Source organism: Neltuma alba, unplaced genomic scaffold (genome assembly GCF_004799145.2).
Source record: "Neltuma alba isolate B1F8T4 unplaced genomic scaffold, ASM479914v2 tig00012135_pilon, whole genome shotgun sequence".
Classification (NCBI taxonomy): Eukaryota; Viridiplantae; Streptophyta; class Magnoliopsida; order Fabales; family Fabaceae; genus Neltuma; species Neltuma alba.
Window position 1 is genome coordinate 2,542 of NW_021636686.1, and position 60,031 is coordinate 62,572.

Sequence of the window (60,031 nt, forward strand, 5' to 3'; positions counted from 1 at the left end):
TATAAGAGTTAATTGATTAATTTGAATAGATTAAAAAATTTATTAAATTAATTATTTGTAATAAAATGTGTTATTTTTCTTAGAATATCCTTATTAGCCATGAAACTTTTAATATGTATAACTAGCTACCTATTACAAGGATTATTTTGAAAAAAATAAATATTAGAAACAAGTGGATTGAGCTCTTATATTTAAAACTAAATTAAATATTAAATTAACTTTTATATTAAGGATAAAAGTAGTATTATTTTTTCATCGAGTCAAAATTTTTTCCAAATACTCACAACTCATTTGCGAGAAATCAATTTTCCATGGAAAGAAAAAGACGCACAGTATATGGTAGAATTGTATGCGTGAAACAGAACCTTATCCAAGTGCATGCATTTATCTTATGCATTATGTATAATGGGAAAGATGAGAAAAGATGTATTTTACATCCCATCATAATTTTCGGTCTCTATAGTTTTTAGAAGCATTTGATGTGAATTTAACGCTGTTAAATATAAAAACTAAAACTTGTTAAAAATATAACTAAAACCAAAATCTTTAAAATTATTTGGATTAAAATCAAAATTCCTCAACTCTTTGTATTTCTAACGATTTTAGAACCAATTCACTATGAAATTACAAGATTCAAAAACTATCTTTTAAAATTATGCAAACCAAAATCAAAATTTTATTAAAATTATAAGGATGAACAACAATATTAACCATAGTGATATACTCTTACAGTCCTATTTATAAGTTTCAAATTAAAAAAAAGATATAATCCATTTTATAAGTTTTAATTTGAGTTTATCTTAATATATAATGTATTTTTTTTAGTTTTATCGTTAATTATTTATTTTTTCTTTTTTATCATAATCTCTCTTATCATATTTTTTATATATTCTGTTTTATTCTTTTTCTCATTTAGTAACATTGTATTTAAAAAAAAAAATATATTTCTTACTTATTTATTATTTTTAACTAATTATTCATTATTTTAATTAGTTATTTAGAATTTATAATTAAAAAAGGGAGTATTGAAAATAAAAATATTGATGCGTTTCCGATCGTTGCGTGTTCGAGCTTCGAACAGGTTAAAGTGGTGCGCACAGGCGCTGTGAATGCCAGACGACACTGAGCAAGTATCAAGGCGCAGGTCTCCACAAACCGACACGTGTACGACCCGCTCCCCCCTCCACGTCCCTTTCCTGACCCTATCCAGTACCCCCATTCCCGGTAACCGGTCACCTCTCTCTGATCAAACGAGCGGGCCCCACCCACTTCTTTCTCTCTCTGTTGCCATTTCTCTATATGACCAAATTACTAAAAACGACTGTGCGTAACACGCATTCATCCCCCTCCTCTCTCCCTCTCTTCACTTCTCTTTTTTCCTTTCTCGGTCCTTTTATTTTGTCTATATATTCAAGCAGCGACCTTTCAATATACTCCATTGCTCGCGTTTTTCTTCTTCGGTCCACGCGCTCAAGTCCTTCTCTTTCCTTTCTGTTTCTCTGTTCTTTGTTTGTTTTTGTGCTTCTGCGTCGCGACTCTTCTTTCTCTTTCTCGCGAAGGATTTTTCCATCTTTTTCAACATGACTGGTGTTCCCGAAGGAGGGTCTGAATCTGTAACCCTTGATCTGCTTAAGCATAAAATGGCGGAGTTTGCTAAGGAGAGAGACTGGGAACGGTTTTCACAGCCCCAGGAACCTCCTTCTTGCTCTGGTATGCTTCTTTCTCCAACCTTGCAAAGATTGAAACTTTCTCTCTGGTTTTACTTGCACGTTGATTTTATGCGCTTTATTTGTTTGTTTTACTTCTATTGAGAGTTCCCCATTTTAGTTTCTTGTGTTTCTGGCCGATTTCTGGTGAAACAAAGGGAGGAGACCTTCTTCTTGTTACTGATATATTGTTTTTTTTACCACTTTTTCCACCTGGTGGTGTTTTACCATTGACCTGACCTAACTGATTCTTATCTGATATGAGTGAGATGGTAAGTGATTTTGAAGTTTCTTGTGTATGGCTCATTGTAATATTTATTTTATTTAGGCCAGTGGACTTTTCCTCGCAAGTTGTTTCATTTTTAATATATATTTGAGAAACAGTGCTTAGTACTTTCTAATTCCCAAGGTTTTTCTTATTCCCCTTGTTCTGAAAATCGAAAGTTGCCAAACCCATAGTCAAAATCAACTTTGCGAACAGATTCCTTTTTGTTTGTTATCACTTATCACAAGTCACCCAGAACCTCTGTTCCCTAGCTTTTCCTATTTCACTTTTGCTCCTCCATCATTTATTATGTTCTTCTTGCCTTGTGCTTTCTTCTTTTCCTGGCCCCAGGAAAATTCTACAAGGTGGGTCTCTCTCTCTGTCTCTCGTTCTCTCTCTCCCTCAATGCATCAAAGATTTGGGTACTATGAAAAGATTCTGGATTTGATTGTGCAGGTGGGTGAAGTGGGCGAACTTTCTGAGATATTCCAGTGGAAAGGCGAGGTTCCAAAGGGTCTGCCAGACTGGAAAGAAGAAGAGAAAGTTCATCTTGGTGAAGAGCTCTCCGATGTGTTGCTTTATCTTGTGAGGCTCTCTGACATCTGTGGGGTTGATCTTGGCCAAGCTGCTCTGAGAAAAGTTGAACTTAATGCTGTCAAATACCCAGCCACAGGATGCAAAGAAACCTCAAGCAAGCAGAACCAGAAAACCAGCAATTTCACTGATGATACTGATACTAATAATAATAATAATAATACCGCCGATATATAATGATCTTCCATGTGTTCATCTCCAAAGTCTTTCAGTAAAAAGACTGACATGTGAAGATTTCTTTTTTCTTCTCTGTCATCTGATATTGGAGGGTTTTGGGGTGGTTGAGGATAATCCCAAGGTTAATGTTACTGTAGGGGCATAGATAATAGATTAGGGGGTTGTGTCGACAAGATGGTAGGGTTTTGTGACATTGCATGGAGACTTAGTTTGGTTTGGTTGGCTGGTGAAATGCTACTTTTTCCTGAGGTACAATTATTCTCACAAATTTTGATCTTGTCACTGTTTTAGCAGACTGAATAGAATCCTCTCTTTGACAGATATATATGTTGAAATCATTGCTTGTTTTTGGGTTTCTTAGCATGTGGCCTTTTGACATTTTACTTCGTCTAGTCAATATCCAAGGCATGGTTTTGGTTTTATCCATTTTAAAGGGTGTCTGGGAATTAAGAAAAGTAATTTTTAGAAATATTTTTTTATATATTAAGATAAATTTTTTTATATATTTATATATTGTAAAATTATCTTTAAAATCATAGTTTTGATTTTATTCTAACACTTTTTTAGGATATGTATGATTTTACGTTGGTGCTGGGAAGAAAAGAAAAATTTTTACATTGGAAAATACTTCCTCCGCTTCTTATCATTAGCAACCATTACGTAAATAAAAGGGTTAGTTAAAACAACAAGTAGATAAAAATTAAAAGTTTTCTAAAAATAGTCTTATTTATTTATGAGGGAGAGAGATTATAAAAAAGAATAAAAAAATTATTATAATAAAAAGGATCATGAAAGAGGGAGAATGTGTCATGATAAGAGAAGATGATTTGAAAAATGAGATATTAAAATATATTGAATATTAAAATAAGTAATTAATGGGGATAAAATAAAAAGTTTGTTATAAAAATTTAAGATATCTTATAAATATTGTTTATATTTAAGAATAAGAGTATATAATAGTTATTGTTTATAAAAATAGATAGAGGAAGTATTAAAATCATATCTTTTAATTATTTACTTTTGTCACCATCAAATGGGCCGGGCTTGGCCCCTATATCAGATCGGGGCTGTTAATTCCTTGTTTCGTCTAATGAGGAAATGCAAGCATGGGCTGAGAAGTTGAACTTCGAAAATGGAGGACTTACCTTTTTTTTTTTTTTATTGACCAGCAAAATAGGGGACTTAATTGTTTTATTACTTTTAGTCACTTGTAAATGTTAATTGCCATATCCATATTGTAATTATTTTTTAGATGCTTATATTAATTTAGGTAATAAATTCGCAGAAGTTTTTGATAAAAATGTGCCGAGGTCGAGGGAAAGCGATGTAAAATACTCTTCTAATCTTATTTATAAGGTACTTCAAACATATTTCACACAAACTAAAAAAAAAATTTAAAATGCATTAACTCTCTATTAAAATAAAATATTTTTTTAATTTTACCCATATTTAATATATACATCTTTCAAAAAGATAATTACCTATACTATAATAAATGAAGGATAAAATAGTATATTCACGCTGAAAATTTAATAAAATGACTTATAAATAGGACAAAAAACCTTATCTCTCTACCTTATAAATAGGATTAGAGAGTACTCCTCTGATCCTATTTATATGGTAGAGATAAAAGACATTTTTTGGTCTTATTTATAAGACATTGAGAAAATTTTTTTATATAGATGTACAATTTTACTTTTATTTATTATTATGTTGATTTTGTTTACATGATGTATAATGTATATTAAAAAGGATAAATTTGAAAAGTTATTAAATTTTAAATAAAAATACATAAAATTTAAAATTTTTCTTGACTAGTTTGAAATATATTAAAAGTGATTTATAAATAGTATGAGAAAAGTATATTGAAATGGAATTAAATTTCTTAATGTAATATTGGTGTCGGAGAAAATAGGAACGGAAGATTGGGGGGCCCACACCACACGTGCCTTGAATGAAGTGGGGGTGGGGGGGAGGGGGAAAATGGCGCGAGTGAAGAAAAGAATCATAATGATCCCAAGTTTCAGTAGCTTGTTACCCACGCCTGTATTTCTCCCCCCTCCGGTATATTCCTTCGCCACTTTCACAAGATTATACTCGCCTGATCTTATTTATAAGATAGAGTGAAAACTTTTTTTGCTTTTTTTTATTTATTATTTATAGGATACTGAGAAAATTTTTTATATAGATATACAATTTTATTTTTATTTATTATTATGTTGATTTTATTTATATGGGATATAAATATAATGCATATAAAATAAGGATAAAGTTGAAAAATTGTTAAATTTTAAATGAGAGTTAATGAAGTTTAAGGCTTTCTTTGGCATATGTAAAACATGTTGGAAATGACTTATAAATAGGATCAGAGGAATATTTAGGAGTGACTGAATATTAAATAAGAAAAGCTGGAGATAAATTCCTATTTGAAAAGTTAATTGAAGAATGGGACCTGACCTTAAATGACAATAGGCTTGAGGAGTAAAAAGACCAAATAGCCTGAGTTGCATATCCTTGATCTCGAGTTATATATACTTGATTCTAATTACATATGGAGGATGTCTAGTTACATATAGAACCTAATTACATATCCTTAATCCCAAATCCCATGTGCTTGATCCTAATTATATATTTAAGATGCTTAATTGTATATATGACCCAATGACATATCACTGATTCTAATTACATGCATTTGATTTCCAGTTATATATGTTTGATCCTAATTACATATTGCAAATGTTTAGTTGCATGTAGAACCTAATTGTATATTGGTAATCCTAATTACATACCTTTAATCTCTACTTGCATTTGCATATACCTTATTCAAATTACATTTTATTAAGGGTATTATAGTAATTTTCTTTACTTTTTAGTTCTTCAAAAGGACCTCAAAAATTCAGGTCTCATTTTACAATTAACTTTTTAAATGGGGATTTGTCCCCGGTTTTTCCTATTAAATATGTTTTAACTAAATTATATAGATAACAAAGTTGACTAAAATAAATTAAAACAATAAATGTGTGAAGAAGGCAATTTTTATTTTCTAAATGTATCCTTACTTGTGAAGATAGTTGTAGCATACTATTTTAAAAAAATCATAATTAAAAAAATAACTATATAATAATATTTTATTATTATTTTTACAAAAGAAAAAAAAAAGAGGCCATCTTTTCCACCGAATTCGGTGGAAATGATGGGGAGGGGGAAGTTGTATTGAATGAAAGAAGGGGAGACACAATAAATGAAGAATGAAGAAATTGGAAGGAGAGACAGTTGAAAGATGGAAGAATGAGTTTAAAAGAGACAACAAGAGGTGGAAGAAAACGAGAGTGAGAGAACAGGAAGAGATAGTGAGAGGCAGGAACCAAGAGAGAGTGAAAATATATACTGTCTAAAGGCTAAAATTTGAAATTCATTTAGGTACCCAAAAATACTTTTTTTAATCATATTTTTTTATAAATATTTTTTATATATTTAGAGTTTTATGTTATTAGTATCATTATAATGTTTAGAGAAAATTTTACCATTTGGGTATGGAGTAAATATAGAGTTTTGACAATATATGACAATCAAAATTTAAAGATATATTATTAAGGAATTTTAATTAGTTTATATTTTTTTAATGATCGTTTTGATAATTTTAAATTACTATTTTAGTTGAAAAATTTATCATTCAAAACATATAAAATGTTTTTACCAATTAAATTTAAATTAAATAATTTATTTGGGTTATTTAATATATTAATGAGATTTTAATCTGTTTGAATATTAAATAAGTTAAAGATATATTTTTAAAATAATTTCTGAAGGCTTGAAAAATTGTAAATTAAGAATTTTATGAAATTAGATAAAGTTATAGTTTATTTATAATCCAAAAGAGCTGTTTGATTTGAGAAAAATTTACAATGAGACTATAATAAATAATCAAGATTTTAATATGAAATATTTAGATTTTGGGTAATAAAAAATATTTACTTTAGTTATTAAATTTAAATAGTCTTATGTAAATTATATTTTCAAAATAATATTATATCCATTATCAGAGTTAATATATTTTTGTAATTTTAGTGTAGAGGGTAGTTTTAAAATTTTAGAGTAGTTTTAAAATAGTTTTGGGTTTTGTATTAATAAATATTTATGTGCAATTTTTGTAGACTTTTGAGAATTTTGAAGTAATCATTATGTGATTATTTGTAAGGTAAAGAGTAATAAGTAACTATGAAAATTCTTTTATGTAAATGTCAATTGTGTATGATTATATTATGGATTTATTAATTTTTGTATCATACTGAAATATAATATTATGATTTTTTAAATAAATGTTTTGATATGGTACTTGATTTTGTTAATATTTATTGCTATTAATTATGATCAATATTTAAATATATTGATAGCTATGGAATTATCATGGTTTGCTGTTAAATAGTACAGAAATTTTATTACTCGCTTATTTTTAATGATATATTTGAGGATGTATTTCTAATATAACATTATCTGTATATGACATATGCACTGTTAAGCTAAAGATAGAAGGATATTTGTATGGATATAAAATTACCACGTGGTACGTCATCACTTGGTACACAGTGGATGAAATTTGTCAAGGCCCCTTTTTTCATGTTTTCCTTTGGTCAGAAATTTATTGGAGTTATGAGACGTGTGACACTTCCTTATTTTATTTGCAAAGGAGGGGAGTTATAGTCCGAAATTGAGCTCTATATATTTGACCGGATATACTTCTAGTGTCGTTGAACTTGGAATACTTTAGTAAAATGGATTAGTTCCTATTAAACTATGTATTAGCCTATGGCTCTAATAAGAGGTATAAGGATGAACGGTGATACAAGGGAGGTTGCATATTATATTATTTTGGATATATTAGAAAGATGGTGTTGGTATATTGTTAAATTAAAAAAAAATTTGAGTTGAATGTATAGATCCGTGATTTTCATACATAAATATAAATATACACATATAAACGGATTTTTGTTTGTCATATATAGTTTGCTTGTGTAGGTTAGAATTTCTATAGTTACTGAAAAGTTAAGTCTCATCCCTTATATTAACATTTTCAAGCGAAGGATCTAGTAGAAATTAAAGGAAGGCACCAATAGAGTAAGTCATGAAGACTTCTGTGCTTCTCAAGCACATGTTATGTTATATTTTTGTCTGTCATAACTATAAGATTTTGATCATTTATCATGTTATGTTAGAAAAATACTTTGAAATTATGACCTATTTAAAGTATTAGAAATACATATGAACTTTTAAATAAAATATTTTGTCACATATGTGGACATCAAGGTGTTACAATAATAAGTAAGAAAAGGAGTAAGTGAGAATGGAGCCGAAATATATGAAAAAAGTAATTAATTATGATAAAAATAAAAAATGCATTAAATTGTTAGACAAATGCAAAATGTTACCATCCTATTTAAGAGAACGAACCTATATTTGTCATTACAATGTACAACTAATCAGGTCGTGTCTAGCGAAATGAGTTAATCTTTTATAATGTAACAAATTAAGATTTAAATTTTTATCAGGAGAGTTACTTATATTTAATATCCGATAATATTGTCTCTAATAGGAAAATAATTTATCCTCTCATGCCAACAAAGAAAGACAAGGTAAAAGTTGATTAGAGGCGTCAGACATTCACATCCTTCGCACTGAATCAAATTCTCTATTGCATAAACTGTTAGTACTGAATTACATTCAATCGTTCGTCATTATTATTAGTCTGTTACCGTTAACAAATTCACAAAAATAGAATTACATTAAATTCTCATGGAAGTAGTTTTAGAATAAAAATTCATTTCTTTTTTTAAAAGTAAAACCGCGTAACTTGAGGTTAGAAATTCTTCGAAGTTGCCGTGGGGTAATTTCAGTCGTTGAGCAATTTGGGCTATTAATGATTTTCAATTAAATATTTCAAAATATTATATTCATAATAAACTTGTAAGCATGCTTGATCGTGCCAAATTTTACTTCTTAAAAACTGTTAACTTGGATTTATTAATTTAAAGTTTTTTACTCATCTAGCTTTATTTATAAGTCTAACATATTTGAAAAATCTTAAATTTTATTAATTCTGTCTTAAAATTTGACAAATTTTCACTTTTACAGTCATTCCAATAGGTTTTACTTTTCAATTTGAAAATGTCATTTGTTAACATGTTTGAATGTGCAGATGTCGAACTTGTTATTATTAAACCATAAACTGGTCAATTTAATAATTTTTTTTCACTTAACATGTCAAGTTAGTTGTAAAATGAGAGGTTTAAAAATATGTGAAATCATTCGCAACGAGGTTAAGGTGTAAATTTGTCCAAAATTTTTTTGTTAGTGATTGGTACCCGAGTTTTTTTTGGGTACAAATTTATCTCAAAGTTTTAAAATTGCAAAGATTTTGTTCTATATTATTAAAAATATTAGCAGTCAGTGTCACTATTTTAATGGTTATCGTTAGTTTTTTAATGATAAGAGGCAAAATTATTGTAATTTTAAACTTTTGAGGAAAAATTTGCTCTCAAAATTTTTTTAGATATCTAATGCTTTTAAGTAAAAACTTTTAAAACAAATTTGTATTTTAAATTTTTTTTAGTAGAAAATGGGCTTTCACTGAAAGTTAATAATTCTCACAAAAAATGTTAAAAAATGTTTCATATGTAGGTCTTATATATAAAATAAGATTTGTTAAAATTTTTGTCTTCCCCTCTCCATTTGGACCCTCTTATATCTGGAGACCGGAGAGAATGCTTTCCGCAAGCTGCGTGAATAAGAGAAGAGCCGAATGGCTTGCCCCCCCCCCCCCACCCCCCACCCCCAACAGCCTTCTTTCCAATGAACTCAAAAGTGCTCTTGGACTTTTGGTTTGAGGCTTGTATCCGAATTAGGAGGTGTTTAGATATCCTAAAAAGTACTTTTTAAAAATATTTTTTCACAAATCAAAATAAAACTCTTCTAAATATTTACCTCGTAAACCGTAAAATCACTTTTGAAAACCATGATTTGGTTTCTATCCCAACACCCCTTTAGAGTGTCTTTGAGATATCGATTAAAGCAGAACAATTATGCTCTCTCTGATGTCTGTGTCTGTATCTTTGTCTATTGTCTGAACGAAGCAAATCCATTAGAAATTGCATAAATAAACCTCACCTTCACAGTCACACTTATTTTTATACTCCTCTAATTCTTAATATAAAATCTAATTATTACATTAATTTTAGTCCTAAATATAAGACCTATTTCTCATATTTATAAGTTTTTTTTCTCTCTAAATTACCCTTATTAAAACTCCCTCAAGTATAATCAAGTAAAAAAGGAAGAGATGAATGAAAATATTAAGGAAGATAATTATAGTATTTTAGGAAAAATATTTCATATTTTTTATAATTAACTAACTTTTCTAACTTCCTCAATCTAATTAAATTAGTTAAATAGGTCTTATATTAAGGATCGGAGGAGTATTATCTTCACTCCAACTAAGCTTCTATCAATTATTAGCCATTCAAGTGCTTCCCTAATTAGAGGGGTTTAATTTGGTATGGTTTTCTAGGAACCAGCATTCATTTCCTACTTCTGTTTGGATATTACAGAAGCAACAAGCTTTATGCTTGAAGCAGCTAAAGCAAAGTGGAACCTGCAATTTGGCACCATGATATGGCCTTGTCCTGGTTGAAACTGATAGTGGCAACACTGTTATAGTCAATATGTATATCATGAAGGCCCTCTCATGAGGTACTTATTCACTTATTATTCTATGAGGTACTTAATATACATACATATTTACACACAAACATACATGTACTGTAATTTGTAAGACAAACCACTTCATTGGGCGATTGAAAAAAGGACAAAGGACCTTTTTGCAGAGCTTGTTTTTTGGGCCACTGACTCACTAACTAATTCTGCCCATTGGCGTGAGAATCAGGCTGGCCCATCCTCGCTGCTCTGGACAGCCAGCTAACACGATCCCACAACGGTGACCGAGCCTTCACACTGCGACCCCGCGGGGCTGATATTAGATCATTATGGGCCATTTGGAATAGATTTTAAATAGTTTTTTTAATTATAATTTACAGAATAGAAGGTAAATATATATAAAAAAAAATTTATAATCGTGATAACAAACAGGATCTGTATATAGTGTATTTGTTTTCATAATACACATGCGGGATTCTTAGTTTGAGTCTCCACTTTTATTTTGTCCTCGTGTATATCTATATATCTCCACAGCCACCATTCAATGTATATTGCTCACTCTTTTCTTTCCTGGTCCCCATGTTCAAGTCCTTCTCTTTTCTTTACTCTTTTTTTTTTTTTGGTTCCCACGGGCATCTTTTTTCTCCTTTTTTTTAGAGACAATTTTATTTGAGATACTGTTCGTTATTAAATGTGATATCTCAAAACATAAGGCCTTCAGAGGAGAGGAGAAAAAAACAATGTTTAAACATGCCTGAAATCGGGCTCCACCTAAGTTGGGCTCCAGTTCACCCGAAATGGAACATCTCAAGATAGAAATCTGGCTCAGTTGTACCAAAAACAAACAAGATTGAAATATGGCCCAACCATGATAAACTTATATGTATACACCTTTTAATTGAATTAATTCCCTCAATGTACTCCTCGTCTGTTGGTTCAGCTAGTGAAAGGGTTAGACTCTCTTACCAAAAAGAAGGGGTTCGATTTTAAGGAGTGTCACTTTGTTATGACTCTAGTCGTGGCTTTGGGAAATGCATCACCACAGTATGGTGAAGTTGGGAAATTCCCACTCCTTGAACCAGAAAAAAAGGCTTGCTTGTCATGTTCTTGTACCTGTAAGGACAAATCTCAATGGATCAAGCGTTAGATGCCTTATCCTGCCCTATTCTTGAATCATGGATGAGCCCAACTCCTTTCCTAAAATTTATGTACAAAAAAAAAACTCTCAATATGTACCCAAAAAAAAAAATAACTTCTCTCAGTATAAGATTTTTAGACAACGAACCATTAAATACATATCATATCGTCTAGGCCAATCCATAATTATAGTCTATAAGTCATGTCATATGATTAGTATCTGTATTTTAATTATTATAACTCAAAAGCACTATCATATATCACATGAACTTACACCTATATATTTTTTAAACCGTCACTGGCATCATCACTTTTTAAAAGAAAGTAAAGATCCTCAAGGGGCTTCTTCTAGAATGAAAGCAACGTTAATTTATTTATTCATTGATTAAAAAATAATCTGCATTTAAAATTTAGAATGACAATTATTAGTTGTAGCTACCTAGGCTCAACCTACTTGGCTGAAGAATCTATACAAAAATTTTAGGGAAAATCACTAACAGGTCCCACAGAAGGCAATTTATTACTCTGAGGTCCCACGAAATGTCAAAATCACTGACAGGTCCCAAGGGACCTCAGAGTAATATTTTTGTTTTGTAAAATGACATTACTGCCCCTCATATTCCAGATTCACATTTGCTCTATCATTACGATTTACAACCTCAGCAGCGACTATTAACAACCTAATGAGAGGGCGTTAACAACCCTAGCAGTATCCGTTAACAACTGACTTTATAGAATTATATAACCTCTACATAAGAGTAAATTATAACCAAATAATATAATACAACAACTTTAACACTAAAATGGGAAGCTTTTTGATATCATTAAGAATTTTAACTAGATCCAATAGGATTATAGTAATATTTTAATGCGAATATCCATTTACAATTTCAACAGCGATTATTAACAACCGAATGAGAGGGCATTAACAACCTAAGCAGTAGCCGTTAACAACTTACTTTATATAATTATATAACCTCTGCATAAGAGTAAATTATAACCAAATAGTATAATACAACAACTTTAACACTAAAATGGGAAGCTTTTTGATATCATTAAGAATTTTAACTAAATCCAATAGGATTATAGTAATATTTTAATGCGAAGATTCATTTACAATCTCAATAGGGACTATTAACAACCGAATGAGAAGGCATTAATAACCTAAGCAGTATCCATTAACAACTTACTTTATAGAATTATATAACCTCCGCGTAAGAGTAAATTATAACCAAATAGTATAATACAACAACTTTAACACTAAAATGGGAAGCTTTTTGATATCATTAAGAATTTTAACCAAATCCAATAGGATTATAGCAACATTTTAATGTAAAAATCCATTTACAACCTCAACAGTAAGTATTAATGACCTAAGGAGAATTGTTAAACCTTAGCAGTGTCTGTTAACAACTAACTTTATCGGATTATATAACTTCTAACTACAACTAACTAAACTATAACTAAATAGTCTTAAAGTTAATCTTATATAGTTGTTAGAGGTTATATTATCCTATAAAGTCAATTGTTAATAGATACTGCCTAGATTGTCAACAGCTCTCTTTGGGTTATTAATACTCACCATTGAGGTTGTAAATGGATCTTCGCATTAAAATGTTGCTATAATCCTATTGGGTTTAGTTAAAATTCTTAATGATATCAAAAAACTTCCAATTTTAGTATTAAAGTTGTTATATTATACTATTTGGTTATAATTTACTCTTATGCGGAGGTTATATATTCTATAAAGTAAGTTGTTAACGGCTACTGCTTAGGTTGTTAATGCCCTCTCATTCGGTCGTTAATAATCGCTGTTGAGATTGTAAATGGATATTCGCATTAAAATATTACTATAATCCTATTGGATCTAGTTAAAATTCTTAATGATATCAAAAAGCTTCCCATTTTAGTGTTAAAGTTGTTGTATTATATTATTTGGTTATAATTTACTCTTATGTAGAGATTCTATAATTCTATAAAGTAAGTTGTTAACGGATACTGCTAGGGTTGTTAACGCCCTCTCATTAGGTTGTTAATAGTCGCTGCTGAGGTTATAATTCGTAATGACGGAGCAAATGTGAATCTGAAATATGAGGGGCAGTAATGTCATTTTACAAAACGAAAATATTACTCTGAGGTCCCTTGAGACCTGTTAGTGATTTTGACATTTCGTAGGACTTCAGAGTAATAAATTGCTTTCTGTGGGACCTGTTAGTGATTTTTCCAAATTTTAACAGCACCTAAGTCAACAAAATCTACAGTGATGTAATAGTTGTCAATGATGTTTTGCTTTAAGATACTGGCATATAGGAGTTGATTAAAAAATTAATTTTGATTCTTTATATAAAATTTTAATTTATTTTATTTTTTATATTTATTATTTTTTAAATTAATTTATTTACATTATAAATTAATATATAATTTAATGTTACATATGAGCATTTTATAAAGGTTATGTCATATTTAATAAAATTAAGTAATTTATTTACATTTCTTAATTTATCCAAATTATTTTTATAACTCTTATAAGGTTAACGTAAATCTCTTGTTTAAAAATTTATCAAAGATTTGGTCATTAACAGTATATAGTATTATTGTGCGATTCATGTAACCAGCTTGATTCAGGAGAATAAAGTTTGTTGCATGTATAAAGCTAACCAAAACCGATGTTCATAAAGAACCATCAACCAGCTTCTGAAATAAGACTAACATACTACTTCCGATACTAATTACTACCTCTGATCCTAATTATAAGAGCCATTTGACTAATTTAAGGAGATTAAAGAAATAAGTTGAGTTAGTTATTTGTCCTAAATAGGTATTGTTTTTCCTAAAATATCTTTACTAATCAAGTGTATTGACTAAAACTATAATTATTAGAAAGACTATTTTAGAAAAAAATTGAGTAAATATGAGATACAAAGTAGATTGGGGTCTTATATTTAAAACTAAAATAAAGATCAAATAAGGTTTTATATTAAGAACCAGAGGTAGTCTAAGATCTTATTTGTATATAAACGAGTTCTTATAATTATAACTGAAAGTAATATTATTGATACGATAACGATGATAATAATGCACAGTAAGTGTTAAAATAATAGAGAGTGAGGCATATACAATCTGCGATCGAACCTCTTTTTAGCTCGAAAACGATTTAAAAAGATCTTGAGCCTACTCTTCACAATGATGACTACCATAGCCCTATACCAGTAGAGAAGAATAAGAGAGTTTCTTTGAGGGCCTTACTTTAATATTTTGCACACCAGGATTATTCCTAAAGCATTACGATTGTTATAATTGCTTCCATTATGATCTTCATCATCATTATCAACAAAACTATCTTTTTCACGTTATATATACATTACTTACCCACGATTCTGCATCAGCTAAATCATATCAAATATGCTTAAGAGAGGTAGTAGAGCCATATCAATGATTTCAAGCTCTGCGTTGCTGGCTGGGTGGTGTCTTCCTCGGAGGCGGCTCCGGCGACGGCGAGGCTGCACTATACTGCTGGGGAATCGACGGCGGGGGTTCTGCCTTGGATCACGGCCGGTGGTTCAGTGGGGGGTCATGGGGCCTCTGAGGATGTTGAAGAAGATCATAATGGAGATTGCTCCAAAGGGACAGTTCATTGAGGTATATTGTAGGTATCTGCCATTACTGCGTCCCCAGCTCTTTCCGCTTTGTTGATCACAAGAAAGGGTTCATTAAGGAGCAAGAAAAAAAAAGAGGAGAAACCCAGGAATTTCATTTTAACTGCTGTCGCTCATGTAAAATGTTATAACATCTATATATTGATCTTCTTTTTCTTTTAATTTTTGCCCTCCGTGCGTTTTCCAGAGCCATTAAAACTTTTGGAGAAAAAAGATGGGTAAGGTACAAATTTGCCTCAAAAATTTTCATTTAAGAACACTAAACACCTAAAAATTTTTTACATGCAAATTTATTCCAAAAATTTAAAATTGTAGCAAGATTACCTTTGTCGTTAAAAATTTTAACGGTTAATATTACTATTTCAATAATCAATATTAGTTTTTTTTAACGATAAGGGGTAATATTATTATAATTTTAAATCTTTAAAACAAATTTGTATTTAAGAAAATTTCCAGGTGCCGATCATTCTCAAGTGAAAACAATTTACATTTTACCCCAAAAAAATGCATATAAATATAGTACACAAGTTGATTCGATTAGGTTGGACTTTCAAAAAGTGTTTTAAAGAACCTGAATATCAATTTACGCATGCAAATAATAATTTATATGTAAAATGCATTTAGAAGGTGGAAGCACCTAAAAGTGCTTCTCCACAAAACGAAATAAATTCCTCCACGTATTTATTTCGTATATCGTAAAAATATTTTTAAAATCATGATTTGATTTCTACTCAAACACTTCCTTGTTAGAAATGAATAAAGCACTTCAAATGAACTTCAAATTACATAAATTGTTGCGTTGTCATATAACTGCATTTGTGCTCTGGTATTCATGCCTTGGCACGCGCGCTAGCATCTTAACGAATCTTTACACACTTCCGGTTAATTTGTTAAAGAAGTTGACAGAAAGTTACTGGCAAGCAAGGGCAGTTTGCGACAGATAATAATCTACCTGTCGTTGGGAGTAATACTTTCAGGGATGCATCATTTACAGACTTCAAAATTATGAGAAAGAACCTGGAAAATTCATTGAACCCACGAAGGGGGGGGGTGTTCTGTCAGATCTCGAATGTTAACCACAGATTAGAGGCCCCACATTAAGATTAGAGGAATATTATAGTAAGAAGCGTTACTGAATGTGCCTACACCAACCAAAATAAAGCGACATTTCATGATTCACATCATTGATAGAACAAAACAAACACAGAAATCTTAACACAACAGCAAGCTAGATTAGCATTTTCCGAAGTATGAAAATAAGGATGATTGTTTATCATCCGCAGCATTCTTCACTTTTTCCTTTTTCTTCACAGGACTTGTGCTCTCCTGAACAGTTTCATGAGAAGCTGGCTCTGAATCTGCTTTAAAGGCCTCATAATCACGCTTGATGTGGTGCTTTGCAACATCATCTTTATCATAGTTACATTCTCTGGTTTTTTTGTCATCATCTCCCTCCTCAGTTTCAGGCTCCTCCTTCTGGGTTTTTGGCAGCTTTTCAGTTTTGACAGGTTCATGACTTGGTACTCTCTGCTCTGGCTTTGAGTCTTCAGCTCCTTTTTTTGTGAAGAACTTCGAAATCGAAGCATTCCTTTCTGTCTTTAGCTGAATCTGAGAAACATGGGACTATGAGAAGTTGAACATCCTACAAATCATTATGATCAATCAACCTGGGACGATGTTACGTTTTCTTGTTTGAAAAAAAAGAAAACTACATATAACTCCCCCAACAATAATTGCCCAAGCATTACCAAAGAAAAAAATGATGGTCTTAGATATAACTTAAGATTAGCTTCTGAAGTCATGTCATTTTAACATGATAATACTTCTATTCTATGTCTCTATCATCTTCCATTTTTTTTTTTTTTAACCTTGCATGACAAATGACATGCTAATTACGTGGCTTTTAGATGTTAATTTTAACTTGTACGTAACAATTAACATTTTTACTTCCTGTTATTGCTAAGGAAGATAGTGCTAAATTTTTTCATATTAATACTATATACACCCTGGTGGTACCTCCAGTTTTTAATATAATTTGATAACTAATTTGGAGATATTAAGAAAATTAGCTAAGTTGGTTATTTGCAACAAATATGTGTTGGTTTTCTTAAATTACCTTCTTCAATTATATGCATCGAAACTACTCTTTGATGGAAACTCTTTACAATTAATAGAGATACTTTAAGAAAGAAATTATAAATTTAGAAAACAAATGGATTGATATCTTATATTTATAAATAAATCCAACTCTTAATTAGCTTTTATATTAAGAACAGGAATATAATAAAATAATAGTCAAGTTGATTTTGATATTTAAATATGGATAATTGATTGTAATTAAATTATGCAGAATTGTATGTCGCCCCTTCTTCAACAATGCATGGGATGTTTTTGAGTTTAACACAAGAAGAATGAAAATACTCAAACTTGTAACCCTATCCAAATTCCTACTTAACTTACCTAACTACTTAAGCCTAACTCCGAACTATAACATGGGTCCCATACACATCATTGACAATAAATAGTGCCACAAAGAAAAACGGCAGCATATTTTATTTTAGTTAAACAACAAGAACATTGCTATCAAAGCTTTCTGGATGACCTGTATGCATCCAACTACTGGCCAAAACTTTGCCTCTCAGCAAATTTCTACTTTACGGAACAAAAGAGCGCAATATTTGGCAATTCTATGCATTTTATTTTCCAGTCTACAAAGGAGAAATTAAAAGCACTACAAGTAAAAAAAGTACGCAATCTAATGCAATAGCAGGCTTGGATTCAATTCTAGGTGCCTTGTTTACCAAACTAAAGGTTTGAATCCAATGCTATCAACCATATTTGAGATATCCAATTCTAGGAGTTTTCTCTAACCAGTAATGATAGGAACAAGCACCCTTTACTATTATTATGTTTTATGTTTTATGTCTATTATGTGATTTTGTATTAGCCATCATAAGTGTCTTATGTCAGTTATTTTAAGTTAGTGTCAGTTTTACAAATGTCCTATGTCAGTTATTTTAAGATAATGTCAGTTAATGTCAGTTCTATATGTTTAGAAAAGAGTAGTTATTTGCATTTACTGTATTAGGCTGTCAATATTAGACATGTATTCTATCAATGACGTGGATGAATGAATGATTATACAGTTTCCTAACTTTCTCCTCTGTTTCCCTAGAATTAGATTCTGGTTCTAGTCTCTCCCTTTTCTCTCCCTCTTCCTTTCTTCTTTTCTCTCTATTTCTTTTATTCTTCTTCTCTCTTTTCTAGAATTACAGATTCTGGCTCTAGAATTCTTCTTCTCTACTCTTTCTCTTCCCTCTCTTCCCCCTTTCCCCTATTTCTACTTCTATTTTCCATATTCTAACAAGTAATCTCCATCTCAAACGAAATTTAACAGGACGCACCTCTTTTATGCACTCAGGTCCATCAAAAGATGGCTTGCCCATTGCAGGTGTGACTGGATACCAAGCCTGCAGATTAAAGAATTTGGAATACCAACAATAGCAGCAGCAGCAGTTGTAATAATTAAATAACTATATTTTATAGCTTTCATGTCAAGAAAGGAAAAAAATTTCCTTTCACGAAGACAAAAACTACAACTCTCATCCCGAGAAAAGAGAGAAAAAGAGAGAAACATGGAAAAGTCATTTATTGCCTCAAATTCTCATTGCAAAAGTTCGTACCAAATCAGATTCCTCATATGGCTTGAGCAATGCCTTGTGATTGGAAGAATTGTTTAGCCAGGAATCAGTAGAACACTTGTCACCTAAAATAACAGGCATTCTATCTACAAAGGCACATTAAAATATAGTCAACGTATGTAAGTCATAGTCATTAAGGTAATGATTCTCTAGCAAAAGATGAAATTTCCCTACGACAGTGGTATAAGTAAATCAACATATCTAAAGATATGCCAACTGCCAAGCAATTCGAACTCATGAAAACAAAAGGATTAAGTGACATCCGTTGGTTTCAATGTACATTGGACTTCATATTACTGTGTTCTTTAGATAAGCAAAGTGTTTCATTTTACAAGACAAAAAAGAGCACACAAAGTACACGGAATTTTTCCAAGACCAAGAAAGCAAAATAAGCTAATAAGCTGCAGAAGAGATGTATCAATAGAATCCTCCAAAGATCTTGTACTACTTATGAAAGTTATAGTTCCTTCTGTAAGAACAGAGATAGAGATCCGAATTTCTAGCAAAGTACTTACAGGAGAAAAATAATGTAGATTTTCTTTTTTGGGTCTGACCAAAATGTCCAAGCAGAATGGACTTGTTACGTATAGAATAAGATGATAGCACAGGAAAACGCCACTGGGGAACACGGCATGGAAAAAATCGCTAGGGAGAAATAGAATAATATGCAAGAGAATTAGCCTCCCATATTTGCTGATAAAATTTCATGCAAGGACAACTTGCAGACTATCTTAAAGACATAGGCTTACAACCATAATAAGGGGTTGCTATTGATTTCTTATATCATTTGAACATACATAGCGTTTTCAAAGCCAATGAAATAAAATTTTATGCCATGTCAACGTGCAGGAGTGGAGTGCACCGCTTACCATGCAGCCACTGGAGGGATGAAGATGACGAGGTTGTGAGAATAGTGAATGTATAAAGCATCTCACCTGCAGAAAAGAATATTGCTATCTTCATCCAAAAGTAAGCAATATTTATATTGTTGTTCCTGAGATAAAATGCAAATCTCATTCTTCATCTTTCTTCAGGAATCTTACCTTCAGAATTTTGCCAAGAATCATAAAGAGCAGCAAAGACAAGAGGGCGTCCATCTTTGAAGTGAATGTAGTAGGGCTGTTTTCCTGATCCACCTTTCTTCCATTCATAAAATCTTAAATATATGCATATATAAGTCTCGGTTGACAGAATGGAACCATCAGAAACACAATAGACTACAATGATAAGTAAGTAGAAAATGCATATAATATATCTACCTTCACGACACATTTAGTTTTATACGTGTAAACTATGTTTTTATTTCTGTTTTCTGGTTATATTTACTATCAGGCTATTACTACTACTGACAGATTATATGACCTATGCATTCAGGAATAAAAGGTTGCAGTATGAAATTTTCCTCTCAATCATTCTTCGTAAAGATTCATCCTTAATATCGTTTTGTTGCCAGCTCAAAAATGGACAAAAAGACAAACCAAACATGGAAATGCATTCCGATAGCTATTACTCAGTGCAGCTGCTCAGGGACTATAAGGATGAATATCAAAATTAACCACCAGACCAGCCAGCTATGACTTCAACTATGATGAAACTTATTAATTCAAAATCGACTTGAAAGGCAATTAATAAACCAAGATCTTATCTATACCTCAAAATTTGAAATGCATACCGCAATATCAAAGCCTTAGAGGAGACATCAACAGGATTTTGAAAGAATTATTCAATAAATAGGAAGTATTTCTAGTTCATGCAAAAGCCGACAATAATAAAATATTGTGATTTCATAAAATGGTTATAATTGAAAACATACCCTTCTACTGCCACAAGGCACCTGCATTTGGGAAGAAGACGGCGAAATGAAGCTTTTTCACCAACGGATTCAGATCGAGCATTGAACTGAAATACATAGCACACAGTAATATAAATAAATGCGACTCAAGGGGTATGATTTATTGCTGTCTTTTCTTGAAGTTAAAGAACTCTAGGGATTATTCAAGAACACCCTGATACATATACCATCGTACATTTTTTGTACTAAACTGATATTTCCAAGCCATGGAGTATCAAACTACAAAGATATGTCATTTTCCCAACAAAAAATATCAGAAAGAACAAAACAGCAAATTGCTCATAGCTTGCAGGAAAAGAAAAGGGGGAAAAAATAAAAACATATATTTAAAAATATAAACAAGGAAGCTAACGAGAAATGATTAGAACGTTTTTTCACCCAAAAAAAAAAAAGAAAAAAAAGAAAAGAAATTATTAGAACGATATTATACATAGACATGACGGGAAGATTTCAGATTGAACTACTTCAACCATTACGAGGAAGACTCATCTTCAAATCCCCTCCCATATGAAATAAATAAAGAAATTATTACTGCCCGTAATTAACCAGATTAAAGAGGTATTAACTTACCATCTTGTAGTGATCAGGTTTCTCTGTTTTCTTGGTGAAACTGGGAACTAAACCCCACTTCATGCAATGAAGAACACATCCTTCGCTATCAGATGCATCGTCTCTACGAACTACTGGCAAGTTATATCCCGGAGATACATTATATGATGGTCTATACCTGATCATGCGTCCAAATTCAATATCACAAGTTCGCTCGATAGCTTACGAGTTCGAAATCAAATTCAGAACCCATATGAAGTGAACACAAAAGTGGCAGCAAACATAAAATCCCCAACTTCATTTCTCTTTAACTGGCTGCTCGACCGTTGACAAAATAGTCACGACTAAAAACAATAAGAATTTTCTTTTTGGAAAAACAAAGCCAGAATAACCTATTATTTATAGTTTCAAAAGCAAAGTAAGATCCGGAAACAAAAAAAGAAAGCTAACCGGTCCATGTTGACGGAACGAACGGGACCACTGCGATGACAAGCCCGAGGGAAGTCATCGTTTCTCAGAGTACAACGAGCTCTCCCACACATCGCTCTGCCTCAGAAAATGATTTGGATTCCCCAAGAATGTCCGAAGTGTCACTTTGGGCAACTGAATAAAGGCGGGAAGGGAGGGAAGACTAGTGCTCCGCCATTTTTCCGGTGCTTACAGGCACTCCATAGAAGCCGCTTGAAGACCGTCCGATGAAAATCCCCTGTAGATTCGACCTCTTGTGGACCCTACTGCCAAGTGTCCAAGTTGAAAGACCAAAACGTTGTCGTTGCTATTGGATTCTCCGAGCAATTGACCCATGGGGCTTTTGACGTTTGACCTTTGACTTTGAGAGTACTCCATCTCAAAATTTCTGGAAAAAGAAAAAGATATACACACCTTTTTATTCTTAATATAAAAACTAATTAAATAATTTAAATGAATTAAAAACATTTGTTAAGTTAGTTATTTTTAAAATGTTTTACTAATTATATATATTAGTTAAAATTTTTAATATATACGACTATTATAATAATTATTTTGTAAAAATAGATAAATATAAGAGATAAAGCAAGATAAAGTTTTATATTTAAGAGTAAATTGAATATTAAACTAGGTTTTTAATATTAAAGACCTGACTTAGTATTAAAAAAAAAACCACAGTTAAAACAAAATAATTTTGAGGAGAATGAAATATGATATACACGAAGCAAAAGGCATCTAACTTCTATCCAACGTTTAAAAATACTAATAGAGTCACTTTTTCTGCTCACTTCAGATTTGCTTCTCATTCTAGGAATTTTAAGATATTAAGCTAAAGAATTTTAAAAATAAAGAATTACATAGTAAAGGTTTAAATTTTAATGGTACTAAAAAAGTAACATTTTTTGGCCAACAAAAAAATTACCATTTAATACCATAATTCGTGAATAATAAAACTTAAAAAAATTGACTATATCTATATGTATTGCCTCCACTTTTATTTGTGACATCTTATTTATACACTACAAATTTAAATTTATAAAACGACATCTTGTAAACATGGGAGCGAGGTAGCACTATACATTGATACACCCAGCAACCCATCCACACAGGCGCGGGGGCTCGGAGGCCAGGGCTGTAGAATTTTCCTCCAAGAACGAGGTCGGGTCCGTACAAATCTGAGCTCGACCCATTCCGGTCGTGGAAGGTATTGAATTATTCATACTCAATCCGACCCGAATGCGGCGCTGAAACGATTGTTACCGCCTTTCCCCCCGGTCATGCTTTCACTCACGAAACGACTTCACGCCGTGGTGCCATGCCTCGGCCGCGATGGTTATCAATTCCGGTCTGCTCGACCCTACGCTAGATGGCGGCCCAAGTCTCCGCCCCTTCCGTTACAGAAGGCGGAGGCGAAGTCTGAGTGGTGGATAGTCGATGGCGAAATGCACGAGATAGGCGATAACGTGCCCTTGCGCGAGCGCTTTGTTATTCCCAGAGATAACATCCCAAATAAGCGTCGGAAGCAGCTGAGGGAGCAGTTCATGCGTAGGACTCGCCTGGTTCTCAAGGAGTCGGTTAGCCCCTGCTACTTCAAAATCAAACCAAAGAGAATGTTGTTATAGATATTCTTGTACTCTTGTGATTTTCCTTCTTTTTAAGCACGTCTTTAGTTTCTTTGGAAAAGAAAAAACCACTACAAAGAAATAAATAACGCTTGACTGGGGGTGGAGTAATACTGACTGATGATGATTCTGGATCTGATTTTTCTTTTCTTCAGTACTGTAAGCTAAGAAATTTGACATGCTATAAACACAAATCAAATTGTCTGGGTATATTCGGGGACGGATGGGAACATGCTAAAACTTTTCTCCTGTCATTGCCCTTCCTTTGTGTGCTCTGTTTCATTTTACATGGTCATCATCTTTCTTGGTACAAGAAATTTGATGGGCGAGCATATCATGCTCATGAGTTATTGGCTTTGTAGAATTGTTATTACTTTTGTGTGTTGGTTATGATTTATAGGGCAAAATTTAGGTAATTCTTTCTTTTTCGGGGTGTTAGCTGCCATATTTTCTAATGGCAATGTAACCCATGCATAATTTTTTTTTTTTTTTAAAATAATCAATCATTTACTGTGCTTCTTCTTCTTCTTTTTTTTGGGGGGGTGGTGGAGGGAATAATGAAAAAGCTTAAAGCAGACATTTTAAAATTCACCTACGCTTTGTCTATGTATGTTTATAAAATTCAAAACTTCCTTGATTTTGTTTTACAATGCTTCCATTTTATTGAAAGGAGCATGAGCCTTGGTGCAAAAAGTACATGGAGCTATATAATGAACTAAGAGAAAATTGGGAGAGACTTTATTGGGAGGAGGGATACTCTAAAAAAATTGCTCAAGATCATGCAAACTATGAGTCTGCTGAAGATGATGATGAGGATTTCTCCCCTTACAGGTGTGTTTACCTTCAACATTTCTGCTTCTCCTGCTAAAGGTCAAAGATGAATTCTTCTGAGATAATACGGTTTGAATTTTGCATGCATGAATTTGAGAAGACATATGTGGTTTGAAATAGATTGCCAGAGAAAGGGTCGCAACTTATTTTCAAACTTTTGCTGATCAATATTTATCAGACTAAGGGCTCTAATGTTTTAATGTAACAGTATTATTATATTTTTCTTGGTTAATTGGATCAATGGTTTAAACTCTAAAGTCTAAAGTCAATCTTGTGAATTTCATGGAATCAAGGAGATGGTGTCTGATTGTAGTGTTTTCTTCTATGTCATTTCAGGAATAGGAGGCCTTATATGCAGCATAGTCAGGTACAGTTGAATGTTTTTACTTTTAAATATACCACATAGAATGATTTTTGCCTGTAATTTTTTTGTCATGTCTCGCCCTTGTAGAGTTTTGCAAAGTGGATTTATGATTATAAGGAGATTTGGCCTGATTAGTGAGGCAATGTAGAAAGTGCCATGAAAATTACTTGAATTTTGGGTTTCATTAAGTTTTATGTATAAATATGGCGTTACTTTTGGGTTTTTTTGTTTTTTTTTCTTTCCAAAACTTGTAGTGACCCTATGTCTTCATTGCAACATGATGGCGCTCTCTAAACCCCACCTTGAACGGGCGAGAAGTGGTGTCTGTTGTTGTTACGGCTATCTCTGTTTCTAAGATCAGTTGAGGAATGTTCGATTGATTTACCTTAATAGATGTATTTTGAGCAATTTCTAAGCATAATAAGTGTGGATGTGGTTCCATTGTTATTGTGTCATTGAAACATCTCTCTCTTGACTCTTGAATCCGGCCTTTGTTTCAGAGCCCTAGACCATAGTCATATTAACGTTCATATCATTACTAGCCCCCTTCAATGCCTGTTTGAACCAAGGATCGGAGGCAAAACTAAGATGCCATTTCGGTTCAGTTTTTGATTCTCTAATTCTTCCTGGTTGCATAGATGTTTCACTATATTTGCATGTGATGTGATCTATTATGTCTGATGACTGATTTCTAAAGCAGGACCAGAGTTTTGGAAGAAATAGGCAAGGTGGTACCTGGGAAAAAGTTAACTTTATTCGGGATAAATTTGAGTATGACAGGGAGAGAAGAATGAGAGAGAAAGGTTAGTCAAATTTTCTAGTTAATTACTTCATCATGCATCATCATTTATAAAGAAGCTCAAGCTTATATACACCTGTATTCGGTTGGCATTGCCTGCGGCAGTCTTAAGAATTTTATTGCGGGTACTTACTGTTTAGGCTTATCTTCCTAAGCTTACTTGCCCGCTGAAATGTGCATACTGTTTAATGCAATTTCCCAGCACTAGCTTGATGAGAAGCTTTCAATAGCTGACTTGGTTTGATGTGTCTGGGTTATTCTTTAATAATTTTGTTTATTACTTTTTGTCTACATAACTCGTATAGCAATCTAATGACAAACATGTTGGGAGCGTTTTAAGTTTTAGAATGATGCTGTCATCAAGTCGGGTGGAACTATGGAAATGTTACTTCATAATAATCCTAATTGATAATTACATGTTATTTGTTTTCCATTTCCACGTGAGTCTGGAAACTCTGAAATGAATTTTCATTTTTCTGTTTACAGTTTCAAGTTCTAGATTAGGTTTAGTACTCTTTATCTTTTGTATATTTCAATGCAGCATTTGCGCCCATGCATGGTGGAGCTAGGGCTGATATGCGTGATGCAGAGTCCCGGAATCAGCCACTAAATGCTGATCGATATTTTAGCCACAATGAAAGGAGTTGAGAGGAGTCATATCATATTCTGCCTGTAAGAGGAAAAAAGCGGCTTGCAATCCTTCCTGCTTCTTCACTGATCAACCCTGCAATCAATACTTGTCGCTTATCTGCTGCCCAAGTGACTTCTACAAGTTTCTGATGATTTGTTCGAAGTGCAAGATGGGGAGATTCCCAGGCCTTCCTCAAAAGGAGGAAAAACCATGATCTGAAAGGAAATATGATAAAGACACCAATCTTCTAATTTATATCCTTTATTGTCATTATTCTTGCGGTTAGAGAGAATAACGCAATAGAATGTAATGTGAGATCTACTTTATTTATTTACTCATATGCTTTCTTTCCCTTCTACTTTTTTTCTAAATGCATTATACGCCCTAATTTTTATGGTTGTAAGGGTCTATTGCCATAATTGACAATATGAATTTCTCGGCGTAATTCTAATGTTGATATATTCCATGCGGAAGTATTGGGTTTTCTAAATTGGGATTTGATGTCTTCAATTTCTTTGTGTAATTCAAGGCAACATTTGCACAGATCCGTGCATGCATAGGGGCCTAGCAGTGTTTGATAATTAAGTAGTATTCACTGAATGCTGATCGATATTTTAGCCACAATGAGAAGAGTTAAGAGGAGGCATGTCAGATTCTGTAAAATGGAAAAACTATAACATGATCGATTATTGATACTATCTCTCATTATTAATATAAGATTTGCTTGATGAATTTGGGAAGATTGAAATGGCTTAGTAAAGTACTCACTTATAACATATATGATATGATTTTTCGGAAATATTTATGTGTATTACTAAATTATATATCAAGAAAATTAGTTTAAAAAACAAGAAATATAAATATTTCAAAATAATTTATTTAGTTTTATTAATTTTTCTAAATTAATTAAATAAATTTTATATTAAGAATCGGAGCAGTAGTATATTAATATAAATCCTTCATACTCGTACATATTACGTTTTGAGAGAATAAGAAACCTTTGCATGAGACCTACTTGACATGAAAGAATATCACTATTTACATGATCTCTACTTTATTTTTTTAACACGTATTAATATTGTTTCTTCTCTCTGCATATGGCTATGACTAGTAAGGAATCCCAAATGATCAGTACTCCAACATACTTGCCGTCTGTTTCCGTCTGTCGCCAGGTTTTTCCTGGGAGAAATTGAAGAAAAGAAAATAAGATAAAAAAAAAACTAATGAAAAGTGTAGATAGAAACTCAGACTCATTATTTTTCTTGCATACTCTACTGTCTGGTTTAGAGAGACTCTGAAAGAGTACATAGCTATCAATGTTTTGTAGATTCGACCAAAAAAAAAAAAAATCCATGTGTGCGCGCCGGTAGTCATATGCTTTCTGTCCCACAAGATGTTTAGTTTTGTTTATTTTAAATGATTTTATACTATATAAAATAAAGGGAAAATGACACTAAAATACCATTTGAATTTCAAAAAGACAAATAAGGCACCTGAATAAGCAAAATGACAAAGAAGGCATCAGATGCCAATCTGGAATTTTGATTTTTGGCCTAAAGACTGAATTGCCCTTATTGTGTTTGAAAACTGAGGAGATAGAGAAAGATAGAAATCGCCTCCTCCCAGCGAAAGCAATTCCCCCCACTCAGCGAAAGAGAAACTGCCCTCACTTGGCGAAACCAATCCATCTACTCCGTGAAACTAATCCCTCCCCTCAGTGAAACCGAATCCCTCTACTCGATGAAACCAATTCCTCCACTCCACGAAACCGAACCCCCTCCAATTGACGAAACTAAATCATTCGCATCACCATTCTGTAGAGATTGTTGATTTGGTGGGTTTTGGTTGTGGGAAAGAGGATTTGTAGTGAGAGAGGAAGTGAACCGAAGCGGAAATCAGAAAATAATAGCAAGCAATTACGTAACGTAACTGCTATCATATGCCTGCTGGTTTTTGGTAAATCCCATTACGTGAATGGTAAATTTCACTATACATGTAGTTAATTATGGATTTTACAAAATACATATTGTGATTTATAACTTTTGTAGTAAAAGTGACTACTTTGTTAATGGGTTTTACAACCTGTTTTCAGGAGATAAACAACTTGTTTGTAAAAACTAATAAAATTTCACGTTAAATTTGACAAACGTATAGTGGGATTTACAACTTCCGTAGTAAAAATGACCACTTATTGAATGGGTTTTGTAACTTGTTTTCAAGGGATGGGCAGCTTGTTTCTAAAAACTAATAAATTTCCTACTAAATTTAACAAAACACATAGTGAGATTTACAACTTTCGTAATGAAAATGATCACTTCTTCAATGGGTTTTGTAACATGTTTTCAAGGGATTGACAACTTGTTTCTAAAAACCAATAAAATTTCATACTGAATTTTACAAAACATAGACTGATATTTACAACTTTTGTAGTGAAAATTATCACTTCTTAAATGAGTTTTGCAACCTCTTGTCAAGAGATTGGCAACTTGTTTCTAAAAACCAATAAAATTCCATGCTGAATTTTACAAAACATAGAGTGATATTTACAACTTTTTGTAGTGAAAATTATCACTTCTTAAATGAGTTTTGCAATCTCTTTTCAGGGGATGAGCAACTTGTTTCTAAAAATTAATAAAATTTGAAGCTGAATTTTACAAAATACATAGTGATATTTACAACTTTTATAGTGAAAATGACCACTTCTTAAATGGCTTTTGCAACCAGTTAATTCAACGTGACTACAAAAGTTGTCACTTTTATTAGTTTTTACAAACAAGTTGTTTATCTCCTGAAAACAGGTTGCAAAACCCATTAACAAAGTAGTAACTTTCACTACAAAAGTTGTAAATCACAATATGTATTTTGTAAAATCCATAATTAACTACATGTATAGTGAAATTTACCATTCACGTAATAGGATTTACCAAAAACCAGCAGGCATATGACAGCAGTTACGTTACGTAATTGCTTGCCATTGTTTTTTGATTTCCGCTTCGGTTCACTCCCTCTCTCACTACAAATCCTCTTTTCCACAACCAAAACCCACCAAATCAACAATCTCTACAGAATGGTGATGCGAATGAGTAAGATAATAGCATTTCCAACATTCTTCTTTCCTTCTTCCCGCATTTTATCAGCGTCGGTCTTCCTCTCTCCTTTCTCTCACTTTCAGCGTCGGTCTTCCAGCATTTCATCAGGGTATTTTGGTCTTTTGGCTGAAAATATTAATTCCAGATTGGTACCCAGTGCCCTATTTGGCATTTTACTTATTCAGGTGCCTTATTTGTCTTTTTGGAATTCAAGTGGTATTTTATTGTCATTTTCCCTAAAATAAACAAGGGAGTAAAGTTGTCTTATAATTTATAAATGATTAAAACTTACGTACATTAAATATAAGTTATATAAATTTGTGGTACATTTACCTATCCCAAATGACATGTTGTTTTAAGGGGTGTTTGGATTGGAAGTATTTAAAAATGTTTCTTAGAAGCACTTTTTTGTAAATAAAAATAAATTCATTTATATATTCATTTCATGCACTATAAAAATATTTTTAAAATCATGATTTTAGTTGATGTATTATATTTCCAACGTTATAGAAAGAAAAAGCATATAAAATAAAGGTGCAACTAAAACCAGAAGGAAAGTTTCAACATATGTGGGGTTTTGAGAAATAAGAAGCATACCAGGGTTAAGAAGATTCCTGAAGGCTGGAGCTGTGAAACCGTTCCCAATTTCTCTCCTTCCCAAGCTCTGCCACTATTTTTATGCTTCAGCAGATCAAGGGCTGCAGATTCAGAGCTTCAGACCCTCCTTCTGGAACATCAGCCATGGAGGGAAAAAATTGAAAATCTTTTGCGAGAAAGAGAAAGAAAAGTCGAGACCCAGAAACACAAGAACAAAACAAGAGAACAACGAAAGGAAAGACAAGGACTTGAGCGTGTAAACCAGAGAAGAAAAACGTAAGTAATGGAGTATATATATTGAAAGGTCGCTGCGTAAGTGGAGACAGAGTCCCACATCATAATGAAAACGAATGCAGTGTATATAAGACCCTAACGTTACCCCTCCCCCTTAACTGCCAAGCCAAGTGGCCATGGCTTGTAACGCATTAAGGCACTGGAACGTCGGCATTAGCTTGACCCCGATGATGACTGATTGTGTTAGCTGCTTCATGCCGGTTGATTGAACTCCTCTTGAGGAGGGGGAGCGATCATTTAGCATTGAGGATCCGGCGCCGCCGTCTTCTCTCAACGATGGCTCAGTCTCCAAGTAGGCTTACTGTAAAGAACCTTTGTCTTCTACAAACACTCTTTCAATCCTCTCCCTGCCCTCCACACATGTAGTTTTTGTTTCAACAATCAGAGAAGAGAAGTAATAATGTAAGAAACTTGGATCTTCGTCTCAACATTTTTCTCCTTTTCCTTCTCTTCATGTCTCATCCTTAAAACTGGATCAACAAATGATTAGTTGATATATATAAATATATATTAATTTATAAAATCATTGTTTTTATTTTAATTAGTTATTTTTATGTAATATTATAATTGTAATTTTAAAAATTATTAAATCTCTATTATTTATTTGTTAGTCTAATGGTGGTAGGAATGGGAAAACAATAAAAAGAAAAACAGAAAAAAAATTAAGAGAGTGTCCAAATCCTAGTTAGAAACAATTTTAAAAAAAAAAGGCCAAACCATATGTTGTTAAATAATTCAATAATAAATATAAAATTAATTTTTTTGCCATCATACATAAAATTGAATTAAATATTAATTTTACAAGAAAGATGAGCAAATTACTTATTTTACCGTTTACACCAAATTAAATTATGGACTTGTATTCTTATGAAATATGAAATAACCGTAACATAACTAGATTTTTAGCCAAAATGTTGACACATTGAAAAGGAAGGGTGATATTGTAATTTAAAGTTGCTTTTTAATTCAACTTCATTTTCCCGGCCCGGACCTCCGTGTTGTTCACTCGTCAGAGCGTCACTCTCATATTGAAATTGAAGGCCGGCACCGTATCTCCCTCTTCCGTCGTCTTCCTTTGAAATGGAGATCTGAGCGAGCCGAAGTGAACGAATCCCGAAGCAGCTATCGTCATCGAAATGAGTGGGGCAAGACTGTGCTCCTTGTTAGCTGAATTGGGGTTCGAAGATGCCGAAGGATTGGACCCTGATAGCTTCGAATGGCCCTTTCAGTACGAAGACGCACGCCCCATACTGGATTGGATCTGCACTAGCCTCCGCCCCTCCAACGTCCTCTCTCTCTCGGAGCTTTCCCAGTTACGCTTTCCTTTCTCTCTCTGTCTCTCTCCTCCTTACTCTAAAGACCCGTACTTATCTATTGTTTCTTAGTGGGATAAAATGGCATTTAACTGTGCAAATGCTTCTCCTTTAGTCTGATAATATGTGGTGGGAATATGTTGCATTAGCATCGAAGATTATACTGAGAGGAATTCCACACGGTAAGGCGAGGAGGAGGTCCATTTTTTAGACTGCTAGAAAGTTGTTGAGCGTTGGGATTGAGCAGCAACAATTTGCAAGAGATATGACCAAATATAAATAGGGAACGGTATTGCAGATTGGGAATGGAAGAAGTTATACGTTTTTCTTTATTCTCTCTTAGCTGTTTTGACGTCAGTTTCCCCTATAACATCATGCTCATCTCTCTGTTTTCTTGTGTTCCCTTGTATGGTTGTATCCCGTTTGGTCATCTTTGGTAGGCAGTTTATTGCAATTCTGCACCTGCATTTGAAAAATCGCACAAACATTGTTGCTAGAAAAACAAAAGGTTTTTTTGTCTGGGCTAATTCTTTGTCTTGTGGTTCAGGTATGAGCAATTCAAGCAGGAAGGCAAGCTCTTGGAGGTAGCTCACTGATGCCTATTTCTAAGAAACGTGCTTATAAAATTATTGACATAAATATTTTGTGCATCTCTTTCAAAATATGCTCTCTTTTGGTTCCTTTATGAGGTCTGCTGGTAAAATGGATGGTTCAAACCTTTTTAATCTGGTCAAGTGTGCATTCCCATACTTGATAATGTGACTTTATAGACAAAATTCTAACGTTCATTCCATGCTGAAGTTGGAGAAACGGGCACTAAAAATTTTTATCTGAACAGGGGGAAGATTTGGACTCTGCTTTTGATAGCATTTCAGCTTTTTCTGCCAGGAGAGACAACCAGGAGGCTGTTTTTGGCACTGAAGAAGGACTAAAGGATATAAGGTTGACATTTATTTGTGCTGTGTGTAATTCGTTAACTAATGAGATGGCAACTGGAAATGTAATGATATTTATAATTTTTGGGGGCACAGAAAAAATGAAAATTGTAAGTGGGTGTTGCCAACAAAAAAAAAAAAACTGTAAGGGACATTTGAGAATCACAGGTAATCAAGGTGTTCTTTGCCTAAGGTTACTATAGTCCATGACCAATCTTGGGATTATTTATGGTTTAAAAACCACCGGCAAAAGTTGCCTCTGGAAAGCAAAAAACTACTGTAAATATAATGTTTGGTAAGATATGATCAATAAATTTAAGATCCTAAAGCTTATGACAGAAAACGATTGAAAATATATGTAATTATCTAGATTTCAGAAGTAAGGATAGTTCTATCAACATATCATCATACATTACTGTCACAAGTTAAAAGCCTAAAAACTCACATGCCATGGAACAAGTCACAGGTTTCAAAATTAACAACCCACACGATTAAAATACATAATAATCCACTAATAGAATATCACCTATCATCATCATTAATTATGGGTTGGATTCATACCATCCTCATTATTCATTATCTCATTGTCATTGAATTTAGGGTTGTCAGTGTCAATAGCAGCACCAATTGGATCATTGAATTACTCATCATCTTGTGACTGGTTTTGATTAAATTGGAAAACTGTCAAGTGGCTGGTCTTTTATTCATCATTGAAAAAGATAATGCAATGCAATGCAATGATCATAATGATCTGCATAACACACATTCACAATACTAGTTTAGAGAAATGGAGGAGAACTACAATGAATCATCGATCTTGTGACCTCTCTAGTGGATGCTGTGAGCAACCCTGATTAACTTTGAACGCCCCTGGAGTCTAGAGAAGTCAAAGAAATTTGCTATTTCCTGATGAAACGGCTGCGTTACTTGGAAATGGTGGTTCGTTGCTTCAAGTGGGTATTTTGGATGGGCATGCAGTTTTCAAATGGAAGAATGGGATGTGGCTGTTTTTGTGAGTTCAAGGAAAGGGGCAATTTGACCTCCCCCCCCCCCCCCAACTGACAAGTTGCTAGAATGGTGTTTGTTTTGGCTATAGGAAATAAATGCCACGTCTTTTGGAATTATGCAATGATTCCTATTGATTTCTTTGGGTGTGATAAAAGATATAGATCCTAAAAACTCCGTCAGTATGGACCTTATGTACAATAATTTCTTTTTTACTTCCTGACTAATTGATGACAAGTACTCTATATGTCGATCTAAGAAGTCAAAAATTTAATTCATATTATACACCTGAACTAACTTGTCTAGATCTTTTCGGGATATAATGTCTTAGCAAGATTTTGGTTTTTTCCTTCTGTTCCTTATGGATGTCTTGTTATCATCAGGGAGGCAACTTTGGCATATAAAGCTGAAGCTTCAGACCTGCAAAGACAGCTAAAGCACCTGCAATGTCAGTTTGACATGCTTACTGGCCAGGCTTCAACTTTGATACAAGGGAGGCGTGCGCGCGTTGCTGCAACATCTATTGTGAATGGACACCTCACTACAATTGACGATAGCCTATCAGCAAGAAACTTACAGGTGCTTCGCCAAAGTCCTTCACATTTTTGTCTTGTGTGGGAATTTAGCTGTGATATATCTTTTGATGGTGGGATCACTTGATTCTTCACTCTAGGAAGCCCCATTTGTTGTAAGCTCATAAGATGTATGCTTCAAGATACTTTTAAATCGTTGTGTATTCAATTTCTTTTATTTTTCAGATGAATGCAGTTCTTGGAAGAATTGCTTCGACAGCGCAGGAGCTGGCTCATTATCATTCTGGAGAAGGTAGCAATCCTTTTCTTTTTCAAGCAAAATTTTCTGTCCCTTATAAACTGTATGCTGATATGAAATTCTGATGCATTTTGTTCTATGCCTTTTGTTTTTAAATGTTTTACAATCCTCAATTGACAACTCGATAACTATAGCTTGAGCTTTCTCTGTTAAAGAATCAATATTGAATCACACTAAGGAAAGATGAAACGACAAGATTCTTTGTTCAAGTTTTGGTCCTGGGTTTTCTAATTCCTTATATGGAAAATCTTTGAAATGAACATCCTCCCCGGAGATCTAAGAGAAAGCAAAGGAGAAAAATGGAAGTCTATCTAAATTTTACATGTAGATCATATAAAAATCCAAGATCCTTTCTTCTTCTTTTTTTCCGCTGGTCATCATGTTTGACCCATCTGATTGTCAGGTCATGTTGACATACTTTTAATGATTCCTGCTTTGCTTGCAATCTTCTGCTTTTAGCTTGTTCCTTTTTATTTTTTTGTTAAATTCATTCCCCTGAGATTTGATAAATTAACTTGCTTCCTAATGCAGAAGATGGTATTTATTTGGCATATTCTGACTTTCATCCATACTTGCTTGGAGATTCATCTTGTCTAAAAGAGTTAAACCAGTGGTTTTCTAAGCAACTAGACACAGTAAGTTGGCAGAATACCATATTTCTTTCTTGCTTCTCACTCTTTATTGTTTATCCTTAAAAATGATCAATTTTTAATTATGCCATTTACCTTAAAAAATAATATTCATTTCAACTGCATGTGCAATACAATTGATGGCACTAAATAAGTGGGTAATGTACTTATGGTCTTGTCCTCCTTGATGGTATATGAGTATACGTAGGTCCGTTAATCAGAATTTTCTTAGTCCAGTACTCCAGTTATACTTAGTTCTGGTGAGGTGTGAATATATATGAAGTCATCACAGTGAATGTTCTTCAGATTGATCAATACAATCGGTTTGTTCTTCTAGAACATTGACCCTCCTCTGGATTGGGTAGTTTTAGTTAGATTTCTTGTCTATGTTCTCAAAACATTGCCTTGACCTTTTCATCTTCTTAAAAGTAGGATTTTATCAATTAAATAATGTAAATGAATCAAAGCTTGATAGTTATAATTTGTGGCAAACATTTCAACTAAGTTTCTATAGTCTTTGTTTAATCTTTACCCGGAATGAAGTCCTAAGTTAGTGGTCTTTACCAATTTTGTGTGGTTGGTTTTTTGTGGCATTTTGACTGGCTTACCTATCAATTTGGTTATAATCCATCTGTTGTGTCTGGTTTCTGTAGACCCTGGATGATTTTTTTTTTTTTTTTTTTTGCGTGGTGAAATATTGTCCGTTATGCCTCAGCATTTATCTGATATTTATTTGAGAACAGGGTCCATTCCGGCTTGTAGTTGAGGAGGGAAAATCTAAATGCTCCTGGGTCAGCCTTGATGACATCTCAAATATTTATGTTAGAGGTATATTGCCCTAATTCTCATGATTTACTATGACTTACTTCCCATCCGCTTTGTATGGGAGGGATAGGCTATATGCCTTCAATACCTCAAGGGAGATTAGTATCAAGTGTCAGTGAAATATACCCCCAGTATCTCACAAAAAAGTGGTTCAATCTCTTTGTATATCATAAACCATGACCAATATTGGACCTCATCGAGCTATATGTATGTTTATGCGCTTGTGCATGTGTTTGGATTAGCATATTTTTCATCAGAAATATTCTTTTTTATCTGTAATTTTGATCAATAATAGAGTTTTTTTTTTTTTTTTTGTGGTTGAGCAGATTTAGAAAAATCACATCATCAACGTGTGTCTGAGCTGCAACGGCTTCGCTCGATGTATATACTTCTTTCCCATACTGTTTGCATTTAAATTGCTGCTGTAATTTTGTGAATAATTAATATGAACTATGTTGTGCTGTTGGAAATATTTGCGACATGGTTCCAACAAGCTTCTTGTATAAAATATGAATATGATTATATGAATTGCTCATCATGTATCCACTTTTTACTGTTGAAGTTGTAAAGATAAGCTTTTTGCACACCATATGATTTGCCGTAAAAAGATTATGTTGCTTGTTTGAGTAGCACGTTTCTTTTGTTATCTGAATCTTGGGTAAAGTAGCTTTTGGGTTTATTTTCTTTAATCCTTCTCTAACTCATGTCACCTTAAAGGCTTCAACTACCTTTTTGTATGCTCATTTCCCTGGCATCAAAAGATCATATTTCTGTTAAAATGAAGTTTTTTGGTGTATTAAGTGGAGGGATTAACGTGAAGTCAATGGTGTTTGATCCTAGTACACTCATTTGCTAACATTCAATAACAAATTTGGCGTAGCTTATGATGGCATAATAGCCTCCATTAAAAGAATCTGCTTTTGGGGCGGCCTGCTTCATTCAGACTGATTAACTCTTATTTTTCTAAACTCATATGCAACTTTAAGTGATAATGGCCTGTTCAAAATTTTGACAGATTTGGAACGAGTGAAAGACAATGGGTGGAGGCTCAGGTTGAGAATGCCAAGCAACAAGCTATTTTAGTGACACTTAAATCACAGGTCTCATTAGATGAAGCTCATATTCATCTTGATCTTCATTCCCTTAGGTACTTGCCCCAAATTGTAGCTTTCATATTAATATTAGTAATTTTGTATATTGCTTTGTGCTTTCTGTGTGCAAGATTCTTTCTGTAGCATGCATCTAAAATGTTAATGGCACTCTCTATTTGCTGAATAAATAGTTAATAATGAGTGTTACAAAGAGATCAATAAAATTTGAGAAGGGGGGATGAGCTTGAGAAGCTCTGAAGATAGCCAGGTGAGAAGAAATTTGTTTCTGAATGAACATCGTACACACCTATTTACAGATTGAAGGTAATTTACAATTATCTCATTACTAAAGATTGTTTAAAATAATACCAATGAGAATGAAATAAATATAAAAAGAGAATCAAGAATACATCACTCCCCCCAAACTAGGATGTATAAGTTAGTCATGCCTAGATTAGATCAATGAACATCAAACTGGGCACTACTTTTGTCAATATATGAGCTGCTTAGTGAAGGTCATTGAAAAAAATTATTTTCCTCAGCCAGATGTTGCCAGATCCTATAATATCCTGTAATTGCATGTCTTTGTATCATTTGGGGCATATTGTGCAGGAGAAAGCATTCTGAATTGGATATTGAACTCTCAAATCTTCGTCACAGAGAAGAGAAGCTTCTTTCTGAGGTTTGTGACCACGTAGCTTGGGTCCATGACTTGTACCTTCTGGTAGCTATATCTGATTGTTTTTAACAGTAGTGATTTGACTTGTATGGCTGTTAAGCTAAACATTTTGCCATGAGTTCTAGCACTATGTGGATATTTTAAGCATTGACTGCCTGCAGTCGTTCACATCTGGAAGCTATTTTTTTATTTTTTATTTTTGAGCTGTTTTGGAAGTATTCGTTTAACCTTATTGCAGGTTAATTGACATAAATGCTGGTCCATTATCAAGTTTATACCTGTTTCAAGCATGAGACTGTTAAATATAGTGGCGTCATATACTAGGATATCCAGGGCACTGGGGACTGTAATATAATGTACCATTGTACAATGTGGTTGGTGGCTACTATCCAAGCACTATCTGAAGTTAATGAGAAAAAGTGGTGGAGAATATGCTTTCACTTGAATTCTGATGGTGGATGATTCAAACAGTGATAATGAGATATTGATGAATTGTGCCCCAGCTGACTGACTTCTGCCTCTTTGATTTTATGATCTCTTCTTGCTATTGTATTTGTTACTTATGTTTCTGGTCATAAATACACTCATTCATGTGGTCTTGTATACTTTCTTCTCTAGACCATTCCAGATTTGTGTTGGGAGCTAGCTCAACTCCAAGACACATACATTTTGCAAGGTATTTTCTAAACCACTCAATGAGTGGGAAGAATGACATTTTTTAATATTTTCTTTGTGTATGGTTCAATTTTCTTTTGCTGCAGGTGATTATGATTTAAAGGTCATGCGTCAAGAGTACTATATTAATCGGCAGAAAGCAGTAAGCTTAACTTGTTAATTATGATTATGAGGTCTTTTTGTAATTAGATTATTTTCATTATGTTCATGCATACATCCTCAAAGTTGAAATTGTTACCCAGTTTATTGGCAATTACTTGAGATTTAGCTATTTGTTAGATTGGATTCTTAAACTTGGTCGAATAACCTATTTCCTGATTCCTGAACATAGCATTCTCCTTCCAAGAGTTGTATATAGTTTGTGCTTGGGGATACTTGGAAAGTCATTCATTCTAGCATTAATACAGTTACTGATATTGTTTTGTTCTGTTGAGAAGCATTTGTTTCTTTCTTGAGAAGGATACCTAAATGTTTTTATACTTTCATTGCTTGATCTATTTATTTTTTTCCTGATATATTCTATAATATTAGCTCAATTTTATCTCCACTTTACTAAAATATCTTGATTCTTAATCACCATCACCACCATCCGTTTTTTTGGGAAATCACCTGATGAAGATGATACATACACATAGTTGATTTGATTTCATTAGTCAAGTACCTTGAACAAGCTGTGACATTTTTATTTCTATATATGTGTTTCGTTAAGGCAATGAGCTTCCCATATTCTTTTGGCAGTTCATAAACCATCTTATCAATCAGCTCGCTAGGCATCAGTTCTTAAAGATAGCCTGTCAATTGGAAAAGAAGAACATGCTTGGAGCATTTACATTGCTTAAAGTTGTTGAGTCTGAGCTGCAAGCATACTTGTCTGCAACCGAGGGACGGGTGGTGCGTTTTCCTATATTTTTCTATTTTACCATTTCTGTCATAATTTTTGTTTGGGGCTTATCTCAAACATGCTATATGTATGCGATCATGTGAGCTCAACAAAGATGTATGTACGGAAATTTATGTGGCAGGGATGACATTCTAAAATTTGTTGTATTATTAGCTAATGATTTGTCCACAAATTGCTGTTTGCGGTCACACTTAATTGTGGAAATCCCGATCATTAATATAGGATTATATGATTTTATTAGGTTGTAAATAGCCATATTATAGGAGTTAATTGAGGATCTGATTCTTTAAACATGAAACGAATTGGGAAACGAGTTTGGCTATCTTCGTATTTTATTCTTTCATCACCTATCTGTGGTTTTAGAATTAGCATGCACTCCTCGATTATTATTTAATTCTCCTTATATTGATAACTCTTGTCTTTATAATTACTGCAGTGTTGTTGCCTGGCATTGATTCAAGCTGCGTCTGATCAAGAACAAGGGGGAGTACATGATAGTGATCATTTTCTACATGCTATTAGAGATCTTCTAAAAGTTTATTCAAGTAAGGAACTACGTGAATCATAATGACATAATTAGTTTAGTTACAGCATTATTGTTAGCATACTAATGTACCTAGAATCTATATTCATTTTTTTCTATCATGTTTCTTAGATGCTCAAGCTGCAATATCAACATATGTATCAGCACCAGGCATTGTCCAGCAGATATCAGCTCTCCACTCAGATTTGATGTCCCTTCAATCAGATCTAGAGAATTCCCTTCCAGAAGATAGAAATAGGTGTATTAATGAATTGTAAGTTTCCATCTAAAAGTACATCATGTTCAACGTCATAACTGTTAGTCTTGTACTAGGTAGATTAAGGCGAAAGTGGCCCTTAAGATGGTGGACTTCCTTAGCACCCTGAAGCGAGATGTGCTTAGAAATTGCTTGGCCAAGTGAGGGCTAAAATTAAGAAGAAAAAGGAAGTGATATATGATATAATGAGCAAGAAAACCGTAACCATTATAATATACAATTACCACATGACTGCTCCAGCATAATGTGCATATAAAGTGAGATATATTCAAGATGGAGTGCTATAATTATTCTTGTTTCTGCTGATTTTAATTGTTGTATCATGCCCTGTTTAATGCTCTGTTGCATTTAATTGCGTTTTGCATGTTATTTCTTTGGGTTTCTGACCCCTTCTTTTCACCAAAATAAATAGACTTTTGTATTTACATTGTTTAAATAACTCTGCAGGTGTACGCTTATACAAAGTCTTCAACAACTGCTCTTTGCATCTTCAACAACAGCACAGCCGATACTGACACCTCGGGTATCGCATTCTGAATCTGTTCTGTCTTTTAAGTTTTTGCTATTAGTGTTCTATTTCTTCTTCCATATTATAGACTGTGTAATTTGCTTTTTAAATGAAAAGGTCAGTAAAGTCTTGTTACATATAATTTTTTAAACGCGTCAAGGGAGGAACAGTGTACTGTATATCCAGGCATTGCTCAATTTAGAGTGGTTTTTCCTGTCGATTTTGGATGTCTACGGTTTTGATCTCTCAATTTATAAATGATGCGAAATGAGTAACATATTCTTAATTCAAATGTGGAAGTATATCGGTGCTTCTGGACCTTTTTGGAAAAAAAATTGGATGCAATTATTTTTGTCGATTCCATCATAAGGAGAGGGATTCCTGGCAATATAATATACCAGTCAGCAAGAGTAGTATTGTGAGTTGTGGTCGTTGAAGTGATTTTGACATTATAATACAGTTTATTGCCTGAACATTTATGGAATCTGGATCAAAGTTGTAAATAAATGGGCATATTAGCCTTTTTTTTTTAAAATTTCCTTTTCTTGTTTATTCTCAATTAGATTTCTTTGCTTAAGACACACTTGGTATTTAGCCTTTATTGTGATTGATGTTGGGACTGTTCCATCAAACCTCTTTAGCCATTAATGAAAGAGCTCGATGATATGGAAAAGATCAATGCAAAGCTCTCAGCTGCTGTGGAAGAGGTGACATTAGAGCATGTAAAAAAGAATGAGGTAATTTTGCTTTAAAGCCTTAGAATCCTCTCACATTGGTTGTCTTACTTCCTCCGTCCTTATTTGCTTGTCAAGATTTAGATTTCCATTTTGTACCTAAATATATATACCTGTTTCCAATAATACCCTTTATAGATGGAGGGTATTAAATAGAGGCAGTTAAGATTTTAAATAGTGTGCGGTTAAGTGGAGGGAAAAAAGAAAAAAAATAATTCTTACATAGCGCATGGATGTTGCTTTCTCCTTGGTGTGTTCTTTTTTTTCTTCTTTTCTTTTCTTTTTCCTATGAAGAGTGAAGACCAGTAAATGGGGATGAAGGAAATATTTACAAATGGATGCTTTGTTTTAGCTGGGATGGCAGTTAACATGTCATTACAACCACAGCATTCATTCGTCCACCTTATCAATTATTTCAGAGTTCATGATTCTAGGACCTAATCTAGGTTATTGAATTTAATCTCATTTTTTGGCGTTAAGTGGTATCCTCATATGGGTAAATCTTGCATGAGTTTTGAATGTGAAGGACAATCCTAGAAACTTCTTGATTATTAACACTCCTAAGATTGTGAATCATGTTTGTTTTTAACTGAAAATTCTTTTGCACTGTGGCACGCAGATTGTGAAACATCATGCACAAGAGATTGCACTTCAAAGACGAGTGTTTGTTGATTTCTTTTGCAATCCGGAGCGTTTGAGGAGCCAGGTTAGGGAACTGACTGCTCGTGTCAGGGCCTTGCAAGTTTCGTAACAATCATATGTTGTATTATATATTTTCCATTCATACGGTTTTTTTTTTTTCTTTTTGGTTCCTTTAGGGTTTGATTTTTCTTGTCTAAATTAGATTCTCTCTTTGAAGTTTTATGTAATAGTGGATGCCCTTGTGGCGGTCTTATCCAAATGGGGAATGAGCTATGGTCCATACCTGTGTTGTAAGTTGTGAGCTTTGCGTACTTGCTGGTGAGTTTGTGTATATAAAGTTATGTTTTATTGACTGTTCAGAGAGAAAGCCTTTTGGGTGTGAATCAATGAATTAAAAACCAAACCAGCTGGTTCAGGTCAGAAACCGGCCAACCCACCAGTTTTTCTTCTGGTTTATCACCTGAATGGGAAAAAAAATTAAACCGGTACGAAGTAGACTTACCTGGTATGAACCTGAAATAACTCGTGAAAACCGCTGGTCTGAGTGGATCATCTGATTCAATATTTTTTTCTTACTCAGAACATTCAAGAGTCATCAGAAATAAGAAGAAAGTTCATCTGAAAAATAGAGTAAGAGGGAGAGAAAGAAGAGAAGGAAAATAAGAAGAGATACAAAAAATAACTCACTGGAAGAGAAAATTTCTGAAAAATCATGATGAAAAATGAAGTGAAAAACTTCTTTTAAAAGGTAGAGAGGATAGAAGAGGGAAGAAAATATGTTTCAGGAGGTGAGCACTTGAGTTTTTTTTATGTGAGATGAAGATCGGAAAATAAAGAAAGGAGTTCCGATGAGGCCACAATCCCAGTATTCAAAATGAAAATGAAAAGATGGAAAAGGCACTAATGACAGTTGACATGTTGCAGGCAGTATTAGTACTCTTTCTTCATTTTTCGTTTTCCAAAGCCAAGTCACCCATTTTCTATGCAAACATATGTTTATTTAATGAGATATTTTTAAATATTGTTTCTATTAAAATATATTTTTAATAAAAAATGAATATTTTTTAAATTTTGTTTAAATTATTTTGGGTTAATTAATCCGTAAGTCCTTATAGTTTCAACGAATTTTAAATCAGGTCCCTATAGTTTTGTTTCTTTTTATCAGGTCCTTATACTTTTATCTTTTTTTAATTAGGTCCTTGTATTTATTTTTCTTTTAATTAAGTCCTTATAATTTTACTAAATTTTTAATCAGGTCCATGTAGTTTTAATTTTTATTTATTAATTAAATATAAGCTTAATTAAATAGATTAATACTGAAATATAACATATTAATAATTAAATTAAATTAATAATTATGTAATAAAAAAGTAATAGAATTAATTAATTCAGGAAATTTTTTTAGAACAATTAATTTTTTTGCTGAAAAAATTAAAATCATTATAATAATTCAATATCTTTAGAATATTATTGTTTATAAACTAATATTAAATAATATATACTATTTTATGTTTATAGAATAGTACTATTAGAATTTATAAAATAAAGAATAAAAAATTCAGGGACTTAATTAAAAATAAGGTGAACTTATAAGGACTTGATAAAAAGAAAAATAAATACAAGGATCTAATTAAAAACAGGTGAAAGTATAAGGATCTGATAAAAAGAAAAAAAACTATAAGGACCTGATTCAAAATTAGCTAAAACTATAAGGAGCTGTGGATTAATTATCCCAATTATTTTTTTAAAATAATCACCGGTTTAATTTCGACTTGACCCATTGATCTTTAACTCATTATCTTGACTGGTTTAATGCTTGGTCCGGTATCTTGTTTTTTGGTGTGAATTGAGCAGTAAGGATATAGCCTTTCTATTCAAGCTTGATATGTTCAAATAACTATATATTAATTCATGCATGTCTGATTTCTTTTAGTGTGCTTAATAGCTATAAATTACATTATTGGTGAATAAATATTTATTAAGAATTAATGCATGAATTAATAAGAAAATGGGTAAAAATGTCACTATCTTGATAATTATTTAGATATATGGTATTGCATTTTTAAAAAAAAAGAAAAAAAAATTAAAGCTCTTTCTTCTTTCTTACTTCTCTTTAATGGGCAGTAAAGTTTGGAGAAAACTGATAGAATCCTTGGATGTTATTTGGTTATATGATGAGCAGAATTTTTTTTTTGTAACGTTATATAATTAGGTGGCTAACATAGTTCGACATATTTTTATCGAGAGAGCTGAGGTGAACAACCCAGAAATTGTAAGACATTTTTATTTGGATTGAAGTTTATTGTGTACCACCGGGGGTAAAAATGGAAAAAACATTCATATAGATTCTTATAAGTGTATCAAAATGAAAATTTAATGATTTTAGTAGATGCTTGCTTTTGCATTTGAATAAAAAAAGTCTTATTATCATGATAAACGTGTTTCATGTCTTGAACAGGATTTGAGAAATAAATTGTACGAGTAGTATTTATGATTTATATATTAAAATTTTTATATTTTACATTAATTATTCTGTGGTTATAATAAGTGCAAAGATCTAGAAACAACGCTTAAATAGGCCAGACAAATTCATGGCCACCAGCAAAACGATAATTCAAAAAGGGGATCATCATATGAAAAATATATCAAAGATGATCTTTAGCTTTAATTTAATTAATAACTAATATTCAAGATTTGATTTTTGGCCAAAGTTTCATGATGTCTAAAGCTTTTATTATTTGTAGAATTTTAGAATGATGTTTAACGAACATGATGATTATCACCTACACTTAATAATTAAGGAGGCAGACCAATGAGGCATACTTTTGAGTTGAAGTTGGATTTTAGAAAACTAGTCGTATTAGACAATCTTATAATAATTAGAATTATGAAAATAATTAAGTGCACTTTTTAATTTGTTTGATGCATTTAGGGCAATATTTACATCAAATTCATTATATCAATTATGTCAACTGTTAAATTCTCCAATCACACATGATATATATTTTATTTTTGAAATGTTAGTATTTATTATAAATCTATATGAAAATAGAGGTCACATCACCATATATGATTAGAGAATTTGATATAATAGATATAATAAACTTGACCTAGGTTTTTTCTATCAGTTTATAATATTTTGAAGGAAAAATGACAAATAAAGACCCCATAATATATGAAATTGTGATTTGGGACCATCAATTTAGAAAATAATAAATAAAGACCTGGTCTCATATTGTTAATATGAAATTTTGGTAAAATGTTTAAAATGCCCCTCAGCCAAATGATAAGTTGACTATGAAAAATGACAAGTTTACTTTAGCGAATGACAACTTCAGTAGACCAAATCACAATTTGGTTGAAGGGCCTTTCAGACATTTACCAAGGTTTCATATTTATGATATGGAACCAGGTCTTTATTTGTCATTTTCTAAATTGAGAGTTTCAAATCGCAATTTCACATATTGGAGGGTTTTTATTTGCAATTTTTCCCATTTTAAACTGAATGTAAATTAATCTCATATTTTAATTTTATTTACTCATCATAAACTAGAAGTTGTGTCCCAACTTTTCTAGAAGGTAGTCCTCCAAAATTAATTTCCAGACAATTATTGAAGTGCTAAATTAATTATCCTATTTATTACAACACTCTACCAATATATACTCTTAAAAATCAAAAACCAATATGAATATCTTTTTGTCCAAAAGGCAATGCTTCATTAAGATGGAGACTAATGGCTGTAACATCAAAAGCAGTTTGAGTTGTGGAGATTATATATATGTATGGATAAAATATCAACCACCCACACTATTTGCATCTAATCTTATTTGCCTTAATTAGCAAGTCTTAACCGTGGGAGGTTGAAGCCTTCTTGACTACCAGCTACAAGGTTGCTTCATTTAGTATGTTATATTTCTAATTATAAGATTGCAAGGGATGAATTTCTAAACCAAGTATTTGTTTCATGTTTTTCAAACTCCTCATTATAAAACGATCAAATTGATTTTTTTTTTTTAAAAAAAATGAAACTTCATTGGAAGGTTATTGTTTTATACATTTGGTAAAAGGTTAAATATGATCTCTACAAAATAAACTGAATCAATTACATGGGACAATATATCACATCCGGGAATAAGCACCTGTTATAGCTAAATATATTTATTTATGATTGTAAAGAATTCAAATTCCCAACAAAACTAGCTGCCAAGGTTCATTGAAAAAGATGTAAAATCAGTTTTGATCCTTTTAAATAATTGGTAACATACCTAACCCAACCCCTGTTTTAATTTTGAAAATAAAATAGCTACCTCCTTATTAGTTATGGTCCTAAAAATCTTCGTCTTTTAGCATCATTGTCTGTGAATATAGCAATCGTAAAGATGTTGAACAATGACACAAGCTAGTTAACCGTTAGAATGTATTGTTGGACCAAATTGAACAAGCAAGAGTCATTTTCTAAAACAACCTACATACATTATATGATTAACGTAACTTAGCTTGAACCTCACTCTACGATTCAAAACATGTCAGGTTAATTAAGCCAGCAAGTAGATGGATCCAACATAGATCAATTCTTGAAACCAATTCATGTCTGTCTGCAACATATCATTTTCAGTCACCAAATTATATATCCAAACCCTTTCATCAATTCCCACTATATAAGCTCTCTCACTTATTCTTCTTCTCTTCATCCAAACAGGTTTTAGTACTTCATATAGCAACATTATCAGCATCAATGGCTTCTTCCAGCTTTATTTTGCCATCCGATAACTTGTTGAGAGCTGCTTATAATTGTCTTCTGCTTTGTGCTCTTCTGTTCTTGCCAGACCTGATACTTGCAAAGCATGCACAAGTCACAAGGCAACACAATTTTGAAGTACGTCCTGTTCATTTCAATTCATTAATTCATATGAACCATTCTGATGCAATGCAAAAAGGTAATTAAGGATTAATTTGTGATTATTTTTGTTTTTAATTTGTGCAGATCAAATTACAGAAGTTGACAAGGTTGTGTCAGACAAAGAGCATTGTGACTGTAAATGGGCAGTTTCCAGGGCCAAGAATCATAGCAAGAGAAGGAGATAGGCTTGTGATCAAAGTGACTAACCATGTTCAGAACAACATCACCATCCACTGGTATGTACTATGGACAACAAGAAAATGAAACTTCATTCTATCTGAGACAAGTGATAATTGTTTTGATCATAATAATTTGGTTGCAGGCATGGTGTGAGGCAATTGAGAAGTGGTTGGGCAGATGGACCTGCTTATATCACACAATGCCCAATTCAAAGTGGCCAATCTTACACTTATAACTTCACTGTTACTGGTCAAAGAGGCACATTGTGGTGGCATGCTCACATCTCATGGCTCAGAGCTACTCTTTATGGTCCCATCATCATTTTCCCTAAGAAATATATCCCTTATCCATTCCCTCAACCCTTCAAAGAAGAAACCCTCACATTTGGTAACTATATATTTTACATATATATTGGTCAGTTTAAGTTATCTCAGTAATCATCAGTTATTTTGACAAGGATATGGATGTTATCTGAAAATTGCAGGAGAGTGGTGGAAAGCAGATACAGAAACTGTTATTAATCAGGCAATGCAAACTGGATCAGCACCCAATCTCTCCGATGCTTACACCATTAATGGCCTTCCTGGTCCTCTCTACAATTGTTCTTCCAAAGGTATATATATCATGTTCTTACTTAGATGATAAAACTCTTAATACTAGTTGGTTTGATTTTCTCGGAATGTACATTTGTGTGTGTGTGTGTGTGTGTGTGTGTGAAATATGCCTTTTGATATAAATTATTGTTCTCCTTCATGCAGATACCTTCAAGCTTAGCGTGGAACCAGGAAAAACCTATCTGCTTCGTTTGATTAATGCTGCACTGAATGACGAGCTTTTCTTTAGCATTGCCAATCACACACTCACTGTCGTAGAAACCGACGCTGTCTACGTAAAACCTTTCGAAACAAACGTTGTCCTCATCACACCAGGTCAAACTATGAACGTCCTTCTCAAAACAAACCCTAACCCACCAAACGCCACCTTCCTCATCGCTGCTAGACCCTATGCAACCGGTCCGGCCACCTTCGACAACACCACCACCGCCGGGGTTCTACATTACGAGAATAAGTCACCGCCAACACTAAACCCTAATCAAAAGAACCACAAACTTCCTCTCTTTAAACCATCTCTTCCAAAGTTCAATGACACAACATTTTCAATGAACTTCAACAAGAAGATTCGAAGCTTAGCCAACGCAAAATTCCCAGCAGAAGTTCCAAAAACTGTTGATAAACGCTTCTTCTTCACCGTAGGGCTAGGAACTCTCCGGTGCCCACCAAACCAAAAGTGCCAAGGACCTAACAACACAAGAGTCGCAGCTTCCGTTAACAATGTCTCTTTCGTGCAGCCAAACGTAGCTTTACTTCAAGCCCACTTCTTCAACAAATCCAAAGGAGTATATACCACTGATTTTCCTATAAACCCACCTTTCAAATTCAACTACACTGGGACCCCACCGAGCAATATTGTGATGAACACTGGGACTAAGGTGGTGTTGTTGCCTTATAACACTAGTGTGGAGCTTGTTCTTCAGGACACAAGTATTATCGGTGCAGAGAGCCACCCACTTCACATTCATGGATTTAACTTCTTCGTTGTGGGTCAAGGTACTGGAAACTTTGACTCTAAAAAAGACCCTTTGAAGTTCAATCTGGTTGATCCCGCTGAGAGGAACACTGTTGGTGTACCATCTGGTGGCTGGGTCGCTCTTCGTTTCCTTGCAGACAACCCAGGTTAGTGCAACAACTCAAAAAGATACAGGAAAAAAAAGCTTTGAATTTCAAAATTCTAAATTAGAAATTACTACATTTTGAGTATACTCAATTTTTTTACGAATATAATAACAAATACTGATTTAGAATTTTGAAATTCAACAATCATTTTCTTAAATTTTTCTAAAGATATAATATACATTTATATATGTAAAGTAGGCCCAGTGCACAGCTCCTAATAAATACAAAGAATAGATGGACACGCCTTTATCCATAAGGAGAGAGAGGCTGTTTTTAAGATTTGAACTCTCACAACTTTACTATTACACTGAGACTCTTCCTCTTAGATATATATATATATATATAAATATATATATAATGTAATTGGTACGTATGGTTAATTATAAGTTATCATAAAATTAATATCTATATATATATATATATATTGTTTGATTGAGGGGTGTTGTTTGGGCTTGTAATGTAGGGGTGTGGTTCATGCACTGCCACCTTGAGGTGCATACAAGTTGGGGCTTGAAGATGGCTTGGATTGTTCAAGATGGAAAGGGACATCATCAGAAGCTGCCACCTCCACCATCTGATCTTCCCAAATGTTAATCAAACTATTGATATGTCTTTTTGGAGCTAGGGTTAATCACTTATTCTTTTGTTCACTGTTATTTGAAGTTAGTTTTAGGCAATTGATGAATTGTGAAAGACTTTTGTCTGCCTTTTTTTTTTCCACCAAGGAATGAAAGATGATCCAAGAATTTGTTGAAGTTGAACATTGTGGATTGTTTCCGTTGAAAATTATATTTCACGAACTCATAGACATAATGAAACAACTAGTGTGGACCCTGAAAATCATATATTGCTTGAGTTAACATATAGACTACTTTCGGTCAAAATAGCTCATAATATCATCCGTACAACACGGGGAAATTTTTTTGAAGAAATGACTATATAACCTAGGTTCAAGAGAAATTTAAATTTTAAAAAAAATCAATTATTCGAGGCCCGATAAAACAAAAACGTACGTCTAGAAACGCTTTTATTTTTATATGATGTCCCATGGAATTTGACAGCATAAATGATGAATGTTCTCATGATTTGCAAAGCGCACTAACTCATCTCTTGTTATTTACCCTGCGATGGTAATGTCCATAGTCAAAAGGCAAATGATTTTTATAAAAGGTATATAATTAATCGTTAGCTCAGTTACCCAGTTTATCCTTAAATTAAGGGTTCGTTTGGCGCATATTAAAAGCCATAAGGTAATTATACACACATTATTGGTTTATCAGTTATTTGGATTTTGGTGCACATGATATATCGTGTTGACTTATAATACAACATACTACATCCGGTCCTAAGAACTAATTAACTAATTTGAGTAGATTAAGAAAATAAGTTTAGTTAGTTAGTTGTAATAAACAAGTATTATTTTTTCTAAAATATTCTTACTAATCAAGTGTAATGGTTAGAATTACTATTATTAGAAAGACTATCTTAAAAAATAGATAAATATGAAAGACAAAATAGGAGTTTTATATTTAGGACCAAAATAAAAGTCAAATAGAATCTTATATGGTTATACTAAGTACTAGAGATAGTAACTCTTTTATACATCAAAACAATACATATAATCTTATTCATGCCAAAGTAATGAGATTGGGAATTCCAAATATGTTACTCAAATTTCCTATTTTCTCTTACAATGCAGACCCTCAAGTCTTGGGGGCTCTCCCACGGGTTTCCCCCAACCTTGGCCTTATTTTATTAAGGGTATTGCCAATAGGATATGTAGTATATACTTTTCTGTTTTGTAGTAAATTTTAATTTTACACACACACGCCCAAATAAATATATATACCATATTCTGCACTGAGACATGTAGTAAACGCTTGTCCGTATTGTAATTGCAGCACTAGAAAATCTCATACCCCACAAAACTCCTTGTATTATTGAGTAATCCATAAGCAGACACATTGGCAACTAATAATGATGTTTACACAATCTTAAACTTACACCAAGACCTTAGAAACGTAATAATATCATCACATACAGTATCACAAGTACAATCACAAACACTGATCAGACTCAGCAATTGGAAGGAAGAGTGAGATTGCACTTAGCAGGAAGAGAGAGGGCGAGATTAGGATCAATCCCGAAAAGAGGTAACTCAGGTGAGTTCTTGTAAGAGCAAAGGCATTGCAAATCAGCCCCAGAAATTGCCTTACAACACTCAGCGGATGGATCCACTGGGTTTGGTTCAATCACTGATGGCTTGCAAGCTTCTATTCCTTCATCATTCATGTTACACAGACTCAACCCTCTTGATCCTCCCACAAATAAAACAGCCACCGCCACTGCCACCACCAACGCCGCCGTATTAATCTTCATCCTCGTCACCGTCGCCTCCATGTTGCTGAGATATTTATTACAAGAGGAATATATGATGATGATGACGACGACGACGACGATACTTCTTTAGTGGCTCCAACAATGTTGTTGTGCTGATATTTAAAAGAGGAAGGTATCAAGTGAAGAAGAAAGCAGAACCACAAGTTATGAACCCGTGAATGGCGAGACTTGAGATCACGAGGGACTTTCGCGACAGTGTAAAGTGGTAAAGTGGTCATTGGATTCCCTCCTTATCTTATAATTCAAATATCTATCGGAAATAATGGGATTTTTTTAAGGAAAAAATTAATCACCATGAGAACTAAAACTTTAAAAGAAGAACTATAAACACAACAAGGTCATAGCATATAACAACAGGTTTTGGATTTCTTCTTTAGGACTTCATAACAATTCTTTTTTTAGATAATTTTTATACTTCATTAGGATGTTGTAACTAAAATTACTTAAATAAAAGGTTGGAAATAAATTTTTATTTTAATATTGTTCCTTGTATAAATTGAATTTTTGAAATTTGATTTAGATTCAGATATTTTAATAAATTAAACATGCACTCGTGTGTTTTAATTTTAAGAAATGTGGGGAAAAAGAAATCCAGAGCAGAGTTAAGTGTAAACGTGGATGTCAAGTGACACATGAGGACAACTATGGGGCCAAAAGGCAGAAGAAATGGTTGAAAGTTTGCTCGTGAAAGGATTTGGAGGAATATTTCTTGTTGGAATTTGGCATCTAGTGGCCTTTTGAGTGCTTCTTTTTTCAGTTTTAATCATGCATGTCTCCATATATTTTCATTCTTTGAAACTGCAAAAATCGGATTTATGGGTCACCTTTCAGGCTTTCAGAGATTCTTATCGATATCCCCATATGAAATGTCACTGTGTAATCGACATCATCAATACAATGTGACTTATTTCAAATGTAACCTTTTTTATGTTTCATTTTCCGGATCATGCATCATTATATTTAGTTATATTTAAGTATTATATTGTTAGGTCTAGTTATAAATGTTTTTTTAAACATAACTTTTTTCTATTCATACTGTTTCAAATCCTCAATATTGGCTCGAAGGAAAGGGAGTAGTTCTTTTTCTTCGTCACAAGAATTTTTTTTTTTTAATAAATTCTGATTCTATATATTTGTGAGATAAATTATCACACTTATTAGCAAAAAAAGATAAAAATAGATCCTTAAAGGATCTAGGTCCTATCTCTCAGTAAAATATTGAGCTACAAGATTCCCACTGAACTTACTCTCCAACAGACCAACATCATCCAAGCTTGTATGAATCATCTGATTGATGATAATAATCCATGCAGCTTCATATAGAGAAGGCAAAGTAATTAATTACAATTTTATTATTGCTTATATATTAAGAGGTTATCCACTCTATGAGAACCAAAACTGGAAGAAAAGGCTTCGTAGCTTTTAAAGTGGATCTCAAGAAGACTTTCAATAGAGTTTTGTGAGATTCCATTGGGGAGACTCTTCAAATTATTATTAGTATCAATGATCAGTTTAAGAAGATCATCGTGGTTGGGTTATATCAGATGTTGATGGTTCAATTAACCATAATGGAGCTGCGTCATGTGGAGGGGCTATCCCATACATGATGATCAAGTGCAACTACTTCTAAGCTTTTAGGAATCCTTAAAGGCCTTAACCTTTGCTAGAATTATAAATACATACCCTCAAGTCATCGTGAACTCTAATTTGTTAACTCTAGTTTTCATAAGGTTCCTGCATTCATACAAAATGAGTTTCGTCCTTAGAATTAGGAAGATTAGGGAACTTCTTACGCAAAATTGGATGGTCACTTTTGATCATGTCTGTTCGATGTAGGAAAACAAATAATTGTATACAATTTGCACGCCAAAATATTAAAGAACGTTATCTATGCAACATGTGGTAATGAAAGCAGACGTTAGATTATCAAAACCAACCTTGAAGGTTTTAAAAGCCATATAAATATATATACTACCTCTGGTCCTTAATATAAGACCTTATTTGATTTTTATTCTGGTCCTAAATATAAGAACCCAATCCATTTTGTCTCTCATATTTACTCAATTTTTTCTAAGATAGTCCTTCTAATAATTATAGTTTTAGTCAGTACACTTGATTAGCAAGGATATTTTAGGAAAGACAACACCTATTTAGGACAAATAACTAACTCAACTTGCTTCTTTAATCTCCTCAAATTAGTCAACTGGCTCTTATAATTAGGACCGGAGGTAGTATATATATATGTTTGATGCATATCGTTAGGTACAAGAGAAATGAATAGGAGAGAAAAGGACGCGGGAGGGATATGGAGGGGACAGCTTTTCTTTCTCCTAACTAATATATCCACAATTTATTTGAATGCTTTTAAACTACCTCCTTTATTGAACGGTAAAAATACAAAGCAAAGGCATATATGTCTATGTACAATTATTTTGCCTTATCTCCTCTGCTTGAATCAAGCAGGTAAAAATGAAAGGTGAAGGATATCATAATCATGTTTAATATTCTTTCAGTCTGTTTTTTATGCTTCTTTTTCTGGATCATGTATCATTATATTTAGTTATATTTGAGTATTGTTAGGTCTAATTATAAATATTTTTTTAAACATAACTTTTTTCTATTCATATTGTTTCAAATCCTCAGTATTTGCTCGAAGGAAATGGAGTAGTTCTTTTCAGTTGAACCAGATGCCATTTCAGTTGTGTGCTTAAAGCTTTGCTTTTTATGCTTACAATTATATATGTAGAAATAATTTTTTTGTGTTGACTTTTATTTTATGTGATAAGCAATTTCAAAGTTTTTTGTTCGCCTGTCAATTACATGGATCGTAATTCCTTCTCTTTATTAATTTCTTTCAAACTTTGGGGGTGTTTGGCAAAACCAAAACCTAGGTTTCAGAAGCACTTTTCCGCAAAACGAGATAACCTCCTCCACATATTTATTTCGTAATCCGTAAAAGCACTTCTGAAACCATGGTTTGGTTTCTATCCAAACACCCCCTTTATTGCTCGGCCTGCTGGAACACATAATATTTTACGAGGGTTAAAACACACTTTCTCCTAACACCAATTCGTCACAAGAATTTCTTTACACACACACACATTTGTGAGATAAATGATCACACTTAATAGCAAAAAAGAAAACCGTCTATCCAGGAAGGATCTAAGTCCTATCTCTCTGTAAAATGAGCTACAAGGTTCTCACTAAACTTCTCCAACAGACCAACATCATCAAAGCTTGTATGAATCATCTGACCGGTGAAAATAATCCCTGCAGCTTCATATAGAGACGGCAAAGTAATTAGTGACAATTTTATTATTGCTTATACACTAAGAGGTTATCCACTCTATGATAACCAAAACTGGAAGAAAAGGCTTCGTAGCTTTTAAAGTGGATCTCGAGAAGGGTTTCGATAGACTTTTGTGAGATTCCATTGTGGAGACTCTTCAAATTATTATTAGTATCAATGATCAGTTCAAGAAGATCATCGTGGTTGGGTTATATCAGATGTTGATGGTTCAATTAACCATAATGAAGCTGCGTCATGTGGAGGGCCTATCCCATACATGATGATCAAGTGCAACTACATCTAAGCTTTTAGGAATCCTTAAAGGCCTTGACCTATGCTAGAAATATAAATACATACCCTCAAGTCATCGTTAACTCTAATTTTCATAAGGTTCCTACATTCATACAAAATGAATTTCGTCCTTAGAATTAGAAAGATTAGGGAACTTCTTAAGCAAAATTGGATGGTCACTTTTGATCATGTCTATTTTATGTAGGAAAACAAAAAATTGTATACAATTTGCACACCTAAATTAAAATACTAAAGAACGTTATCTACGCAACATGTGATAATGAAAGCAGACGTTAGATTATCAAAACCAACCTTTTATTGACCAGCAGATTATCAAAACCAACCTTGAAGGTTTTAAAAGCTACATAAATTTGTGCTCGCGCGCGCGTGTGATTGATGCATATCGTTAGGTACATGAGAAATGAACAGGAGAAAAAAGGACGGGGGATATGTTGGGGACAGCCCTTCTGTTTTCCCTTCCCCCAACTAACTACAACCTAACTAATATATCCACAATTTATTTGAATGTTTTTAAACTACCTTCTTTATTGAACGGTAAAAATACAAGGTAAAATATGTCTATGCACAATTATTTTTCCTTATCTCCTCTGCTTGAATCAAGCAGGTAAAATGAAAAGTGAAGGATATCATAATCATGTTTAATACTCCTTTAGTTTTTAATATAAAATCTACTTTATATTACAATTTACACCATAAAATAGGTTTTATATTTAAAACTGGAGCAATATTTTAATACTGTAATATTTTGGATGAAAGGAGGCTCCACCATTCTTTTTTCTAATATAAGGGGTTCAACGATAAGCAGCCATTTAAAGATTTTGCAGATGATGCTAGATTTGTTCTTCATATATATTATTTAGCTAAGATGTTTCACACTTTGGAGAGTAACTACTGTATTTTTTATCAATCTCTAACTCTTTATTAGGTTTAGGAGGCGTAAGATGATGAAAGAAGCTAGGTTTCTGTTTTTTTTTTCTCAGGACTTGTGTAAATCTCTCGTTTTAATGGATTTCATTTCAGTTTATATTTAAAGAAAAACCTTATTGAAAGAGCGGAAAAGAGGACTACTCAACCTTTCTTTCGTTAACATCTCAAATTTTTATTGCACCAAACATAAGCCTAATATTAGCTGATATTCGTATTATTAGTTTGCGTATGTTTCCTTTCAGGCTATTGAATTTAGCTATTAGCTTCCTACTTTGTGGTGAGTCCGTAGATGATGACAAAGAGATTATAGAGTAGATTCAACATTAAAGACTCTTAGACTCGCAGCCAACCTACTAAAAATTTTCTTCAGTCAAGTCAGCTGATAAATCATTGATAAGATATGTGTATATATGCTATAGCCCCAAGGAAGGGAAAAAAGGGCTATTGATTTCCAACATTCTGATTCTCTGATCACTGTGGAATTCCGCAGTCAAAAACAAAACCCAGGCTGAGGGGTAACCTTTGCTGCTGGCCAACTAAACAGCTAATAACCACCATACTTTCATAGGCCACCCTACGATACATCACATTTCTTCTTTTCTTGTCCATCTTTTCCTTAGCTTTGGTTTTTTTCCTAGTAAAAAAAAGAAATATAATTTTAAATAGCTGACGTGGAGGACGGATGTGCCTTATGTTTCAATGACAAGGAAGACATTACAGTATCACACGATGGATGCCACATCCACAGCCAAGTAATGAAAACCAATCTAAATCTAAAGTACTACAAAATTAAATAGAAAATGATTCAAAGATAAGTGATTTAATTATGTTAAAGAGTCAACACAACTATATTAATATAATATACTATATAATTAAAATATTCAAAATACTCATGTGTATAACGCTAGAGCATAATATTTAGAAAAAAAATGTATTCATTCACATTTATATGTGATATTTATTTATAAACCTCACATAACTCAAAAATAGCCTTCAACATACAATTATGGTATGTTATTATCTCTTTATCTCAAAACATTTCATATCTAATAAGAATTGTAACGGCTAATATAGATTCTAATTCAATTGATCCTTTTTAAAACCCTTCATCAAACTGATTAAGAGTGTGATTCATTAGTTCACTGATCATGCAGTAAAACCAATTGGATCACGTCGTACTAGGTATTGAGATGAAAAGCTTTTAAAGTATGAGAACTAATTTGAAAAATACATTGAAGCATGGGGGGCACGTAATTCAATTTTTGGCTATTGATACAGATATCGATGAGAAGAAAAAGCAAAGCTTTTCTAAATTCTACTTGCAACCTGAGCAATATGAAGATGAAAGAAAGTCGTTAGATGGAATTTAATGTTTGAATTCAGCAGAAGGAGTCAAGCTTGGTCTGCAAGTTTTGAATAAACATAAAAGCTTGAATTCTGAAGAGCATTAAATGCGATGTTATGTGTTGACTTAATGAGGACTGACCTGTTGAATTTATAATTAATTATATATGAAATAATATTTAATTATACGTCACAGGTACAGAGACAGCACAATGCACAAAGCACTAAGGTCAGAGAGGGGGGAGAGAGAAGCGTATGGGTGGTGCCACTAGTAGCTGAACCCTTCAATCACTCAACTCTGCACACTGTTCAATTCATCGCACCTCGATTTGTGGAGTCTTCCCTTCACACGACAGTCAATGCCTTCGTTTTCCCTTACATTCATTCATTATTCGTATCATCGTCAATTATTATACTCCACCCATGTGAAACAAGTTTTGAAGTTTGAATTTATATAAATTTTTGTACCTGTAATGTTGAAAGCAATGAATGTGTTTGTTTAAAAATGACTTCAATAATAAAAATTGCTTAACCCTTCGTTAAGACAGTGAGTAGTTTTATCGTATAAAAAGGAGAATACATATTTAAATATAAAAAATGGACTTGTTAAAAAGTCCCAACTTGACATATATTAATATCAAATTCAAAATAAGTTGAGGATACTATGAGTTACACACAAACAATTACTTAACCCTGTTAATTTCATTCAATATCCATTGAGGAGGTCAAGTGCATTTGATAAAAATTACTCCTGTGTTTAAAAAGATTTAAATGTGTTAGAGACATTTAACTAATTGTATTGCTAGGTGTAAGTTAGTTAAAAATATCATATGGTATAAACAAAGGAAGCACTTCCTCGGGTTGTATTAAGCACCAACTATTAACTAACACAGGTTAAAATATACTACCTCCGATTCTAATATAAGATTCTGTTTGACTTTTATTTTAGTTCTAAATATAAGACTCTAATCTATTTTGTCTCTCATATTTACTTAATTTTTTTTCAAAATAATCCTTGTAATAATTATAGTTCTAGTTAATATACTTGATTAACAAGGATATCTTAGGAAAGACAATACCTATTTAGCACAAATAGCTAACTCAACTTACTTGTTTAATTTTCTCAAATTAGTCAACTAGCTTTTATAATTATGACCGGAGGTAGTATATTAGTAAAAATTACGTAAAAATAACAAATACATATGTAACTTCTTTTCCAAATATATGAAGATGATATGTGGGCGAAAATGAGTGAAAAAATAAATGAAAGAAACTTGTACTTAAGGTGTATGCTAATGACATGTGTATTTCTCAGAAAAGGGCAGCCCGAGGAAAATTTCATCTGTGGAGGATACATTAATTTTTTAGACTTTATATAATGTTGCTTATACATAAAATAAGAGGAAGTATTAGATTGTAACTTTTGCATGTTAAAGGAGAAAACCTGCGTATCATATCATGAACCAATTATAAAATAAGAATTAACTTAACCACAAAATTCAACTAATAAGAAAATGCACTAACTTAATCACTAATGATTGTGGGTTTTCACTTTTAGATACAATTGAATTAAATATTTTGCTGAGAGAGCTTAACTCGACACAGTTATAATACTACCTGGCTTGACTTCATTTACTGGGGTCAAATGTGATTTTTGTATATCTAATTGATTTGGTTAAAAATATTAAAACCTTGGTGGGTTGAAGATCACTCTTGTCATTTTTTAAAACTGATTATTAACATGATTGGTGATTTGCATGGTACTAAGTTTAGATCGCATAATTCTCCACATGATTGATCCATTAATTGTGGTAAATATTAAAGTTTTGTTCGTGGAATCCACACAGGAATACCCATGGAATTTAGTGGCTCCAAAAATCCAGACAAAAAATTAATTAATTCTATATTAATTAACATGATTGGTGATTTGCATGGTACTAAGTTTAGATCGCATAATTCTCCACATGATTGATCCATTAATTGTGGTAAATATTAAAGTTTTGTTCGTGGAATCCATCACAGGAATACCATGGAATTTAGTGGCTCCAAAAATCTATACAAAAAAGTAATTAATTCAAGTCATCGGATCAAGTCCAGTGACCAATCAGACATCGGATTGAGTAGATATTGATTACTCTCCTTCGCTCCTAACTATGAAGCTTCTTATTATTTTGAGAGTTTTTGATTTGATTTGAAGGAGTATGATATGAAGTTTAATTTCATCTTATTCTTACGTGAAAAAGTCACACATTTTCTACATATTAACTAAAAATAACTATTTTACTATTTTTTTTATCACAATCTATAAATCTACAAATTAATTAAAAGGACAATATATCTATGACATAAGAGAATATTAGTTATATTCATTTCACGTCCTCTTATACTTTGCTTCATCACTTAGCAATTCAAAATTTTCTTTTTTCAATTGAATAGGGGGATCATGCTTAGGTACACATTAATCGTATAATATAAGCCAGCTTGCTATTCACTTGGGAATAATACAAATTTTTAACCCTATTGACTTGTATTTTTACTTTTACCTTTGCAGAGAACTGACACCCACAAATTCTTATCCATATTTATTAGGAAAAATTATTATAAATTCTTAAGTAAAAGTCTTATTGATAACATGACCAATATGTGGTGATAAGTTTTTGAATAATGAATAATATCTGCTCATTTGTCATTAAGATTTGTTGGTAATTATTTTTTTCTCGAGATTTTATTGTAATTCTCCCTATTTATTAAACTCACATTAACCAATATGTGGTTAAAATAAAAAAATTTCTTAAAATTACCACGTGTTTTATATTTTATTTTATTTTTGCTAGGCACAAGTACTCTGTTATTAGAAACAATCTTATATATTAAATATAGACATTTCTTATGTGTGAGAATTCTGATGTCTCTTATATTTTAAACCAACAGTAATTTAAACAAAATGTCATACATATATACACGCACTGCGAACCAAAAGGAGTATATATTTTTATTGATATAGTCACGATAGTTTTATTAAAAACATATAGTTTCCATCCTTAAAATTTGTTTTAAAGGATGGAAGAGTGAAGGATTCCATCCTTGAGATTTTCATTTAAGACACAAACCATCTTTGCCACTTTTTCTCGTGTATGGAGCAGAAATTTGCATTAAAAGCCAACCTAGGCCCCTCCCCTGAAGGACAAAGGACACCCCCTCACTTCCCTCTTTGCCTAAAGTTCCGACACAATTTTAAATCAAGACATGAACAACCACACCAAAATGCCCCATCCTTTTAACAATTCACATATTTTTTTCTTGACGCTTATGGCCTATATATGTAATTTCACCAAACA

General features: G+C 32.8%; 4 protein-coding genes and 1 pseudogene across 7 annotated transcripts; 4 read left to right on the forward strand and 1 right to left on the reverse strand.

Annotated features, from left to right (window-relative positions):
• Nucleotides 1–1,483: 1,483 nt before the first annotated feature.
• LOC114723390 (dCTP pyrophosphatase 1-like) lies at nt 1,484–3,091 on the forward strand (annotated as a pseudogene).
• Nucleotides 3,092–16,274: 13,183 nt separating this feature from the next.
• On the reverse strand, nt 16,275–21,994 carry LOC114723386 (putative SOS response-associated peptidase YoqW). 3 transcript variants are annotated; one of them, XM_028909580.1, is made up of 8 exons: nt 21,795–21,994; nt 21,366–21,522; nt 20,757–20,842; nt 19,987–20,099; nt 19,813–19,878; nt 18,926–19,029; nt 18,647–18,712; nt 16,275–16,850 (listed from the first exon to the last, which is right to left on the reverse strand). In XM_028909580.1, the coding sequence occupies exons 1-8, from the start codon at nt 21,884–21,886 to the stop codon at nt 16,476–16,478; spliced, it is 1,059 nt and encodes a 352-aa protein (XP_028765413.1). In that variant the 5' UTR covers nt 21,887–21,994; the 3' UTR covers nt 16,275–16,475. The 3 variants fall into 3 exon arrangements, with proteins under 3 accessions (XP_028765413.1, XP_028765414.1, XP_028765415.1); XM_028909581.1 differs by having other exon boundaries at nt 16,676–16,884; XM_028909582.1 differs by lacking the exon at nt 16,275–16,850 and adding an exon at nt 17,746–17,891.
• Nucleotides 21,995–22,900: 906 nt separating this feature from the next.
• LOC114723381 (uncharacterized) lies at nt 22,901–26,549 on the forward strand. Its single transcript, XM_028909574.1, has 5 exons — nt 22,901–23,386; nt 24,105–24,265; nt 24,602–24,632; nt 25,330–25,432; nt 25,970–26,549. Exons 1-5 carry the CDS (start codon nt 23,090–23,092, stop codon nt 26,074–26,076), a joined length of 699 nt encoding a protein of 232 aa, XP_028765407.1. The 5' UTR covers nt 22,901–23,089; the 3' UTR covers nt 26,077–26,549.
• On the forward strand, nt 25,773–41,830 carry LOC114723378 (AUGMIN subunit 3). 2 transcript variants are annotated; one of them, XM_028909572.1, is made up of 19 exons: nt 25,773–25,783; nt 31,137–31,351; nt 31,900–31,936; nt 32,191–32,294; nt 33,676–33,871; nt 34,051–34,117; nt 34,655–34,758; nt 35,496–35,580; nt 35,904–35,958; nt 36,593–36,724; nt 37,281–37,350; nt 37,966–38,023; nt 38,109–38,164; nt 38,761–38,913; nt 39,360–39,468; nt 39,579–39,720; nt 40,171–40,246; nt 40,873–40,968; nt 41,585–41,830. In XM_028909572.1, the coding sequence occupies exons 2-19, from the start codon at nt 31,176–31,178 to the stop codon at nt 41,714–41,716; spliced, it is 1,848 nt and encodes a 615-aa protein (XP_028765405.1). In that variant the 5' UTR covers nt 25,773–25,783; nt 31,137–31,175; the 3' UTR covers nt 41,717–41,830. The 2 variants fall into 2 exon arrangements, with proteins under 2 accessions (XP_028765405.1, XP_028765404.1); XM_028909571.1 differs by lacking the exon at nt 25,773–25,783 and having other exon boundaries at nt 31,047–31,351.
• Nucleotides 41,831–46,320: 4,490 nt separating this feature from the next.
• On the forward strand, nt 46,321–49,182 carry LOC114723380 (laccase-4-like). Its single transcript, XM_028909573.1, has 6 exons — nt 46,321–46,484; nt 46,593–46,744; nt 46,831–47,075; nt 47,173–47,301; nt 47,447–48,421; nt 48,885–49,182. Exons 1-6 carry the CDS (start codon nt 46,344–46,346, stop codon nt 49,013–49,015), a joined length of 1,773 nt encoding a protein of 590 aa, XP_028765406.1. The 5' UTR covers nt 46,321–46,343; the 3' UTR covers nt 49,016–49,182.
• Nucleotides 49,183–60,031: the final 10,849 nt, after the last annotated feature.

Excerpts from the sequence above, each read along its gene's own strand:
- LOC114723386 (XM_028909580.1), bottom strand. The coding sequence starts at position 21,886 with ATGTGTGGGAGAGCTCGTTGTACTCTGAGAAACGATGACTTCCCTCGG. Across the intron at positions 19,879-19,986 it reads TTCTTGGCAAAATTCTGAAG|GTGAGATGCTTTATACATTC; the intron begins GTAAGATTCCTG and ends TCTTTTCTGCAG. Across the intron at positions 16,851-18,646 it reads GACCTGAGTGCATAAAAGAG|ATTCAGCTAAAGACAGAAAG; the intron begins GTGCGTCCTGTT and ends CATGTTTCTCAG.
- LOC114723381 (XM_028909574.1), top strand. The coding sequence starts at position 23,090 with ATGCTTTCACTCACGAAACGACTTCACGCCGTGGTGCCATGCCTCGGC. Across the intron at positions 23,387-24,104 it reads GCCTGGTTCTCAAGGAGTCG|GAGCATGAGCCTTGGTGCAA; the intron begins GTTAGCCCCTGC and ends TTTTATTGAAAG. Across the intron at positions 24,633-25,329 it reads CTTATATGCAGCATAGTCAG|GACCAGAGTTTTGGAAGAAA; the intron begins GTACAGTTGAAT and ends TTTCTAAAGCAG.
- LOC114723378 (XM_028909572.1), top strand. The coding sequence starts at position 31,176 with ATGAGTGGGGCAAGACTGTGCTCCTTGTTAGCTGAATTGGGGTTCGAA. Across the intron at positions 35,581-35,903 it reads CTCAAATATTTATGTTAGAG|ATTTAGAAAAATCACATCAT; the intron begins GTATATTGCCCT and ends GTGGTTGAGCAG. Across the intron at positions 38,914-39,359 it reads CTGCAACCGAGGGACGGGTG|TGTTGTTGCCTGGCATTGAT; the intron begins GTGCGTTTTCCT and ends TAATTACTGCAG.
- LOC114723380 (XM_028909573.1), top strand. The coding sequence starts at position 46,344 with ATGGCTTCTTCCAGCTTTATTTTGCCATCCGATAACTTGTTGAGAGCT. Across the intron at positions 47,302-47,446 it reads CTACAATTGTTCTTCCAAAG|ATACCTTCAAGCTTAGCGTG; the intron begins GTATATATATCA and ends TCCTTCATGCAG. Across the intron at positions 48,422-48,884 it reads TTTCCTTGCAGACAACCCAG|GGGTGTGGTTCATGCACTGC; the intron begins GTTAGTGCAACA and ends CTTGTAATGTAG.